Source organism: Xenopus laevis, chromosome 7S (assembly GCF_017654675.1).
Source record: "Xenopus laevis strain J_2021 chromosome 7S, Xenopus_laevis_v10.1, whole genome shotgun sequence".
NCBI classification, from domain to species: Eukaryota; Metazoa; Chordata; class Amphibia; order Anura; family Pipidae; genus Xenopus; species Xenopus laevis.
The window spans coordinates 22,063,646-22,135,734 of record NC_054384.1 but is presented as its reverse complement, the minus strand read 5'-3'; the positions used below and the strand labels follow the sequence as shown (position 1 = coordinate 22,135,734).

The following is a 72,089-nucleotide window of genomic DNA, read 5'->3' as shown; positions in this document are numbered from 1 at the left end:
ACTAGATGTATACATAGACAAAAAGAACTGGAAGTCATAGTAAGCATCAGAAGAAGTATGTGAAGAGTAAAGTGTAACTGTTCTTCATGGGCCATTGGTCTACCTAAAAGCAAACCACAACACCACAGCATACATTAATATTTCTTAACAATTCTTTGCTTCTTACTCCTACTGGAAACTGTTAGTGGAGACTCTTTACAGTTTTAGCAATATAATGCCCCATACACAAAGAGAGGTCCATATAGAATTAATTTCCTGAGATGGCAGTGGAAGAACCTGAATCCTGAACAGGTAAAAAACTGTGGGATGAATTAGAACACTGACTGTAAGCCTGATAACCAATCATCAGTGTCCAACCTCACTAATGCTACCAATTGTAAATGGAATCAAATTCCAGAACCAAAATCTAGAAACAACATCTAGTGGAAAGCTTTTCCAGAAAATTAGAGGCTGATGCAGCTGCACAAAGTGTACCATGTTCGTATAAATATTCTTGATTTTAGATTGAGATGATAGAGAGGAAGGTGTTCACAGTTTTGCAGCAGGATAGTGTAGCAGGTGCTCTGCCCACAATAATGCCTCACTCAACCCAGTTTTTAAGGTCAGCGCCACTAAGTAGTATTGGTCAAGAGTAATAAACAGACCAGTTGATGCTTGTCTTTATGTGTATTACTTAAACCAATAACAATGTATGGAAAAGACAAGGACAACAGGAAACATACGGCGATTAGTATGGTAAGTACAGCTAGCATGGCCATTTTCCTTATTAATAGAATATGAATGACAAGGCAGCTTTTACTTACAGTGATGCAGCTAATATATTTAAGGTCTTGATGTTTCCCTTTTTCCAAAGGTAATAAATAAGTCTGTAAGGAGTTACAAAATAAAAACAAACATATATAAATATAGATAGAGATAATGAAATATAGGTAGAGAAAATTAACAAATCTCAGTCCATTCATCCCTCTATCTGTCTGTTTGTCTGCTCAGAAATAATATGTAACCCCCCCACACACAAACTGTTTGCACAGCCGCTGGAAGACTTGCACTTAAAAACAGGTCAAACCTGATTAGGTTTAATTGGAAAACACATTGCCAGTCATTTGGCCTTACTCCCATCTCCTCAGGGCCAGATTTTAAAATAACACACCCTAGGCTGCTTGCACCCCCAATTGAACACTAACCCCCATCACCCTGGCAAAGCACACCCAACTCTACTGCAACCCCCCTCCTTGCACTTGCAACCCCCCTGTGTGGGCTTACACCGGGCCCGGACTGGCAATCTGTGGGTTCTGGCAAATGCCAGAGGGGCTGCTATAAGGTCCCATAAAAAGTCAGTATTTAGTGGGCTGGTGGGAGATGTTTGGGCCTCTATGTGGACTGATTGGGCCTCTCTGTACCTGAAATGCCAGGGCCTATTTTAATTCTCAGTCCAGACCTGGCTTACACCTCTTACTTTCTTCTGCTGCAGTTTGCACAATTGCTGAGGACTGGGCCTCAGTTCAGATGCGGCCAGCCCCTAGCAGTTTGCCACCCTAGGGTCCAGGCCTTTGTGGCCTGCCCACAAAAATCAGGGCCTGCATCTTCTTTCAAACCATCTTTCATTTTCATTATTCCTTATTTCATATGCATTCTCGCCTCTCCCCTTTCACCCCTCTCCCTTTTCACCCATCAGTAACTATTGGAAGGATAAATGATAGTAGATATTCATTTTGCTTGGGAAGAAGACTCACCTTCTGATATTTATCAGAATATCTGCAATACCCTAAGCACCACTATGCCCTTCCCTCTAAGCACGAAAACCTTGTAGATGCACACTGCATTTGTGCACTGCAACTCTACATTCCATCTGGCTGTGTCAAACAGAGCCTTATGAACTGTTGTAAACATGCAGGTTCTGCTCCTGATATTCTAAATAAAGCTGGCAATACACGGAGAGATACCTTGAGGTGGGCACTATCGGGCTGATCCGATCGTGGGCCCTAACGAATGGGAACGGGCGGATGGGACTAAAAATCCCGTCGGATCGAGGGACCGCATCAACAAACAGATGCGGCCGCAATCCGACAGGATTTTTAGTCCCATCTGATCGAAATCTCGATCGGGGAAGCCCCTCAGGGGGCCCGATACACGGGCCAATAAGCTGCGACTCGGTCTGTTGGCAGCTTTTATCGGCCCGTGTATGGCCAACTTAAGACAAGGCTGCTATTATAAGGTGAGTCTTGGCAACAGTCATGTTTCATTCTGAACCATTTGTTTCATTCATACTAAGCATGTACTCAACCTAATATTCTTGAATTGGTTAACGTACTTTAGAAAAGTCTCCAATAAGATGATCATCTTCAATTTCTGCAGTATGAAACTGAGGGCTAATGCCATTGACCTAAATTAAGCAGAATTAAACATCATGTCACATTATTCACATGTATGACAACAATAAAGAACAAGTTTTTTTTTGTCACTGTTGCAAGACAATGGCATCAATTTCACTTTCCTCCCAGTTGGTTTAAAAAGCAGAAATCTGACAGTTAAAGAGTTAACTCACAGGTGTTACTATATATTTATTTATAAATGCGATTATGAAAACAATGACACAATGAGATTATGAGAACACTCCAAAAAGAAATATGGAGCTTGCAATATCGCAAAAGAAAGGAGTTTGGCCCCATTTGTTGGTGATCTTTTTTTGAATTCATTATTTTAAAAAATGGGTTTAGTTGAAAGTTCGTTGTCACAACACCAGTGAGACACAAATTGACTGTGACATTAATTTGATACATTAATTTGATGGTGTATCATGACCCTGGAAAACCCAAGGACACAGTCACAATGGAGTGCATTCTTCCTTAAACTGTTTGCATGAATCCTTGTCACAAATACACTTGCTTAGACCTGTTGCCTCAGGAACATGCTGTACTATGATCAGCTTTAACTCTGGATCTCTTCCCCACTTAGTTGAACTGTAATGCATTAGGCAGGTAGATTACCTATTAAGTAGGTATGAACATACGTAAATGCTGAAATCCTTCTCTACTTACAAAAGGTCTCTTGTTTTCTGATCCTTTCTTCCCTTGTTTTTTGTCGTTAGCCTGCTTGGCTAATTGCTTCACTTTTGCTTTCTCAGACTGTTGCCTGGGTTGTTCATTAATGTGTTCCACGCTATCAAACAGGTCTGAGAGCTTCATCCGAGATTTCTGCTTGGGATTGAAAAAGAAATAAAAATGGTAGAATAACAATTCTTATGTAACTACTAAAGCATCATAGCCTATGAAATTAAATTGTTCAATTTAATATACTGTATCCTAGGTTAAAAACAATAACTATTGGTACAGGTATGCAACCTTTTATCCAGAATGCTCAGGACCTGGGGGTTTCCCAATAAGGGGTCTTTCTGTAATTTGGAGCTCTGATATTTAAAAAATAATTTAAACATTAATGGGGTTATTTATTAAGCTCTGAATTTTTCTAGTCGGACTTTAAGTGTTAGTTCACACAAGGAGATTCGGGGAGATTTTGTCGCCTGGCTAATCACCTCGTCTTCTGGGCGACAATCTCCCCGAACTGCCTCCTCGTGTCTTCCCATCTGCTGTAATGAAAAGTCGCCTGCGCTAAAGCACACGGGGCGCTGCGTTTTCAGAAGTCGCCTGAAGTTGCCACGCGAGGAAACTTTGGAAAACGCCGCACTGCGTGTGCTTTAGCGCAGGTGACTTTTCATTATAGCGGATGCAGGACCGCCATCAGAAATCACAGGGCCCCATACGCAAAAATTTCCTGGGCCCCCCTGGGCTGCGCCCACCGCAAGCCCCACCTACAGGTCCACCCTCCCCACCCCACAGGTCCGCCCCTTCCACACAGTAAAAAAACAAAAAAAATATTGGTGGCTAGGGTTCCCACATGTTGAAAATAAATAAAAAGATATTGGTGGTCAGGGCCCCCATAAAAAAAATTGTGGCCAGGGCCCCCCCATTAAAAAAGATTGGTGGCCAGGGCCCCCCAACCCACATTATAAGAAAATTGGGGCCAGGGCCCCTTAAACGTCCATGCCTTCCCAAAGTCAGCAGCTGGCTAATCAAGTAAGTTTGACGTGGCTGGGCCCCCCTTACCCTCGGGGCCCCTCTACAACTCTCCCCCCCTGATGGCTGCCCTGAGCGGATGGGAAGACATGAGGAGGCAGTTCGGGGGGAGATTGTCGCCCAAAAGTCGCCTCGTGTGAGCTAACCCTTAATGGGGAAAATACAATTTTTTTATGAGAAAAAAAAAACTTTATCTTTTTCGGGATTTAAAGGAAAACTATACTCCCAAAATGAATACTTAAGCAACAGATAGTTTACATCATATTAAGTGGCATATTAAAGAATCTTACCAAACTGGTATATATATTTAAGTAAATATTGCCCTTTTACATCTCTTGCCTTGAGCCACCATTTTGTGATGGTCTGTGTGCTGCCTCAGAGATCACCTGACCAGAAATACTACAACTCTAACTGTAACAGGAAGAAGTGTGGAAGCAAAAGACACAACTCTGTCTGTTAATTGTCTCATGTGACCTAACAAGTATGATTTGTTGGTATGTTTGTGTGCACAGTGAATTGTATGATCGTATGACAATTTTCTATTTACGATTACTCAATGGCACATACTGTACTATTAGAAAAGTATATTATTAAGAAAATGGTTTATTTACATGAAACAGGGTTTTTCATATGAGCTGTTTTATGCAATATCTTTTTATAGAGACCTACATTGTTTGGGGGGTATAGTTTTCCTTTAATAAAGTTTGATGCAACTCAGACCTGCCGAAAACATGTGAAAATGTCAATGGCAGATGTCCTGTTAACAATTGAAAGATTTTCTGAGTTGCACTGGGTTTCTGAAAAAAATCATAGCTTTTAGGTGATTTTATGAAAAAATTGTAGCTTTCGGGCGCAAAATCCAAAAAAATCATATCATTTGGATTTTGAACGATTTTATCTGGATTTTTTCCACACAAGAAAAATTTGTGAAATTGTATTGATAAATAGAGGGGAAAAGTCAGTGCGTATTTGGTCGGAGTAGTTTTCAGAAAACAATGAGAGCTTTTCGGATTTTGATAAATAACCCCCTAAATAAACCCAGTAGGATTGTTTTGTATACATTAGATGGGATCAAGTACAAGGCACCATTTTATTATTACAGAGGGAAATCATTTTTAAAAATTTTAATTATTTGATTAAAATTGAGTCTATGGGAAAAACCCTTCTGGATAATGGATCCCATAGCTGTATCTTAATACTAATACCCTAACTACTCCTTTGTTTCCTTCTCTGTATAAGTAAGGAGGAGGGTCAGGTGGTGAGTAGCATATGGCATTCCTTGGCATGTGTCAGGACTGCCAGAAGCACCCGACGGCGGTGCTCACCTTCCCGGCGGTAGCAATGAAAATCCAAGATGGCAGCGCCCATGTTGAACACATGGGTGCAGCGTCGCTGCATGATGATGACATCACTGGTGCAGGAATTTTGTCGTAAAAGGGCGCCCTGGACACTGAAACACTGCCCAATTATAGGTTTCTTGTGCTATAGAACCTGGGTGTGTTTTGCTATTGCTATCCTGATCCTGGTTCCTGCCTGAAACCTCTGACTTTGAACCTGATCTGCTTGCCTCCTGAAACTTTGCCTGGACTTTGACTATTCTCTTGTTTAACCCCTCGGATACCACGATCTTGGACTCTTGTTCCTGGCTTCCATCTTGGTCCGGACTACTCCCTTTGGGAGCCGCTAGGCCCCCTGACAGCATGCCCCTAGTATGTGTCACCAGAACATGTTAGTCAGGCAAGACAACAGGATGCCTTTTGCCCACCATCTGCCCTAAGTGCTTCTGTGCTTGCACCTTGTAAATTACCTCTTATATATCATTGGCATAAATTCAACAGCAGGAAGATTACCACACATCAGCTATTTCCATTATAAATACTTTACCTTTTGTATTCCAGGGTGTGAAGCATTTTCCTCGTGTTCTCTCATTTGTTCTCTTCTTGTCGATTGTTTCTTTAACCCAAAAAAATGCATTAGAATATACTTTTTTTTTATTTTGAAAAGCCCCCAAACAGGTATGAATTGCCTCCGTGCATTAACTGTCAGGCTCTGCTGGGATTCGAGCCAGGGACCTTTGGATTCTGGCTTAATGCCTTATCCATTGAGCCAGATGAGCAGCCTGTAGGGTTGCTCACACTATATGTTTCCTGGCCTCTGCCGCCCCAGCAGTAGCCTGATTAGTTGCAGTCAGCCAATCAGGGCTGACTCTGCCCTTCAAACACTCCTTGCCGGAGACACATACAGCTCCTGCCTCAAGGTCTCATCCTTCCCTCATGAGTTTCCACAGCACCCCTTACATATTTCCATAGTTTTTTCTGCAATTGCATAGTACAATTAGCATTGCAGTTGTTGGACACACATCCTATGACTGTTGCAGTTCAATAACAGCAAGGTATCCTTTATATTATCAATAAAATATAACAATTTAGGGGCACTCACCGGCCGGATCCTCACTCCATAGGATGAGTCACTGGAGAAATAAAGAGAATTATGCCATGGTAAAGACCTTTTTCTGTATTGATTTATTAGTGTTTATATATAAATAGCACTCATTATTGAAAAATTTTTGGGAATGATTCATGACTTTGACCCATAGGGGATCTTGAACTGAGACTAAACACCAGGACCTCTTTTAGGGGCAGGCAGCGCCAGGCCAACCCAGCCAGGCACCCTAGGCAACCTGGCCGGCCACGGTGCCGGCTGAGTGCTTGCTCTCTACATTCGCAGAAGCGCAATTATGGAAAAATATCCACGGCAGTCGGGGAGAGACAGGCCCGTACAATGGGGTAGGCAACAGAGCAGGTACGTGCCTGGCGCCCCCCAGCTTTGCGCCCTAGGCACGTGCCTACTCTGCCTACCCCTAGTTCTGGCCCTGGGGGTAGGAAAAAAGGCAATTTTATTGGAATTAAAGCTTTTGCTAAAAAATACCATTTTACAGGAGGTCTTCCGGAGAGCTTTTGCATTTCACACATCCATTATTACTAGTATTAAAGGAAAACTAAACCTTAAACTTGAATATGGCTAGAAATCCAATATTTTACATACTAAACTTATTGCCTTAGCCTCGAGTTGTACTTTGTCAGGTAAAACAAATCCCTGCTCTTTAAAACATAGAGTATGGCATGAAACAATTATCCTACCATGGGATAATTATATTTATTTGCAATATTAATGACAAAAGGACTGCTTTCACAAATCAATATATTACCTTGATTTAATGATGTTTTTATCTGGCCTTGGTGTGGATAAATTAAGAAGACCTTCAAATGTATAAAACAAACAATTTTTATAGATAATCATGCAGGAGGTGGTAGCGATACACATCATCAATGACTTGTTTTTGGAAATTGTTAGCATGGATGTATTCTACAAAAAGACATTCACAAGAACCATATAATTCACAATAACATATATGAATAACTAAATGATTCTCCAAATGGTTGTCTCTCAGTGATCATCAGCAAGTTAAAGGTTTTTTTCTAACAAACAGTTATCAGATATGTTTGGCATTTATTAAAGAGGAAGCAAAGGTGAATGTGCAACAGGCAAGAAAGCAGGAGAAGTTGGCAAACCCAGAAGATGGTGATGCAAAATGCAACAGAGACGAATCTTATCTCTAATAAAGAAATAGAAAATGAAAATTAGAAACATGGATGGGACTATAATAAACCTCCATTGTAGCAAAGTAGCACTAGGTTTCTATTTTTTTTTCTTTTCATAGGCAAATATGGTCTCAGTAAAAAGGGTGGTTTACCTTTAAGTAAACTTTTAGTATGTTATAGAATGGCCAACTCTAAGAAACTTTTGAATTGACGATAATTTTTTATTTTCTATAGTTTTTAAATTATTTGTATTTTGGACCAGAGCAACTAGATTACTGAAATTGCAACCTTGAGCTGCTGAATAAAAAACTTAATAAAAAAACACAAACAATAAGAAATGAAAACCAATTGCAAATTCTCTCAGAAATATCACTTTCTACATCATACTAAAATTCATTTAAATGTGAACAACCCCTTTAAACCTGATTTAGAATAAGGAGTGTTTGTTCTGACCTGTAAAACATTTTGTTTCCATGGAGGCTTGACTCTGGTTGGTTGGCTCGGTGGGGCTTGGACTCTCAGAATCAGGAGACAGCTTCAGCCTGCATCTTGGATTGATTCTGAAGAGCACATAATGAATCATTTATAAACATCTCTTGGCTGGGAGATACAAATGTGGTTGTCATGGTGGTTACTGACTTCTATTGTTAGGATAATCAATTCTTATTAAATTTATATCGCAAATCTGAGACTTTTTGTTATTATAATATTATTAAATAATATATGTTCTTATTTGTTTCTGACCAAATTTCCCAGCCCCCTTCCCAGCAGTGCTGATCCCCACGGAATTTCTGCTACTGGGGCCACATTACCAACATTGTGTTAGATTAATACCCTGGAATGATTGTATTGATTATTATTACATTAAGGGGGTTATTTATCAAAATCCAAATTTATCTCAATATTTTCTCCTACAAACTCCAATCAAATCTGCTTGGGTTTTTAACGCTTATTTATTATTACATTTTCGTGAAAATTTGCTCTGCAGGAAAAAAAAATCAGATTTTCATGATTTTCAAGTTTTTTTTCCGGAATTTTCACCCAAAAACTCAGAAAACGTCAGGGCATTGCACGAAACCCAGCGCACATCAAAAAATAATTGGGACTTCTCTCATTGACTTATATGCAACCTCGACAGGTCTGAGATGCCAAATTTTCCGATTCAGACTTTTAATAAATTCCGAAAAATTCATGATTTTTTTAAAAGTCTGATTTTATAAAAAAAAATCACACATTTTTTGTGATTTTTGCATTCAGAGTTTAGTAAATAACCCCCTTAGGGTTTGCTTCATATAAAACATTTAATTCACAATAGATCTCATTTAAAGGACCATTTAAAGGCAATTTGGCCGCATTTACACACTGGCGAATAGTCGAATTGGCGAATATTCGCCAGGCGAATAGGCGCACAATCGAATATTCGCTCAAAGGATTTTCATTCGATCGAATGCCTTTTTATTCGATCAAAAACAGGAAAACAAGCCTATGGGACTTTCCCATAGGCTTTTAAAGCAATTCGGTAGGTTTTAGGTGGCAAAGTATTTTTAAAAGAGACAGTACTTCGACTATCGAATGGGCGAATAGTCGCAGCGTTTTTGCGCTCAATCCAGTACTTCAACTATTGATTGGCGAATAGTCGCAGCATTTTTGCGCTCGATCTATTCGAATCATTCTACTCAGGCGAATTTACGCCAATTCGATAGTCGAGGAGCAGAAAAAACGACTCGAAATTCAAGCTTTTTTCCATCTATTCATTCACCCGAGCTTGGTGAATGGTCCCCTTAATTTTCATTCAGAACAGTAACTGATAATAATCAGGCTCAGCTTTTCCTTAAAAAGAAACAGTAGTCTCCAATCAAACAGATCTTTGTTACAAAAGAACAGGAATCATTTTCCATCTTCTCTATATATTACTGTATATAACAAAACAATGCATATATGGTAAATCAAAACTTTTCCAAATTACTATTAAGGGTCATTTACAACCCAGTGTGATGTACATGTGCAAATTAGAAAGCAAATTGCAATGTTTTTTTTACCATTGACGCATTAAAGATGGCAGTACCTCCAGGGTTTGCAATAGGTGCACCAGCACACTGGATGCACTGCCAACTATGGGGCAAATTTACTAAAGGGGGCAAAGTGAAAATTCGCCAGCGTGACGTCATTTCGGTACTTCGCCGATTTACTCGTGGTCGCTGGAATAACTTCGCTAGCGAAGGAGATAGACTCTAGCAGTATATCGCTCCCTAACGCCTGGCGAAGTTGCACTCTGGCGAATGGACGTAACTAAGCAAATTTACTAAGATGCAGATTTTACTGAACTTTACCTCTTGTGCCAGACTTGCCTTCGCCACCTCAGACCAGGCGAAGTGCAATAGAGTAGATAGGACTTTCTTAAAATTTAGTTGAAAAATTTTCTAAGTCCCAAAAAACGCTGGCGTCTTTTTCTTTTTTCAGGTTGACAGGCTGCAAAAGAGCGTAAACTGGCTTCCCCCCTACATTTCCTAACATATGGCACATAAACTATACACTGGGCACATGTGTAGGGCAATATAACAACTCTATTTTCTTTTATTAAGGTTCCCTGGACTTGTGTAATGTAATGTATTTGCTGCAACATATACGTCCATTCAACTTTAACTTCCCGCTGTATGAAAATTATGCTGGCGCAACTTCACTTTGCTTGGCGCAGTAACGCTAGCGCAACTTCGCCAGCGTTCGGCGCCCTGGACACAACTTCGGATTTTAGTGAATTAGCGTTATCCTTGCGAATCTACTCCTGGCGAAGTGTTGCGCTGTGAGCAAAGCCGTCGCTGGAGAATTTGCCCCTATATATGAAAGTGCAAGGCGCATATTTGTTTGGGAGTGCTTTTAATGAATAGCATCAGTACATTTTTAGCAGCACCGCTGTTGTGTGTATAAGTTCAATTTATTTAAAATTCTTTCTATAAATGCATGTTATTAATAATAATAATCTCAGTACAACAGTTAGATATTGGTAGGATACTGATATATGTCATGTCATGAAATAAAATATATATACACATTGGATTGAAAGTATTTAATTGAATTACTGGTTATCAAATTGTGTAGATTCTGCACTGGGGATTAAGTGGTGGGTGGTAAGTGTTTATTCACTCTGCACTTTTGTATGACTTTCTCCATAGCAATCTGGTTGCTGTGCGTGTTGTGGATAATGCTGCAGGCTTTCAGTTCCCTGTTGTGTATCATGGCCTCTATAGTAACAAGCTTTCTCTGGTGCTCATCACTGGTCCTCCGAAAAGACCCACTAGTACAACAACTATGGAATTCTATATTCTTTTATACATATATAATGCATTTGTAAATGAAAGTAAAGGTCTTGGACTGGGTCAGGAACTTGGGCTTTCCAGATAAGGGGACTTTCCGTAATTTGGATTTATTTATGTCTACTAAAAAAAAATAATTTAAACGTTTAACAAACCCAGTTGAGTTGTTGAAGGATTAATTTTATCTAAGTTGGGAACAATTAAAAGGTACTGTCTTCTTAATACAAGGGAAAAAAGGAATTCGTTTTTTAAAAATTTTAATTATTTGATTAAAATTGAGTTTATGGGAAATGGCCTTCCCATAATTTTGGAGATTTCTGGATAACAGATTCCATACCTGTATCCCTTTTGTTTATATTGCAGCCTTCTGACTTTAAAACCAGGCGTGCTAGGATGCTTATTTCCCTTAAAGGGATCCTGTCATGGGAAAAAAATTTTTTTTCAAAATGAATCAGTTAATAGTGCTGCTGCAGCAGAATTCTGCACTGAAATCCATTTCTCAAAAGAGCAAACAGATTTTTTTATATTCTATTTTGAAATCTGACATGGGGCTAGACATTTTGTCAATTTCCCAGCTGCCCCTGGTCATGTGACTTGTGCCTGCACTTTAGGAGAGAAATGCTTTCTGGCAGGCTGCTGTTTTTCCTTCTCAATGTAACTGAATGTGTCTCAGTGGGACCTGGGTTTTTACTATTGAGTGTTGTTCTTAGATCTACCAGGCAGCTGTTATCTTGTGTTAGGAGCTGTTATCTGGTTACCTTCCCATTGTTCTTTTGTTTGGCTGCTGGGTGAGAAAAGGGAGGGGGTGATATCACTCCAACTTGCAGTACAGCAGTAAAGAGTGATTGAAGTTTATCAGAGCATAAGTCACATGACTTGGGGCAGCTGGGAAATTGACAATATGTCTAGCCCCATGTCAGATTTCAAAATTGAACATAAAAAAATCTGTTTGCTCTTTTGAGAAATGGATTTCAGCACATAATTCTGCTGGAGCAGCACTATTAACTGATTCATTTTGAAAACATTTTTTTTCCCCATGACAGTATCCCTTTAAATTAAACAAACAAGCAAACAACAAGCAAACACGACAATTCCAATGAAATGATACTCCATAAGTTCGATGAAAATGCCCAAACTATTATTATTTCAGAATATTTAAAAGCTACAACCTTTCGTTTCTGACAGTAGCATCATCCATTACATTTATTTGGATGATCAGTACTGTGGATAATATCATATAATACACAAGAGCCATGAATATCTTGTAAATTATATCCTTATAAACGGTGAGTACTGATGTCATCAGTTATAAACTCTGAGTACTGATGTCACTTCTGTCGCATGACTCACTGAAACTTGTGTATTATAATAAATAAAGTACCCCTGTTGCAAAATATATATATATATATATATATATATATATATATATATATATATATATATATATATATATATATATATAAATCACATTATAATTCAAGTTTCTTATGGTTAAAAGAGGAGAATGGGTTACCTGTGCTCACAGTTCAGAAGTCCCATGCTACCAGACAAAGAGGTGACCGGTGACAGCCCAAGGTCTGGGGAAAATGTCAGCACTTCGTCCAGGCTGCTATCCAAGTTCTCATTTCTCCAGCTGATGTATTCGGGGTCACCCTCATTAGCTAAATCTGGGGCTCCCACAGAACACGACATGCTGCTGCCAGAGCTGCTTATTGTCAATGGCTAAATTGTATGCACCATTATAACTAGAGGTGCCTGTATTTAGAGCTGCACCTGTCTACAGGTTTTGATTTACTCCAATTTGAAAGTCCCTCTCTGACAGCTCCAAGTCCCTGCCCATGGTGACAGTAGCTACAACAAGCAGTGCAGGGAACAGCTGATTAGCAGCAAGGCTGGATACCAGGTCGCTTGCTGAAGCTCCCAGCCTTGCTGAGCCTGTTTGGGGGGAGGGGATTAAGGAGACTATAACGGTACTGTGGCATCATGGAATCAATAGCGTCCCTGTTCCTGCGAGGATGTTTTTAAACAAAAGGGAGCCCCGGGACAGTGTTACTATAGTAAATTACAGATTTTCTATATTGGGGACAACACACAAGCAGCCCTCCAGCTGTTATGAACTGCAACTCACGGCATCTCTTAACTGCCCACAACAACACAAATCAGAATACTCAGCAGGGCAGGTACCTAAAAGGAAACTATACTCTATACATAGCACACATTTATGTGCTATAAAGGGTTATTCAACTACAAATTAACTTTTAGTATTTAATTATCTTTATTTTTTCATTATTTGCGGTATTTGAATTTATTTAACTTTTTGCTCAGCAGCTCTCCGGTTTGGAATTTTGGCAGCTATCTGGTTGTTAGGGCCCCATTTAACCTGGCAACCAGGCAGTGTTTTGAAAGAGAGACAAACATTTGAATAGGAGGAGGGCCTAAATAGAAAGAGAAATAGTAAAATCAACAATAATAATAAAATAGCCTCACAGAACAATGGTTTTTGGCTGCTGGGGTCAGTGACCCCCATCTGAATGCTTAAAAAAAGTCAGAAGAAGAAGGCAAATAATTAAAAAAGACTATAAAAAAAAAGACCAATTGAAAAGTGGCTAACAATGGTCATTCTATAACATACTAAAAGTTATTTAAAAGAAATATAAGCATGTCTTATATGTATTTTGTTTTGATGCAAATATTTGTGATATATACATAATGTACCCCAGTGCAAATAAATCCATTTTACACATTTAAACAAGCATATGTATTTTTTTTCCCCTTAATTTGCTTTTTTGTCCCTTTCCGTGTTTGTAACACTTCACTAGGTTTGTGAGAGGGGTTTGATGTGACATGTTCTCCTTACTTATCTGTGGAACTTTAAATAGATAAATCGATAGACAGATATACAGACTAAAAAAATAAATAAATAGGTATAATAGATAGATGATAGACAGACTGACAGATGATAGATAGATAGGTAGATAGATAGATAGATAGATAGATAGATAGATAGATAGATAGATAGATAGATAGATAGATAGATAGATTATATGGATGATAGATGGATAGACAGACATGATATAGACAGACAGATGATAGTGATAGATAGATAGATAGATAGATAGATAGATAGATAGATAGATAGATAGATAGATAGATAGATAGATAGATAGATAGATAGATAGATAGATAATAGGTAGACAGACAGATAGATGATATGGATAATAGATGGATAGACAGACATGATATAGACAGACAGACAGATGATAGACATAGATAGATAGATAGATAGATAGATAGATAGATAGATAGATAGATAGATAGATAGATAGATAGATAGATAGATAGATGTCCCAAGCTTCTGGATGTTGATAAACTCCCATATATAAACTGAAACTGTGAAACATTGTGTTCCAATCACTGACATTAATAAGATGATTTTTAATTCTTATCATTAATGCTGGTAAGTTATAAGAACAAAGTTAATACATGTAAATGAAAACACAAAAAACAATAAAGTTGTTTGGATTTTTAAGACATCCCCGAGCCAACAGTCCCAGTGCCCCCCATCCTGCTTGTTTCATCCCTGATATTTGTATACAATGTCATTAGGCCCTTTGTACTTGTGTGGGACTGGGGTATCCAGGGCTACAACCCTCACTGTGACATCAAGCAGCGCTACCTCTGGGGACATCTGCCTCCTGTCTCTTAAAGGGGTGGTTCACTTTAAGTTAACTTTTAGTATGTTATAGAATGGCCAATGCAAAGCAGCATTTCAATTGCTTTTCATTATTTATGTTTTATATAGTTTTTTTTTTTAACTATTTTCCTTCGTCTTCTTACTCTGCTTTCAAATTGGGGTCACTAACTCCATTTTAAAAAACAAATGCTCTGTAAGGCTACAAATGTATTGTTTGTGCTACTTTTTATTACTCATCTGTCTGTTCAGGCCTCTGCTATTCATATAATGCATATAGTATTGCAGAATCTGCTCACATTTATGGGTGGTGCTCAATCTGGGAACCTTAATGCAATCCTTGGTATGAGTAATCCATATACTTATAGAAAATCAGATGGCACACACAGAAGCATTCGTGCTAAATGGTTGAAGTTTTATTGAGATCCCCACTCTCCTATTCATATTCCAGTCTCTTATTCTAATCAACAAATGGTTGCTAGGGTGATTTGTACCCTAGCAACCAGACTGTTCACATAGGGCTGCCACCTGTTCGGCTTTGACCCGAACAGTTCAGTTTTTCTAAGGCCTGTTCGGGTCTCAACTTTCTGTTTGGTTTTCAGTCTTATGAAACCCGAACAAAAATCTGTCAATATATGAATTAAATACCAAGATACTCACCTTAACATGGCTTAGTTATTATTAAGTGCAGTTAATTTATTATTATTACAGAAACAGAAATAAGCAAATCAATCAAAAATAAGAAAGTTTTTTCTAAATGAGCATTGCTGTATTTCAAAGCATTCTGGATAACTGATTTCTGTATAACAAATCCCATATCTGTAGTTAAAGGATTGGTCTTACTCATGGGGCAGAATAGATAGAGGTAGGATTTCACAGCCGTGTGGGTTTCCACTGAACATCTCAGTTTGTCAAAGGGCTGTCAAAACGGTCCCATTTAAAACAATGTGAAAAACTGGACAGAAATGCAGCCAGTTGCATATAAGTGATGCAATCACCCTGACCCAGCATCATAACTCCACGACATAATCTCTGATGTCATCATGCCCACCCAAACATCACTGCCCTGCCCCCTTTGTTCGGGTTTAGCCACTGGCAAAGGTGGCAACCCTATGCTGACAATACAAACTGGAGAGCTGCTGAATAAAAATTGAAATAACACAAAAAGCACAAATAATAAAAAAATAAAAACCAATTGCAAATTGTCTCTGAGGGGCAGATTTACTAAGGGTCGAATATCGAGGGTTAATTAACCCTCGATATTCGACTAGGAACTAAAATCGTTCGACTTCGAATATCGAAGACGAACGATTTAGCGCAAATCCTGCGATCGAACGATCGAAGGATTATTCGTTCGATCAAAAAATCACAGGCAAGCCTATGGGGACCTTCCCCATAGGCTAACATTGACTTCGGTAGCTTTTAGCTGCCGAAATAGGGGGTCGAAGTTTTTCTTAAAGAGACATTACTTCGATTATCGAATAGTCGAACGATTTTTAGTTCGAATCGTTCGATTCGTAGTCGAAGTCGAAGGTCGAACTAGCCCATTCGATGGTTGAAGTAGCCCAAAAAACACTTCGAAATTTGAAGTTTTTTTAATTCGAATCCTTCACTCGAGCTTTGTAAATGTGCCCCTGAATGTCACGCTCTACAATATACTAAAACAACCCATTGCACATATGCAACTAAATCTTTTCCTATAGAGCGCCCGTGTGTTGGGAAAGTAAAGACATATACGGTTTCTACGTACGAGAAACCCATACCTCCCAACTGTCCTGTTTTGAGCGGGACAGTCCCGCTTTTGATAGATCAACCCGCTGTCACAGATTTGTACTGATAAGGGTAGGACTACATGGACGTTTTCAGTGCGATCCGACACGCTGCGACAAAAAGCCATTTTGAAGCTGGTGTTTTGATCGCGCCTTAAACGTCCATATAGTCCTACCCTAAATCCCGAAGTTTCTCTTTGATCTGCTGCACTGAACAGCCAGAAGAATAAAAGCACACGCATCCGAAATCCAACGAGAAGGACACAGTGAGATTGATCCAGCAAACAAATTCCACTCACGTGGTCACGTGGACTACAAAGCATCTGAAATAGGGAAGGCGCATTCAACGCATAGCTAGATCATAAATGCAGGGTAATCTCACACACAGCATGCCAGTTAAAAGTCTATATTTATTGAATATTCTTTAAAACATCAAGTATTGCAAAAAGTGGATGAGCTGGGCAAGGGAGTGCATGGCTCTATGCGTTTCTTGACTACATGGGTCACTTCAACAGCCAGAAACAGATACAAAGTTTCTAACTTAATTGGGTCATGGCAGACAGCCCAGAGTAGATACTTAACATACTTTTGTAACAGTTTGATAAGATAAGAATGAAGACTAGCAGCTAAAGGGTAGGACTACATGGACGTTTTCGGTGCGATCCGACACGCTGCGACAAATCCCTTACCTTACCCTTATCAGAAATCCGTTACAGCGTGTTGACCTGTCAAAAGCGGGACTGTCCCGCTCAAAACGGGACAGATGGGAGGTATGCGTTACGCGTGCACAGAAACCGAATGCGACAGAAATAAGGTAAGAGATAGAAATGTCGGATGAATTCGCAGCGCTGATCCGAGGTGACACGACTGTCGGATGCAGACGCTGCGAATTTCTATATCTTACCTTATTTCTGTCACATACGACTTGTCGCAGGCGTTTTGTCGCAGCGTGTCGGATCTCACCGAAAACGTCCATGTAGTCCTACCCTAAAGGGCAATTCACTTTACTAGCAAAACTGTAATAACATGTAAAAACCACAGAAATGTGTTCAAACTTTCATAACCTGCCAAATTGTGTAAAATGAACATGGTAATTAGGGGTGACCGTGTGGCCACAAAAAGGGGCGTGGTCAAAAATATTTTTGTCCCTCTTTCTGTTTCCTAAATGTTGGAAACGTGTCCGCAGCAGACAGTGGAAACCTGTTCTGCACGAACATAAATGTAAGTACTTGTTTGGACATGTTACACCGCTTTCCCTTTGGAGCCACAAGATGACAGTGACGACAAAAGTGAACTTCCGACTCCATACGGCCTGCAAACCATAGAGTCTGAGCTTTGGGCGGAAGTGAGGTCACTGTTTGAGGCCGCACGTGGGTGCAAGCGTGGCTGTACTGCACCAGGAGACATGGGGAAGGCAGGGAAATTGCGCTCCGGTATTGCCGGGAAAGCCAAGCGCTGGAAGAAAGGGCACAGCAGCGAGTCTAACCCTGAGTTGCGGCGGCACCGAGAAGCCGCTAGGAGCCGATTCTTCAGCCGGCCTTCAGGTCAGTACAGGATCTTTCCTACATGGTGTATTCTCGCTCATAGCAACAAATGTCTTCAATTCGGACCCTTTGCTTTAGTCGCGGTGTTAACAATAGTCACGCGCTTGCCTCTCCCTGTGTTGCGCTCTAGGAAAGTATAGTGCCCCCGCTGAGCATGCTGGGAGTTGTAGTTCACGGCGAACTGCTGCTGATTACACATTTAACAGGCAGTGAAACTTCTTCAACATGTCGGCTATCTGAGCTTTAGACAAGATGTATCCGTGAGCCTTCACCCTAGAAACCAAGGGAATCCACAGATGTGATAAACATGGCAGTCTTTTTACCCAGAATTGGGAAACTTCTCATGATGAACGGAGCATTTTTCTGGTATTTAATGTCTCTGTTGAGAAGCTAAATCCATACAAATCTGAAATCGAATTCCCCCATTGAACAATCATTTGAATCAAACATTTGTTTGCTATTCCCTTTGTCCGACTGCCAGTGTTGCTATGGCCACACATAAAATTGATGATGAGTGTGAATGTAAAGGATCAACGTAAGTCTAGTATAAAGGCGTCTAGTATAAAGGCTGCCAGCTAACACTTTGTCAAGAGAACTTTAAAAGAGGCTGGCACATGCCTGGACCCATGAAGTAGTAGAGCCTGACGCTTTTCGTGTCTACCAAGGACACTTAATCATACGACTAAGTGTCCCTGGTAGACCTGAAACGCGTCAGGCCTTAATTCTGGAAAATAAAATGTAAGCCTTTTTACAATCTGACTCCGGCTCTACTACTTCGTGGGTCCAGGCTTGTGCCAGCCCCTTTTAAAGTTCTCTGGTGTTTACTTCTCTTGCTGATGGTCTGGGGCATGTGCACCGTATACAGCGGTAAACTCAAATAAACGCATCTAAACTTAGTATATACTGGTTACACATTTGTATAGTTTAACACATTGTCAAGCCAGTGTTTATAGGATGCTGCTTTTTATTCTATTACCGAATACATTAGGGATGCACCGAATCCACTGCTGAAAAAGGCCGAATCCTGGATTCGTTGCATCCCTAGAATGCATAAAAAATTTTTGCTGTTTTAGGGATGCAAGTGCTGGACAGTAATTGTGGAAAAGGCAGGACATATAAAGGACACACGTTCATATTCGGGGAGATAAGTCGTCCAGCTACAAATCCTCTTCTTCGGGAAACTAATCTCCCCGAACTGCCGGCAGGATGACACTCGGAGTGCTTCGTTTTTCAAAGTCGCCCGAAGTTGCCTCATGAGAAAACTTGGGAAAATTCGGGGAGATTAGTCACCCGAAGAAGAAATGATTAATCGCCTTAGTCCCACTCTTTTTCCCATTTGTATCTGTGTAATAATACAATAGTAATTTTTCTGACAACAGTGAGTAGCCTTAAGGTGGCCATACATGGATAGATCCGCTCATTTGGCGATGTCGCCAAACGTGTGGATCTCCCTCCGATATGCCCACCTTGAGGTGGGCAATATCGGGCTGATCCGATCGTGGGCCCTAGGGCGGTCGGATCGCGGGACCGCATCAACAAACAGATGCGGCCGCGATCCGACGGGATTTTTAATCCCATCCGATCGAGATCGAGATTTCGGCCAGATCTCGATCGGGGAAGCCCGTCGGGGGGGGCCCCCCATACACGGGCCAATAAACCGCCGACTCGGTCTGTCGGCAGCTTATATCGGCCCGTGTATGGCCACCTTTACTCTTCTTGCACTGTGGCTTTATTATCTTTTATTTTTATAGCATCAGCCTATTGTACAGTGAATACATAATTCACATCAGTCCCTGCCCTCGGGTCCCTATCACCTTCACACACTTTTTAGTTTGTGTCGGTTGACCTGCCTGTGTTTTTTTTTTTTTTTTTGTAATGTTCAGGAAACACAGGGAAGCATGAGGAGAACATACAAATTCCTTGCAAATAGTGTCTTGGATGGAAACAAACCTGGGATTGTTTGTTTCCAGCCAAGACACTTTTTTTTTTAAGAAATTTGTATGTTCTCCTCATGCTTCAATGGGTACAAAATGTACTTCTTACTACATCAACAATAGTGTTTAGCCGCACACCACTTACTTGCTTGCTGGGTGCATCCGTATCCCTGGCAGCCTCCAAGCCAAATATTGCACAGATATATGAAGTGGGAAGGAGCACACCAAAATGTCCAGGCAATGCCTTAATTCATATGCAGATTTATTGAGTGCACAAGCTTTCGGGGTCAAAACCCCTTGCACCTGAGGAAGGGGTTTTGACCCCGAAAGCTTGTGCACTCAATAAATCTGCATATGAATTAAGGCATTGCCTGGACATTTTGGTGTGCTCCTTCCCACTTAATATATCTGTACTTCTTACTACATCACCATGATTTGAAGACCGCACAGGCATTCGTACTGTTTGGTAATTTAAGATAGCAGTTTCACTACTTTTATATATCTGATCTGAGGGTCAGTTTGGACAAATGATCTTTCTGTTGATCTGTCTAAACTAAACATGCATGTTGCTTCATCAATGCGCAGCTCCTCTTCACCCACTGCAGATCAGTTTTCAGACTGTCTGAACAATTAGACCAAGAACATATATGTCTGTCATTGTGTGGAACACAGGTAGGGGATCCAAAGCTCCAAATTACAGAAGGGCCGTCTCCAATAGACTCCATTTTATCCAAATAATACGGATTTAAAAAAATGATTACCTTTTTCTCTGTAATAATAAAAGTTTCTTGTACTTGATCCAAACTAAGATATAATTAATCCTTATTGGAAGCAAAACCAGCCTATTGGGTTTATTTAATGTTTACATGGTTTTGTAGTAGACTATGAATATCCAAATCACGGAAAGATCCCCAGGTCCCGCACATTCTGGATAACAGGTCCCATACTTGTATTCCCATTGGGCTACGGTCCGTTATTGTTACATTGCATACTACATTTTCAGTCTTCAACTATATCAAATATTTAAGCAATTGTAATGTTGATATTGTGGCCTTAATGGAAACCGCTAATGAGCTCATTTATTCCATTCTTGTTCTAGGCAAAAGTGACCTCACGGTAGATGCTCTTAAGCTCCACAATGACCTCCAGTCAGACTCCCTGTCTGTGCAAAAGAAATCGGAGAAATCCGAAGCGCTTATGGAAGATGAGGATGAAATGGCAATAACTTTGAAATCTGGAGTTTCTTTTCTGAGCGGCCTGTCTGACTGCACTAATCTTACATTTGGAAAAGTGCAGAGGTACTGGGAGTCAAACTCGGCTGCACATAAGGAGGTGTGTTACCCGTCATGGCTAGCTACAATGTTTAAGATGTTTATCAATGGGTGTACAATCTAGGGTTGGCATGGATTTTAGTGATGATGTATAAAAGTAGCATTATATATTTTTACCAGTTTTTATTTCCTCATTCCTACGGACATTGACATTTTACACAAAACTGTAAGCTGTAACCTTTCTGCCCTCTTTATTTTATGTGCTTTTGATTATAATTTGTTTATGTGGCTAGGCAGCCTATGAGTAAATGCACTGTGGAGCACGCGTAAGGCTTTTGTTAATTGTATGTGGACAAAATACATGAAGAATGCTTTTATTATTAGTGAAGCTGCTTTTGACGTACATTTTTGGTATTCGGATTTGTGCCAGCCTGTATCCTGTGTATTTGTTCTGGTTTTGCTCCCCAAGATGAAGGTCTGGGGCTTGAGCACACTACATAACTGGGTTTTCTTAAAAGGGTTGTTCACCTTTAAATTATCTTTTCGTATGGTGCAAAGAGTGACTGGTTCTGATAAGATTTTGACTGACCCTCTCACTCTACATTTATTCCACTCGGCTAGGGCACTGATTCCTCAAATCGAGTGATATTCTGACACAATCTGCAATTCATTTTCATCTTTTTTATTATTTGGGGTTTTTGAGTTATTTAGCAGCTCTCCAGATTGCACTTTTAGTAGTCTGGTTGCTAGGGCCCAAATTACCATAGCCACCTTTCATTAATTTGAATAAGAGACTAGAATTTGAATAAGAGAATTGAAAGATGAGCAGTAAAAAGTAGCAATAACAATAAATGTGTAGCCTTACAGTACATCTGTTTTTAGAAGGAGTCAGTGACCCCCAATTTGAAAGCTGGAAAGAGTCAAAAGACAAAGGCAAATAATTCAAACACAACATAAAATAAATAATGAAGACCAATTAAAAAGTTGCTTAGAGCTGGCCTTTCTATTACATATTAAAGGTTAACTTAAAGGTGAACCACTCCTTTAAATGGGTGGTTCACCTTTATATCAACATTGGTATGATGTAAGTCATTTTTTATTATTTGTAGTTTTTGAGTTATAGTTTTTTATTCAGTAATTTGAAATAACTAAAATAAGCTATAAAAAAACAAACAATGAAGACCAATTGAAAAGTTGCTTACAATTAGCCAATCTATAAGTTAACTTAAAGGTGAAATAAAATTTAAAATTCAGATGTGCTGCGCTATATGTTGGCGCTCTTAAAATATATATTAATAATAAAATAATAAAAGATGTGTGCAGCATAGCTGGTTTGAAACTATTTTAGTCCACAGCATACTTTGTGACCAAATATTCTTTTTAAATGAATTAAGCTTAGTGGCTTAGGGACAGCACATAAATGTACAGAATAAGTAAGAGAAGTGCAAATTAGTCTGTAGCTTATGCAACCCTCTGCACATATAGATTACGTTTCTTAAAATGATTTTACTCAAGGTGCATAGCACAACATGTTTCGGACCTCTTGGGTCCTTCTTCTGATGCAGTTACATCTAAATAAGTGAACTTTTAAAGGAACAGTAACACCATAAAATGAAAGTGTTTTAAAGTAATGAAAATATCATGTTATGTTGTGCTGCACTGGTAAAACTGATCTGATTGCTTCAGAAACTCTACTATATTTCATATAAACAAGCTGCTGCAATGGCCGAAATTGAAAAAAGGCTATATGGCGCATGGTACATAATGGATAACAGATAACACCATTATGTTCTACAGAGATTATCTGTTATCTGCCGTGTAACTTGAGCCTTTTCTCCTTTGAATGGCTGCCCCCATTGCTACACAGCAGCTTATTGATATAAACAATAGTAGTGTTTCTGAAGCAAACACAGTAGTTTTACCAGTGCAGGGCAACACTGCATTATATTTGTATTACTTTAAAACAATTTCATTTTTTGATGTTACTAGTCCTTTAAGGCCAACTTTCCCACCCCACACCAATCATGTGATCCAAAAAATTCTGTACCAACTCCATCTTCTGGTCAGGTATATGTATTACAATACAAAGTACATTTTGGAAATTACAATGAAGTCTATCCAACAACTCACCATCAGCACACGTTTATATTTGCTAGTTTGCATCAAAATTGTATCAGTGTTAAGTAAATGTATCCTAGCATCTGGTTGTTGGCAGTCCAAAAGTAATGGTCCATACATTGTATCATGGTAACTAGATGATGGTATCGGTCTGAAAGAATATATTACAATTAGTATACATTTGTATCAAAGTTATAGGACATTATAGCTGTAAAAAGCATTTTAAACTCCATGCTTCGTTCATTCCTTTTGGTTCAGTAATTCTATCCATTAAGCTTCTTGCTGTAATAGCAATACTTTTCTGTTACCCCCTCTATTAAGCATGATCACCTTCTGTAAGACCATCCATTTTAGACTCACTATGCTATGTCTTTCATTAAAGAAGTGCCTACCAACCGGCGTGTGTCTTCTTCTTATTATTCGGGTGAAAGCATGTGGTAGACCTCTTGTGTTCTATCCTAACCTTAACTGAACTTAACTTAGCAGAACTGAATAGATCCAAAACTAACCACAATACAAGTTTCCTAGCTAAACCAAAAACTGGCACTTTTCCATGCCTTAACTGCAGCAAATGTAATTCAATAATAAAGGGGGATTATATTACACATACACATCAAGGACACAAGATTCCTATTACACAATACAAAACTTGTAACTCTGATGAAGTTATCTATGCCCTGAAATGCCCATGTGGCAAACTGTACATTGGACAAACGACACGTGCAGTTAAGGTTAGGAGAACAAGAGGTCTATCACATCCTTTGATCCGAATAATAAGAATACTCGCACACTGGTTGGTGGGCAATTCTTTAATGAAAGACATGGCATAGTCAGTGATCCCCAACCAGTAGCTTGTGTGCAACATGTTGCTCTCCAACCCCTTGTATTTTGCTCCCAGTGGCCCCAAAACAGGTGCTTATTTTTGAATTCCTGGCTTGGAGGCAAGTGGTTGTATAAAAACAGGTGCACTGCCAAACAGAGCTTCAATGTAAGTTGACAGACTACATAGGGGCTACCAAATAGCCAGTCACAGCACTTATTTGTTACCCCAACAACATTTTTCATGCTTGTGTTGCTCCCCAACTCCTTTTACTTCTGGATATGCTCACTGGTTCAAAAGGTTGGGGATCCTTGGCATAGTGAGTCTAAAATGGATGGTCTTACAGAAGGTGAACATGCCTACCAGAGGGGGTAACAGAAAAGAATTGCTATTACAGCAAGAAGCTTAATGGATAGAATAACTGAATACAATAGAACCAAAAGAAATGAACGAAGCATGGAGTTTAAAATACTTTTTACAGCAATAATGTCCTATAACTTTGATACACATTGTTACATCTTTGATACACATTGTTACATCTTTGATACACGTTGTTACATATTTTTTCAGACTGATATTACCATCTGGTTACCACAATACAATGTATGGAGCTGGTATAGAATTTTTTTGATCGCATGATTGGTGTGGGCTGGGGAAGTTGGCCTTAAAAGCCCAGTTCACATTTGAACTTATGCTTATTTGTTATGAAAATCCAAGCAACGCTGTGTTGAACTTTTCTTTGGAAAACCAATAAAACATTTCAGCCAAGTTCACTTATCTGGTTGTAACTGCACCAGAAGAAGGACCAGAGAGGTCCGAAACCTGTGCTATGAACCTTGAATAAAATTACTAGGCACTAGGATTTTATTCTGTCAATTAAACTATGTTTCAATTTCTGTTCTTTGAAAGAAAAATAGAATAATTTCAATTTAAGATTTGTTATTCCGTTAAATAATAGAATTGGTCAAGAAAGTGAAAATGTTTAAAAGACCTGATTGGTATATTGTTATGCTTCTCATGCTGGTAAGTCGGAGATAAAAACTCCCTGTGAGTTAAGAGACCAACTCTACCGTTAGTTTTTAAACTATTGTGAATGTATTTCAGATCTGTGCTGTGCTGGCTGCTGTTACTGAAGTTATTCGCTCTCAAGGAGGAACCGAGTCAGAGACTGAGTACTTTGCTGCTTTGGTGAGATTTTCTGCATTTTTTTTAAAGGAGAAACAAACCCCTTATTAAAAAAACCCTACCCCCTCCAGCCTAGCTGCTACCTTGGGCATATGCCCCAAACTTTTTACTTACCCCTCAGTGCAGATTCAGGGATTGGAGTTTACAGCAACCATCTTCCGGGTCTTCAGTAATCTGACAACGAGACTGGAGTTTCTTTTCTGGAAAAAAATACCGGCCTTCCTGTATATTTATCTTTTTTCCCTATTAATAACATTGGGATCAACCATCATTTTTACTGGCCAAGCTGGTAAAATACCGGCCAGGTGGCAACCCTACGTGGCAGGTGAATGCGCAGTTGGAGCAATTTCCCGGTTCGCGACAACTGTGCATGTGCCGCAATTGATGGAAATTACCAAAGTGCCGGAAGATGGCTGTTGTGAACTCTGATCCCTGAATCTGCACTGAGGAATAAGTAAAAAGTTAGGGGCATTTGCCTGGGGTAGCACTAGGCTGGGGGGAGGAGGTAGTAGGTCTATTTGGGGTGTCGGTACGATTTATTTTAATAAGGGGTTTGTTTATCCTTAAGAATGTATAGTTAAAATACTTACTGCTTACCTGTGATCTGCTAAGTACAGGTATGGGATCTGTTATCCAGAATGCTCGGGACCAGGTACTTTCCGGAAAATGGATCTTTCTGTAATTTGGCTCTTCATACCTTAACCCTACTAGAAAATCATTTAAACCCTAAATAAATCAAATATGCTGGTTTTGCCTGAAATAAGCATTAATTATATCTTAGTTTGGATCAAGTACAATGTAGTGCTTTATTATTATAGAGAAAAAAATTGGATTACGGTATTTAGTTAAAATGGAGTCTATGGCAGAGGACCTTTCCTTAATTCAGAGCTTTACGGATAACGGGTCCCATACCTGTACTACAAGTTTCACATTTTGCAATGTTTAATAGTATAATCTGTATCTACATGCTTTCCTCCCCTACCCACCAAAAATATATTTGGATGTATAAATCGGTTATTGGCACCCCCATGCTAGCTAATATATTTGGGGAGCACATTTATTATATTATTAATGTGTAGGGTTAATGGCTACATTTGTTTAGCATTTTATTTAATCTTTTACTGACCACCTGCTTATAATATATATATATATATATATATATATATATATATATATATATATATATATATATATATATATATATATATATATATATATATATATATATATATATATATATATATATATATATATATATATATATATAGTTAGTAGTTTTTCTGTTTGGTTATATGCATTTATGATTTGGTTTTTACAATGTTTGCCTTTCAATTCAGATGACTACTCTAGAAGCTGTGGAGTCCCCTGAGTCATTGGCTGCAGTTACATATCTGCTTAACCTGGTTCTCAAGAGGTTTGTGAGTTTTTTTTTCCCTATGTATAATGCAATGTCTTGCATTTTTCATACTTTTTTTAATTTATAGATCATCCCACTAGAATCCCTACAAATAAGCTTGTTTGTGTTTTTTTATTTTAATTATGGCTGTAAACCCATAGGCAACCTTTTGTATGATGCTGAATAAATCTTATGTGCAGCTGGCCACTGTCTCCTCAGCAAAGCCATCTACATGGTGCCTAATAGATATGTCATGTTTAGCTACCAAGGCAGGGCTGTCTGCGGCAGCAGAGTGAACTGAAGCCTATGTAAGTTTGCCTGAGTTCAGATTGATGTCTACTAGTGATGTGCAAGGCACTTGAAATCTCTGTGCCTTTGGCCTAAGTTACATTCTATTTCTGAATTCATTCTGTACAACAACAATGCATAAAGGGGCTGTTTGTGAAAATTATAAACCTAAAATAATCATCTATGCCTTTTATGTTCTCTAGAGTCCCCCTTATCAGCCTAATATGTTAGAAATCTTTAAAGGATAAGTAAACCTTTAAAATAAGTGAATGTAGAGTGCTTTTCTAAGATATTTTGTAATTTACATTCATTATTTATATTCTTTATTCCAAGACATTATGGGATACATGTGCTGTTAATAGGAATTAATTTTGTTACAACAGGGCTACCTGCTGGTCAGTTTTTGACCAGTCTGACAGCCAAGTAGTCAAGGAAGTCAGGAGAAAGAAAGCGACTGCTCTGATATTCTTCTGCTTTGGAACAAAAATAGAAATCACTCTCAAATCTTTCCTATGCAGAAGAGCATCATCAGCCTATTTCTTTCTCCTGAGAACTTCCTTGACTACTTGGTGGCCAGACTGTTCAGAAACTGACCAGCAGGTGGCACTGTTGTAACAAAATTAATTCATATTAACAGCACATGTATCCCATATTATCTTTGAATAAAAAGAATATAAATAATGCATGTAAATTACAAAAGGTCTTAGAATAGCACCCTCATTAATTTTACATTTTCACTCATTTTAAATGTTTACTTACCAATTTCTGGTTCTTTTTCTCTGATATTTAGGGTTCCTGGACCTGTTCTTATCAAGAAGTTTTCTGACACATCCAAGGCCCTTATGGATATCATGGCTTCTCAAGCAAGCAGCGGCAGCACCTCAGCCATGAGATGGGTATGTAGTAATACTGATGGTAGCAGGCTGCTAAATTACTTTGTCAAATGCCATTATTCACCACCTTCTAATTAATATTGTGGCTGAGCTGCCACTTTACAAAAAGCCTTTTACTATGTATTCTATTAAGGCATGGAAGAAAATGCCATGTTTAAACACTTATTCACTTTAAAATCCATTTGCTGTTATAATCCTTTGAATAAACTGTATCTGCAACTTTTAAATACGCTTAGTTTAAGGACCTATAACACTGAAGTGAAATCTTTTCTCAAATGCTTCTTTTATGCAGTAGTGTGTCCACATTAATAATTTACTAAACCCTCTGCTTTCATTGCATCACAGATTGTCTCTTGTCTGGCCATTCTGCTTCGCAAGCAGGATCTTCTCACATGGAGCTACCCCTCAACCCTCCAAGTCTACCATGGAATGCTCAGCTTCACTGTCCATACAAAACCTAAAGTGAGTGAGACACAGCTGCTATACACACCATTTCCTTAACATCTACTATCTGTGTGTAGTGCATTTTTTTTTTATTTTTTTTTTTAACATGTGCTTCTGTTAAACTGCTTTATAAACAATTCTACTTTCAGATCCGCAAGGCGGCCCAGCTAGGAGTGTGTTCCATCCTTAAGGGCAGTGAGTTCATGTTCAGTGAATCAGCACCTAAACACCACCCGGCTGTACACACCACAGCTAAATTCTGTATCCAGGAAATAGAGAAGTCTGGAGGTATGGAAACTAGCGGGAAGTAGGTTTAAGGTGCTGGGTTTAATGTATTCTACAATAGGATCACGTATTCCCTGTAAGATATATATTGGTATATGTACCTAATCTTGATTGCTTGTCACATGACTAGCTGAAAATTGTGTTTTGTGTATTATGTATATTTTTGCCTGCGTAAGCAAAGAGGCTAATATCAAGTTTTGGTGTAGTGCCATAAAAATAAATGCCAGTTTTGTGTTGCCCTATTCTACACTTGCCATACACTTCCACCTGCACATGAATATTCACATACAAAATGACATATTTTGCATAGACTTTTCTACATTTCTGCCTACATCCTTCTCCATTCTCTTTGCCCTGGAAATCTAAATATGTACTACAGGTATAGGATCAGTTATCTGAAAACCTGTTCTGCAGACAACTCCAAATTACTGAAAGGCCTTCTCCCATTGACTCCATTTTATCTAAATAATCCAAATTTTTTTTAAAAATGTCCTTTTTGTTTCTAATAATACATCACCTTGTACAAAACCAGCCTATTGGTTTTATTTAATCTTTACATTATTTTCTAGTAGACTTAAGGTATGAAGATCCAAATTATGGAAAGATCTGTTATCCGGAAAACCCTCTGTCATGAGAATTCTGCATAACCAGTCCCATACCTGTATTAAAAAAAATAATCTCCTTAAAGGAGAAGGAAAGCTACGGAGGCATTTTATTGCCAATGGATTAGCTGCAACCGTGCAAGCTAGAATGTTTTACCATACCTGAGTAAAAACCTCTAGAAGCTCTCTGTTTGTTTAGGATAGCAGCTGCAGTATTAGCTTGGAGTGACATTACTTCCTGCCTGAGCCTCTCCCTGCTCACTTATAGCTCTGGGCTCAGATTACAGCAGAGAAATGGGGAAAGAGGAGCAAACTATACTGGTATATTTAGGTGGACCGTTCTGATAATGCTTACTTAGTTTTAACCTTTCCTTCTCCTTTAATGTCAATTTGTCACAGTAGGTCTTCATCAATATGTGTTGATGTAGGTTTATAAATTCTCCTAATGTAACTAGGGGTTTCAATTATCCTCTCCTGCATGATTAGACAAAATTGCTGGAATAACACTAAGCACGTCAGTACACCTTTGTTTTGTTTCAGGTAGTAAAGAAGCCACTACAACCTTGCATATGCTGACTTTACTAAAGGAACTCCTGCCCTGTTTCCCTGTCAGTATGGTGAAATCTTGCTGTGAGACCCTGCTTAAGGTCATGACGCTAAGCAATGTGGTAAGTAATGACTTTGGATTGGAGCAAACACTTTCCTATGGGGAAATACACACCCACTTATCTTAAATATATCTTACTTTATCTTACTCACATAATTAAGTCTGTATCCAAAGATTTCACTGGAGGAGTTTGTCTCAGAATATAGGCAGTTTTCTTTATAAACTTAAGTAAATAAACTTTTATTCTGTGTCTCAAATTTACTTTCTCCACCTTTCTCTTTAAGCTGATCACTGCCTGTGCAATGCAGGCCTTCCATGGTCTCTTCCATGCATGTCCCGGCATCTCAGCATTGACTGCAGAACTCAATGCCCAAATCATTACAGTGAGTGATGTTATGTTTTGTTTTGTTTTTTACCTTGAGCTTTGCCCTTTTTATCAATATTTTACACTCTAAACAATACTCCAAATAGCTACTGTTATATTGAATTGGCACCTATAGAATGGTTTTGGTTGGTTAGCATAATGTGTCTACTATATGCTGTTCTTAATTTCATTTGCCTATTGTTTCCAATATTTGTAGGCCCTATATGACTACTTGCCCAGTGAGAATGATCTACAGCCTGTTTTGGCATGGTTAGCTGTCATGGAGAAGGCCCACATCAATTTGGCCAGGTAACAGGCAACCATTTTGCTCACACTTTACTTGCATAATTTTTTTATGTTGCCTGGGTATTGCTGTAAAAGTTGATAGGAAAGTTCGGTATCCCTGCTTGCTGTGCTTCCTAGTTACCTCCGCAAAAAAACGCTAACATTAGTGGCAAGGTGACCCTTACCTGGAGTGGCAAGTTGTCATCAATAAACCTTGTTGCAGACTTATTAGTTTTCTTTATATCCCTTTCATACTCTTCTTATTCTTACTAATCATAGTATTAATATTGTTATTGCTCTTATTTATGTGGATGTTCGGAGTACCGTTTCGTTTTTGTCAGTGGAGAATACTGCTGGTGCTCTGGCGATCCCAAATTATGTTTTGGTATAACCCATATAATTTTCAAAGATGGCTTCCTAAAGGTTAATTTGAGAAAAGAATTCCAACAGAGTTCCTATTATGCACAGTAACCCCGGCCTAGAATAAACTTAGAAATGGTAAATATTTGGGATAGCCTGAGATATAGTTTGTAATATCCAGTGCTCAAGTTCTTAATGTGAACCCCTATTGGGTATACTCTGAGAGTTCCTTTTCACACTGAACAAAGAATCAAAGGTTATAAAAACAGACAAGCCTAAATCCCGGTACTGTAAAAATATTTAGTCTTTAAAAATAAAATTTAGGGGATATTCTCCTTTCAAGAATCAAGCCTGGTAGAGCCCTTTTATTTTTCAGTGTCTGTGGTATATATCTTTATATGTGTGTAAGCGTTCTGACAGAGTTCTTTGTCAATTTAGGTTGCAGAGTGAACTGTGCCTGGGCCATCTCTCTCGTCTCTTCTTAACAGCCATGAACTGCTTATTATCTCCTCACTTGCAGGTTGTTAGTGCAGCTGCCCGGACCTTGAAGGTATGTATTAACACCTACAAAAATGTTCTATAGGGATTCGATGCGTGAGGCTGTAAAAAGAAGTATGCAGGACTAGGCCCGAAATTGTGTCAAGGCTCAGGCCTAGGGCGGCACAAATAGAAGGGCGGCATTCGAGGTGGGGGGGGGGACTCTGTGGTCCAGGCATGCAGATCTGTCCCCCTTTTGTCTGCAATCTGGAGGGGGGACACAGACACAGTTGGGGGATGGTGGATAATGTTTGCCTCAGGGGTACAGAAATAAACTGGGGAAAGGCATATATTGATAGGACCACAAAAAGTATAAAATGCGGGAAAACTTAAAACCAGGGTATGTAAAATTGAGGTTTCACAGTAATTTTGCTTTTCCTGAAAATTTCTGAAGCGCAATGCATTACAGCATTAGTCTTCCTATGATGCACATATGTATTCAATATTTGTACAATTATGTATCCAAATGACATGACTAGTTAGTGCAATGATATGTTCCATTATTCCCCTATTGGCTGTTTGTAAGCCCATGCTTAGTTTTTGTTCAGCAGCAAATAACAAGACAAATGTAGTGTATCTGTGGTTTTTTAGAGTTGCAAGAACGAGGCAGATTTGTTGGTTGTTTGTGGTTTATACCAAATTTACCAGTGAGTGCTTTTTAGCTGTTGCAGTGGCAGATGAGCAGTCCATTTCTTTGTGCTCTTGCTTCATTTCCAATGGAGCACTTTTAAAACCTCTTAACCAATTGTAGCCTTTGCAGCATTGTATGATGATCTAACTAAAACCAAAAAGCGGCGTCATAGACCAGGCACAGTCCTATGGTTAATAAAATGACCACCATTTATCACTGACTTTTTTTATACCCTCAGACTCTACTTACTGAGTGCATTGCTCCAAATATTGCTGACATCGGCACTGTGCCTTCAGCTCCAACTTCTGGGCCAGCAGGGCACATCTGTAAAATGTTCAGGTGAGTGTCTCTGTGGAGTGTTATGTCTGTGGAGGGACTCATGGTTATTAAAAGGCAAATACAAACCAGTGTTCTTTAAGGGAAGGGTTTGGTCCAGCCAAGTAATCTTGGGTAGTAATAACTTTGTTAAAAATATAAACAATAATATAGGCAGAATGCATGTGGGATCTGTACCTGGTAAAGTGAATTGATTATATATGTATAATTACCATTTAATTCACTTTGCCTGATACAGATCTATACCTTGCCCCCTTGCATAAAAAGTTGTGATGGGTATGTGCTATTTTTTTTTTTTTTTTTTTTTAGAACAAAGAGTTTATGGTTGTGTTCATATTTACAATAGGTGCGTGGAGGAGGGATTATCATATAAATTTCACTCATCTTGGTCCTATGTCCTTCAAGTCTTGCAAACCTTTTTTGAAGCCGCTGGGAAGAATTGCCATCCATTCATGAAGAAGGTAACGCATCAGCAGAGAGAAACCTACATGTAAAAGAGCAATTTAATTAGGAAGTATCTCCTGTTAACTGATTGTGCAGCTGTTTCAGCACAGTCTGGCATTCCTTAGGTTATTGGCTACCCAGAAGGATGAATGGGAAATGGAGAATTATCGGAGAACTACAGAAATCTATAAGTTATGACATGGGGCTGCCATGCTTGCAATGAAACTGGCAAATATTTAATTGGCATTTACCTGTAAGCACAGGACTTGGCACAGAGAAGCAGTGTATTGTTTCTGTAAAGTACTGTTTTCTTTATGCCCCCTTCTCTATGTCTTCATGTTATGTCCCCTCATTGCAGCCATCCTCTGCGTCCAGTACTTTCTTCCCTGTGCTAATTGCCTTGATGTAGTTGAATATATGCTCTATAGTTTAAAGGGCACCAATCATGACCAAAATCATTTACTAAGTAAATACACTATGTGAAAGTTCAAGAAATCCGATTTTTAAAACAGTTAGAATTGTTTGTATAATGTAAATCATCAGCTCACTATTCCTTCTGCAAGATCTCCCCTATCTCCACTGCAGTTCTAGCTGAGGCAGACATCTTGGATTTCACTGGCTCCGCCTACCTATATCTTCCCAGCCAACTGCAGCTCTGAAATCTCGCACATGCTCAGTTGAAATTCCTTGCTTGCTTATCAACCCTTCTAAGCTATTTTCAAATCAGCCAAACCTGTGTGTTAGCTGCTGTACAGTAGTGCTGCCACCTGCTGGAAGTTAGCAGGTGGCAGCACTTCTAGTGGATACTTCTAGTGGAGGAGTTTACTAAAACAAGGCATTCTGGGTAGAATACTCAAAGCAGTGTTGCAATCTGAGCATGCTCCTGAAATTTGCACATTAGAGTCTCTGTTAGAGTCTCAATATGGCCTCCCTCAGTGAAAGAACCCATTTGACAAAGTAAGGGATTTTTTTAAAACCTGCAGTTTTTTCAAAAATCTATATATGTAGTTTGATTAAACGTGTTTAGCTTGTACTAGTCAGATTGTTAATATGTGTTTGATTTTGGCTGTGATAGGTGCCCTTTAAGGTATTATATACTTTTCTGGGGTATCTTTAATTGCCCCACTAAGCAGTTTGTTTTTAGATTGTATTTATTTTTTTTGTATTATCTATTTTTTCCCAGTGTTTGCAGACTCTTGCCGACCTGAGATCCTCTGCACATTTTTCCTGCACTGGAGAGCTGGATCGCGCTGTGGGTGCTGCTGTGGAAAGTATGGGTCCTGAGGTTGTCCTGAAAGCTGTTCCTCTGCAGATTAATGGCACAGAGTAAGGAATATCCCATGTTTCCTTTGCCCTTTGTTGAGGGCACATGCCCCATTGGTTAAGGATTGTTTGGTTTTGAGGCTCCCACTAACTTAAGTGATTAAAAACATGTGGTCATACAGTTTGCCTTTGATCATTTCCCCTTTCTTAATGCAAACCTTAAACCGATTAAACTTAGTGGCAATGCAGAATATTTAACACATCATTCATGACTTCTTTATATAAATGCAAATTTTCAAAGGGGAATGTTGGAGCATGTTTATTTACGCAAATAAGTTGTTGCTCACAAATGCGGAGGAGCATAAAGCCCCAAACCTGGAGTGGCTGTGCATCCAAATGAGATGAGTGCAGAACACCAGAGGCAAGTTCCTAAAACAGGTGTCATGTTTGCTCCACTGTAGTTATCCAAAGTCACCAATACAATTTTGCTATAATTATATTACATTTGATTAAAACGTTTTTTGCACCCCCAAACCACCCATGTCTTGAGTTGAAAAATACATTGTTCTTTTTTAGGGACTCCTGTGACTTCCCTCGAAGTTGGTTAGTCCCTGTGATACGAGACTATGTGAAGAACACAGAGCTTGGTTTCTTTATCAAGTACTTCCTGCCTCTTGCTGCCAAATTAAAGACTCGGGGTAATTTGTTGACTTTTTATTTGATTAAAAGTTTGTGCATCTAATGCCTGTTTCATGTCATAACACAAGAATGCTCTAGAGGATGCCTTTCACATTTAAGAATTATTAGATCTTTTTAACCCCAAAGGAAAGACCTTTATCTGCTGTTCAGTTTACTTCTTCTTTAAAACAAGGAAACCAGTCTTAAACCAGTCTTAAACCAGAAACTTAAGTCCTGTATTTCTCCCAAAGGAAACAAGTGTTACAATACAACGAAATTGATATTTGTGTATTTCGTGATGATTGTCAGGAATAGGGATGCTTTGCTCAGGCCTGTTTCGTTTTATTCTGTTGCTTATTCCGCTGTTGAATTGAATCAGTCTGTTTATTGTATTGAAGAATATCTAGTAAAAATTCCAGCCTTCCATATTAATATAAAAGATACCTAAGCCTTCACCATTTTAAACAAAACAACGTATGTAATATATTATACAGTAAGTAAAGGTTTTGACTGTGGTGTTAGTACAACTGTCTGTCTTAATTTCCAGCTTCTGAATTATCTCAAGAAGGGCGAAATCTTGAATCAAAAATCTATGACACCCTTCAGTGGCAAGTAAGTAGAGTACCGCCTAATCCGTTAAACGGGACGTTCACCTTTATATTAACTTTTACAAAGAAACTTTTTAACTGGTCTTTTTTTTATTTTGTATGTTTTTTTTAATTGTTAGTCCTAAACTGTGAATTACATTTGTTTTTCTTTTATCTTTAACCCTTTGAGTTGCAGAATAAAAATGTATATATTAGAAATCACAAAAATTTTTAAATGAAGTCATGTTAAATCTGAATACTGAAGTTAACATCGTAGAAAGTTACATTTTAAGTTGAACTATCCATTTAATCTTATTTGTATTTTACACTTTAAACTTTTTGTTTGACAAAATACATAGGTGTCAAATATTTAATTTATTATACTTTGTCTGTTACCCTTTTCAAAATAGTTTTTATCTGCATTTTTATATTGAAAGGCATACAAACATTGTCTTTGTTTCTACTTGTCAGTAAGTGGTTAAACGCACACATTGCAAAAGAAGATTTAAAGGGATACTGTCATGGGAAAAAAAACATTTTCAAAATGAATCAGTTAATAGTGCTGCTCCAGCAGAATTCTGCACTGAAATCCATTTCTCAAAAGAGCAATATTTTTTAATATTCAATTTTGAAATCTGACATGGGACTAGACATATTGTCAATTTCCCAGCTGCCCCAAGTCATGTGACTTGTTCTCTGATAAACTTCAATCACTCTTTACTGCTGTACTGCAAGTTGGAGTGATATCACCCCCTCCCTTTTTCCCCTCAGCAGCCAAACAAAAGAACAATGGGAAGGTAACCACAGATATCGGCTCCCTAACACAAGATAACAGCTGCCTGGTAGATCTAAGAACAGCACTCAATAGTAAAACCCATGTCCCACTGTGACACATTCAGTTACATTGAGAAGGAAAAACAGCAGCCTGCCAGAAAGCATTTCTTTCCTAAAGTGCAGGCACAAGTCACATGACTGGGGCAGCTGGGAAATTGACAAAATGTCTAGCCCCATGTCAGATTTCAAAATTGAATATAAAAAAACCTGTTTGTTCTTTTGAGAAATGGATTTCAGTGCAGAATTCTGCTGGAGTAGCACTATTAACTGATGTGTTTTGAAAAAAAAAACATGTTTTCCGATGACAGGATCCCTTTAACATAATATATATATATATACAGCTGTATAACATTTGACAACCTCACTGGAGATGCAAAAGCAACAAAACATTTGTGCAGTGACTGCTGGCGTGCTGTCTACCTGTTGGTGGATCAATTCCTTGATTTGCATTTTGCATAATAGTGTTTCCAAAAGACTTGGTTATCATACTGTCTTTCAGATTTTATTAATGTCTATACGGAGCAGTGTCACAAAATAGTGTCAAGTTAGTCTTGCTTGAATAGATTTTCCAGTAATCTCTGTCCAGCTTCTGTCTGAAATCTGCTTGGCCATTTTGGCCCAAATATTAATACAACATTTAGGACCCCCTTATGATTGATATACAGTCATATTTCTTAATTCTTTGGTGTTTTGTTTATCATTGGCTGAGCTTTCAAAGTAGCAACTTCCTTTTAATATATAACATGCTTTATGGAAACAATAGTATTTCCTAAGAGAAAATATGCAATATGCATAATAATAAAATTAGACAGGTGCATAAATTTGGGCATCCCAACAGAGATATTACATGAATACATAGTTGAGCCTCCTTTTGCAAATGTAACAGCCTCTAGACGCCTCCTTTACCCTTTGATGAGTGTCTGGATGGCGGTATTTTTGACCATTCATCAATACAAAATCTCTCCAGTTCAGTTAAATTTGATGGCTGCCGAGCATGGACAGCTTGCTTCAAATCATCCCATAAATTTTCGATGATATTCAAGTCGGGGGGACTGTTGACGGCCATTCCAGAATATTGTACTTCTCCCTCTGCATAAATGCCTTTTGTAGATTTCCAAGTGTGTTTAGGGTCATTGTCTTGTTGGAATATCCAACCCCTGCGTAACTTCAACTTTGTGTCATGACCCTCAACTTTAAAAAGGGCCCCAGTCCCTGATCTAGAAACACAGCCCCATACCATAACGGAACCTCCACCAAATGTGACAGTAGGTAGCAGGTGTTTTTCTTGGAATGCGGTGTTCTTCTTCCACCATGCAAAACGCTTTTTGTTATGACCAAATAACTCAATTTTTGTCTCATCAGTCCAAAGCACTTTGTTCCAAAAGTACTGTGGCTTGTCTGAGTGAGTTTTCCATACATCAATCGACTGTTTGTGGGGTGTGTGTTTCATCACCCTGCCATACAGATGTTCTTTGTGCAAATTGCACCGAACTGTAGAGCAATGTGCACATACACCATCTGCAGCAAGGTCTTTGGAGGTGATCTTTGGGTTGTCTGTAACCATTCTCACAATCCTCCACATATGCCGCTCCTGTATTTTTCTTGGCCTGCCAGACCTGGGTTTTACAGCAACTGTGCCTGTAGCCTTCCATTTCCTGATTACATTCCTTACAGTTGAAACTGACAGTTTAAACCTCAACACAACTTGCAATTGGCCACTTTAAATACCTTTTCTCATGAGGACACACCTGCCTATGAAGTTCAAGGCTTAACTAGCTAATCCAACCAATTTGGTGTTGCCAGTAATCCGTATTAAGCAGTAAAATGCATTCAAATAAGCAAAATTACAAGGGTACCCACATTTTTGCACAGCCAGTTTTTCACATTTAATTTAATTTCATACAACTGAATACTTCTTCACTAAAAGTCTTTGTTCAGAAAACACCCCAGTACTCATATGTTTCTGGGAAATGAAAGACATATAGTACCACTGTTCTCTTTTTTTGTTGAAAGTGGAGTAAATTATTATGCAGGTTGAGGGGTTCCCAAACTTTTTCATATGACTGTAACTAATTACCTTTTACAGCCCATTGTGGTTGTTGCTCCCTCCCCTGTCCTTTATCAGAGACTTTTGAGTTAATTTTAGAGGAATTTGGAAGCTGGTGGCAGTTGCGAGTGTTCAAGGAGCTAATGTTTGCTAAACTGCTACAAATATGGAACAGTGCTATAAAAATGTTCTCTGACCATTGATCTGAGTTAAATATTTCCATAGGCACCAAGAAAGGGTTACATCTGCTGCTCTTCACTGTGGCAAGGTTAAATGCTTATTCATGACTTATCTGAAAGCTTTGAATTTTTGACAAGCGAATTGATTTTTGCACGTAATTCTTTACGGGCATTTTATGGTGTTACTGGTCCCTAAATGTCTGTTGAAGTGGATGGTGCCAAAACCCACATATTAGTATTGTCTTTGTTTTAGGTGTATGTTTTCATTTAAAACATTCCCTCTGGTTTCAGATCTGGACAATGTTACCTGGATTTTGCACCAAACCCACAGATGTTGTAGATTCCTTCAAAGGAATTGCACGCAGCCTGGGAATGGCAATCGGCGATCGTCCAGACCTCAGACTTACGGTCTGCCAAGCACTGCGGACACTTATCAACAAGGGTTGCGAAGCAGGTAAACCAATCTGAAGTGATGTTAATTTGAGTCTGTGGCACATATGCATTAAAGGGTGATTAAAGGTTTCCATGTAGAAACTGTAGTGCTCTGCCTCTGCTATTATCATTTTGTTGCTGACATCAATAGGCAGCAAACTTTTTTATGTGCTATAATTTTTTCTCGCTCCGTATTAAAAGTCTGTTGAAGTTGGTTGTTTTTTGTCCAAATGCAATAGTTGCAAGTCGTTGGGTGTTTTTTCTTATGACGACCTTTGTTTTGGTGAAATTTTTATATTATATTATTCGCAGATGGCGAAGTACGGAATTTGGCCATGAATTTATGCCTGCCGAAAAAAATTTTGCTCATCGCTAGTGGGAACCTTACCATTAATATACACCGGGGAAATGTATTTGTTTTTCTCCGTAAATATATTTATAATTGGGCTATTAACATAAAAATTTATAGCATATGTCTGTAACAACCCAAGTAATCCACACATACAAAGAACTCAAAACAAATAAGTCAATACATTTTGTTTTTATTTATTTAAGTTATTTGTAGTAAAGTGGAATGACACAGGGAACAAGTATTGGAAGAAAAGGAGGTGGAAAAAGGCATGGAAAGCCAAGACACCTGCTGGAAACTCAGTGTTTAGAAAGCAATCCTGCCCCCTATCAGTGCAAATTAATATCAGCTGGTTTAGTCCTAATTGATGGCCTATAAAAACGTTTCTCATTACCAAGGTATCACACAAGAGGCATCTCATGATGAGTAAAAGCAAAGAGCTCTCTCAAGACCTTTGCAACCTTATTGTTGCAGAAATATTTACTGGGAAAACAGTTGACATGTTCAATACAGGTATGGGATCTGTTATCCGGAAACCCTTTATCCAAAAAGCTGAGAATTACGGAAAGGTTGTCTCCCATAGATTCCATTTTATTCAAAAAATCCACAAGTTTTAAAATGATTTCCTTTTTCTCTGTAATAACAAAACAGTACCTTGTACTATAATTAATCCTTATTTAAGCAAAACCAGCCTATTGGGTTTATTTAATGTTTACATGATTTTCTAGTAGATTTAAAGGATTTAGATCCAGATTACAGAAAGATCCTGTTGCCAGAAAACCCCAGGTCCTGCGCATTCTGCATAACAGGTCCCATACCTGTACTTATTTCCCACACTGTATAGTCCTGGTAATTATTGTGTTTTGGGTTTTAGGACTTTATTATAGTAAGATAAATGGCATTCTTTGAAATATATGGTATCATATTCAGGCCCAGATTTGTGGAGAGGCCACCAAGGCCTGGTCCTAGGGTGGCAGGAATTTAGGGGGCGGCATGCTGCCCAATCATACCCACATTGGTTCAGAAACACTGGGGATGCGCAGGAGATACAATAGTTCTTTACATTTTCTGTGCACCAATCCCCATTGTTCCCAATGATGAAAATTTGAGTGAATAAAACGGAGTGGATGGGGACGATGAACAGCGGGCCTAGGGGCGCGTGCTATGTAAATCTGGCCCTAATCATATTTTTGAATAAAGAGATACTACCTGTTATTTTTTTGCTTTGTGGGATGTGAATTGGCACAAAAGGTTCACCAGTTACATTTTTAATATTTGCAGATTCTGACAAGGCTGAAGTTAGCCGCTTTGCCAAGAACTTCCTCCCAATTCTGTTTAATGTGTACAGTCAGCCGCTAGCTCCAGGAGAGGGGCCCTCTCAGAAACTGCCAGTGTTGGACACAGTCAAAGCATATCTCACTATCACAGACCAGCAGGTATTCACTTCTAGCCATTCTTTTCTTTAACTCTGCCTCTTGTGTAAGTTATTTTTTTTTTTTTCTATTGTTGGCTTGGGGGACACAGGAGACAGTGGGGTAAAACTGGTATCACTAGGAGGCAGGACACAACAAATAAGAACTAGCTCCTCCTCCACTGGCTATACCCCTCCAGTGGGCGGATCCCTATTCAGTTTTAGTTGTGTCCTCAGGAGCTGAGGATGTCTTCTCTTTTTCTGCATATTTTTAAGAGCTTTTTTTTCTGACTACAAGGAGATTGGCAATACTTCTACACCACGTAGGTGGTTATTCTGCCATCTCCCAACGCGGGAGCTGTCTCTGGGGTCACTGGGTGCCTGTAGCACAGGCCAACCAGCCACTCACTCTCTCCTTCTCTTCACACAGAAGGAGAGCGGCTGGCCAGCAGACTGAGAGGGAACAGCGAGAGCTGCTTCCCCTAGGTGGGTAAGTACCTTATCCGGGGCCCCTACTGCCAAGGACTCCCCTCTCACAACGGATCCACAGTGGCAGCTAGATTCCTCCGGTTTTCCAAGAAGGAACCACAAGGTACAGAAGAACTTCATTCTCTATCTGTCCCCGGCTGAGCTGCATTAGAGGTAGAAGCGCTGCCCCATACAGGAGCATTATATGATCCGTCCGTTGCCCGCGGGTCTTTCGCGCCATTTTGGATCGCATAACGCTCGAACCTGGACGAGCGCCTTTTGAAACTTCGTGGTACATTTTCACTGAGGCAACAGTCTCGCACTCTGTTCCCTTTGCCTCCAAGGCACTGGGACAACGTAGCAGCTGCAGGACATTGCAATAACAGCTCTACACCATCTCTGATGAATCAGGTGGAAGCTTCTAGGGGGGTTACTTCCATAAAATTCCTGCCCTGTGCCAAGCTGGAAAAGGCTACCAGCAGGCCATAAGGAGCCAGTTTGCTCCAAATGTAAGCCCACTAAGCAATTACCTGACCCACCATGATCTGCTACTTCTCCTTTGGACCATGCACCTCAGGAGGAGACAGCTGGGACCAGTAGTGACCCACCCACTGTGGGGCCACAAGGCATACCAGTCTGGGCGGACCAGTTAGCCACTGGGATCCCAAAGTTGGCCTTATCGATGGCTAAGTCCCTTTTCTTGGCTACATAACCCAAGGGTTAAATCCTCCAAATACAGGGCACTTTTCCTTCAGAGGATAATAGTGACTGGCCCCACAAATCTCCTCTGCCATCTAGATGGGAGAATGAGGATTGCCTGTTAGAAGGTGAACTCTCCTATAGTTCCGATTGCCAGTAAGAGGAAACTCCTAACTCTTTTCCGAGGACGTAGACACTCTGGTTCTGTCATACAGGAGCCTGGGGACAGTTTTGATTCCACCAAAGTTCCTTTTATGCTCAACAGCAGATCTTAACTGATGTTTCCGGCGCATGCTCAACTTGATCAGATAATTCGACATGAGTGGGACACGCCTGAGAGACATTTTTCAAGCAAACCGCAGGTTCCTTAAGCTATATACATTCCAGACAGACAGTGTTGAAAAATGGGCTTCCCGACCATCAGTGGATGCTCCAGTTTCGAGGTTTCCAAGGACATGGCCCTTCCAGTTCCTGATACCTCCTTGTTTAAGGACCACATGGTCAAGAAAATTGAGGGTATCCTTCGTTCCCTCTTTACTGCTTCTGGGACGTCCCTACATCCTGTCTTAGCCACACCCTGGGTAAGCAGGGCTATCCAGTCATGGTCAGACTCCCTCCTCCAAGCAATTACTTCCGGAGCTCTACCTCATGAACTTCCCAATGGTCATCCCAAATGAAAGAGTGATTACATTTACATTTGTGATGCTTCTCTAGATGCGGTCCAAGTGTTCAGAAGAACATCAGCACTGTCAGTGGCGGCCGTAGGGTATTATGGATGAAGTTGTGGTCAGCAGACTCTTCTTCAAAGAAATTCTTAACTTTTCTCCCCTTCAAGGGTAAACTACTTTTTTGTCCCGACCTGGACAAAATTATTAGCCAAGTAACAGAGGACAAAAGTACTTTGCTGCCAAAGGGACGCACTTCATTTCGCAGAGGAAATTTTTTTCGTCCCTCCCAGAGCAAAAGGGATAGACTTTCGCCACCTCGACAAACATCTGCAGGCAGAGGCAGTTTTGGAGACAGACCCAGATCTACCTGGCAGAACCGAAAGCCATCCTCCAGATCGGTGGACAAGTCCACCTTGGCATGACAGGATCCCCCCCTCGTCGGGCCAGTTATCCTTGGAAAGAAAGTTTGTCCACTTCATGGACGCTTGGTTTTCTCTGTCACAGGACTCTTTGGTCCACGAGGTGGTAAATCAGAGATACCACATAGAATCTTCCTCCCTTTCTTTTCGAAGATTTTTATGTAATGGCTTCCGCAGGGGACAGCAAAGCGCAAGGCCTTCCAGGTGGTGATCTCCTCCCTCGTCCAAGCTGAATTAACCGTCCTCGTCCTTCCCGGAGAACAGTTCAAGGGTTATTATCCAAACTTTTTTGTGTTTCCCAAAAAGGATGGTTCTGTTCTCCCAGTACTGTACTTGAAGGGACTTCATCTTCATCCACCCAAGAAGATGGAATCCCTGAGATCCATCATAGCGGCAATGAGTCCGGGCCAATTTTTGTTTCTCTCGATAGCAAGGATGCTTACCTACACATGCCAATTTTCCCTCCGCATCATAGATTCTATACTTTACCTTTAAAGACCATCATTTCAATTCACAACCCTCCCCTTAGGCCTTATGTCAGTCCCAAGGATCTTCATCAAGATCATGCCAACAGTCAAACCGCCAGGGCGGTGCAAGAAGCAGAGCAGCATTAACCAAAGTAAAGTTCATACTTCAATGGGCGGAATCCCATTTTGCTCATCTGTCTGCCATCTACATTCCCAGCCTCAAAATTGGGAGGCAGATTTTCTTACTTAACTCTTAAACTGGCATAAATTTCAGGAACATTCTAGAAGTTACAGAGGGAACAAACCACTCTCTTTCTGATAGCTCCAGGATGTTCCAGACGAACATGATTCTCAGTTTTTCTCAACTTATCAATGGCAGAACAATGGACCCTGCCTCATCGGCCAGATCTTTGGCACCAGGGGCAAATTCAACATCCCAAACATCACAAACCAGCCAGCCTCAGTTTTGACGACTCTTGAGACCAGAATACTGAAGAAAAAAAAAAGTTTTTTTGAGGCAGTGGCGCACACCATGCGGACAGCACGAAAGCCAATGTCTGCCAAGACTTACCACGGAGTGTGGGCCACATACTATCAATGGTGCATTCGACACAAGGTGAGCTTTGAGGTGTTCTCATAACCCAACCTACTAGAATTCCTCCAGGAAGGTGTGTCCATGGGTTTTTTTTCCCACGTTCAATTAAGTCTCAGGTGTTGACCTTTTCTGTACTTTTCCAGAAAAGACTGGCCTTGTTATCCGATGTCAAGACTTCATACAGGGGGTTACACCCTTGACACCCCCAGTTCGACCTCCCAATGCCTACATGGGATCTTATTTTGGTATTTGGTACAAACTGACTAGGGCTCCGCAGGGGTATAGCCAGTGGAGGAGGAGCTAGTTCTTATTTTGTTGTGTCCTGCCTCCTAGTGATACCAGCTATACCCCACTGTCTCCTGTGTCCCCCCCCAAAAAAAAAAGTATTCTCAAATTTAGCTTTGGTAGTTATACTACATTTAAAGGAGATAACTAGTAAGCTTTATCAGAATCAGAAATAAACACACCAGTGAATCCTCAAAGCAATGCTGCTCTAATTCCTATGTCAATGGAATCACTGCATTCTATTGTGTACACATGGGCTTCTCTATCAGACTTCCTGTTTTCAGCATAAACCTCCAGGGCTCGGGCTTGGGCATGCTCAGTTTGCTCCTCTCTCCCCCTTGCTTTTCTCTCCTCCCTCCCCTGCAATCTGAGCCCGGAGCTATAAGTAATCAGGGAGAGACTCAGGCAGGAAGTGGGCCCGAAACATGGATGCGTGGAACTCTGCTGGCAGAATCTGCGCCCAGGGCTAAGTATAAAGTATTGGGCATTTCCCTGGGGGGGGGCAGTTAGCCTGGGGGGGGGCAGGGAGGGAGCTCTACCTGGGGTGGGGGTACTCTGTTTTTTACAAATGGGTTGAATTCTCCTTTAAAGGGGTGGTTCACCTTCAACAACTAGTTGTTTTCAGATAGATCACCAGAAATAACAACTTTTTCTAATGACTTCGTATTTTCTATGTGTCACCGTTATTCTAATATTGAAGTGTAAAGTGTAATTTTTCACCTTCTGAAGCAGCCCTGGGAGGGGGGTCGCAGACCCTGCTAACTGATAAATTTAATTGATACATTTCTTATCTTTGTCCTTGCTGAGCAGAATCTCTGGGTTTCATTACAGGCAGCTGTTAGAATTGATACAATAGTTGCTAATACTCCAGAGATGCTGCTGAGAAATGTATCAACTAATTGTTGCAAAATTGTAACACTTTAGAGTCTGAACCTGAATTACTGAGCTGCCAGACTCAAGATTTAACTTTAAACTTAGATTCTGGAAAAACAGTAAAAAATAAATAATGGAAAGTAATTGGGGAAAAAAGTCTTTATTTCTGGGAAACAATCAAGTGAATTGAAAAGTGTTTGGAAGGTGAACCACCCCTTTAAGGAAAATACCTCTCTTGTGCCTGATCCTAAGAGTAGACTGTTTTAACAAACGTTCTAAAATGCAAAGAAAGCAATGTAATGGTTCGGTTTTGTCATCTAAATCATTTGTAGATGGTTAGCGGGTTTTTGGATAAAGCAAGTGTCAAACTTACAGAAGCTGAGACTTCAGAGCCCACAAGGTAAGACTTAATTTTGCCGTTTCTGGTGATTGTGTTTTAAAAGGAACTTTCAAATTGCTTCTGGTTAAGTAAAAGCTTGAAATACGCCTACGATTTTCTTTATAACATTAAACCCATTTAATGATCCATTTTTCCTCTTAGTTATAAAACGGCTTTTCTTACTGTCCATTCTTTGTTGTACATTAAGCCTAAAATACACATTACAGTTTTGTAAAACCGCTGATGATGGCATTCACATATGTAATCATTTCATACTGTGTTGGAACTTCCAGGAGAAATGTTACAGCTGTACTTTAATTACATAGAGTGAAATTCACAGTAGGAAATAGAACATGCATGGAAAACAGTTTGTGTACCTTGCCTCCTATTAAAAATCTTTTTGCAACTGGATAGTTTAAAACTCCGCATCCTCAGCCAGTTTTTCTGTAGGCATTGCAAAAATATTAATGCAGATATCTGGACATTAAAGGGATACTGTCATGGTAAATAAAAATTTTTCAAAATGAATCAGTTAATAGTGCTGCTCCAGCAGAATTCTGCACTGAAATCCATTGCTCAAAAGAGCAAACAGATTTTTTTTTATATTCAATTTTGAAATCTGACATGGGGCTAGACACATTGTCAATTTCCCAGCTGCCCCAAGTCATGTGACGTGCTCTGATAAACGTCAATCACTCTTTACTGCTGTACTGCAAGTTAGAGTGATATCACCCCCTCCCTTTTCCCCCCCAGCAGCCAAACAAAAGAACAATGGGAAGGTAACCAGATAACAGCTCCCTAACACAAGATAACAGCTGCCTGGTAGATCAGCACTCAATAGTAAAAACCCATGTCCCACTGAGACGCATTCAGTTACATTGAGAAGGAAAAACAGCAGCCTGCCAGAAAGTGCAGTCACAAGACAGCTGGGAAATTGACAAAATGTCTAGCCCCATGTCAGATTTCAAAATTGAATATAAAAAAATCTGTTTACTCTTTTGAGAAATGGAATCCAGTGCAGAATTCTGCTGGAGTAGCACTATTAACTGATGCGTTTGGAAAAAAACATGTTTTCCGATGACAGGATCCCTTTAAAGGACCAGTAACAGCAAAAATTTTCTAAAGAAAAATAAGTTGTGATCCTACAAAAAAAAAGACGCCAACACCAAGGATGGCCGAATTTGAATCGTTTAGTTTTGCCAAAAATTTGCCGCCGGCAAAATGTGGCAGACGCCCAGTCTATGCGCATCAAAAAATCTTTTGAAGCACGCCGCCATACAAGTCTATGGGCGCCATTTCCACGGCGAAACACATATTAAACTTTAAAATTGGTAAGTTTTTCTTACGAAATAACTTATCGAAACTCTGCTTACACTCTTCTTCAGAAACGGCGACAGGGCAACGATCCAATGTGCGGCGCTCAATTTCTTCTCCTTGGCTGTCTCCTATAAGGAAGGCAGGGAGGAGAAATGGAGCGCCCCACGATGGATTGCCTTTTCTGAAGAAGAGCGCAAGCAGAGTTTCAGTAAGTTATTTATTAATAAAAACGTAGCGACTTTAAAGTTTAATATGTGTTGGTGTATTGTTTTTTTTGCTGTTACCGTATATACTCGTGTATAAGCCGACCCGTGTATAAGCCGAGGTACCTAATTTACCTAAGAAAACTGGAAAAATTTATTGACTCGTGTATAAGCCTAGGGGCTGATTGAAAATCAATCTGTACTTTGTACAGGAACGCTCCTCTAGTCATATAGACAGCCCTGCTGAGAATAAGGATTGCACTTCCCCAAGCAAACCAAAGGCGTCCATTGTATATGCTCTGAAAAGTGTAAGGCTAGATTATTACACCTTTAAAATAAATGAGAATGCCAGTCTGAAGCAATTTAATAAAGAAACAGATAATAAAAGATACTGCCCAGTATGAACTTCAAATATGATGCAGATCCATTTCTGATGAGACCCATAAAATATTAATGCAGGATTCTCCAGTACACCCAAGAAGCACACTGTGAGTTTGACAGTGATTAAATGTACTACATATATATTGAGAGTTTGAAATGCTTTGAGATTAATAACATGGTGAATCCAAACAGTTTGTCTCCTATGTGGAAGCAGCAGCTCACATCAATCGCGTAATATCGGATCCCTCACCTCCCTCTCCCATACTCGACCTCGGCTTATACGCGGGTCATACGCCAATCCCTCACCGGATCCCTCACCTCCCTCTCCCATAGCGCATCAGGACTCTGTGACTGACGATCGCCGCCCGGAGCAGGTCCAGGAGCTCCGGGCGGCGCGTCCTTCCCTGCCGGCGTCCTTCCAAAATGGCGGCGCCCATGGCCGCCACGTGGGTAGAGGCGCCGGCGGCCGCTACCCACGTGGCGGCCATGGGCGCCGCCATTTTGGGAGCGACGCCGGCAGGGAAGGACGCGCCGCCCGGAGCTCCTGGACCTGCTCCGGGCGGCGATCGTCAGTCACAGAGTCCTGATGCGCTATGGGAGAGGGAGGTGAGGGATCCGGTGAGGGATTGGCGTATGACCCGCGTATAAGCCGAGGTCGAGTTTTTCAGCACATTTTGGGTGCTGAAAAACTCGGCTTATACGCGAGTATATACGGTACTGGTCCTTCAAAAACTGCATACAACTAGTAGTAGGACAGAATTGAGCAGCGGCCCCCAACCTGTTTTGACCCGGGGACTGGAGCCAATTTTTTTTGCAAGGACTGGGGAGGGGGTCGCCTTCCAATTCAGGGGTTACCAATGTACAATTCGGCACACCGCATTTATTGTCCCAATTTAAGACTGTCCAAGGCCTGGCGGTTGGGGACCCCTGGTATAAAGCCATCAGTCCATCATGCTTGGATATAATTCCTGGTTGCTGATCCTTTACGAAGGTGCTCAGTTTGGAATTCGTAAAAATACATTTTTGTTATTTCCTGTCCTCAGCATTTGTAATTAATTTCTTTCTTTGCATGACTGTACACCAGTAAAGTCAGGGACACTACATGTGTAAGAGCAAGGGATTTCTTAACCATTTTCTAGTACTTCAATCTGAAAATGCCTACAGTGAAATTGCGTTTTCCATAGACAACTCAAGGTAGATGAAGAGGTGGAAACAGGAGCGATTGTGTGCTTGGGGGAATAGTTCTAGGGACTGATGAAGAAATTATATGGAGTACTGGGGTGAACAATGTATTAATAGGTGGGAGTAACACTGGGGAGAAAGATAGAAGCTGGAGGGGGCAGTATTTGGGATACATTAACTAGAAGTAGTAGTGCAGGGGAAGGGATATTTAAAGAGAATAGCAGTGGTGAGAGTTTTCCCACAATATAGTAGTGGAGAATCCAAGGAACCAATTTGTGGCAGACGCAGTGCTAAACAGCATGAAACTGGCGGGTCAGTATTGGGGATAGATTAGTGAACTAGCAACAGCAGGATAGGAGACTCAGAATTTATGACTGCATTGTAGAGGTACCTTTGTTTTGGCACATGAGGTTCAATGTTTCAGGGTTGACTTTCTATCTGTGCTGCTGGTTAACTGGCCTAGTAAAATCAAAGACTTTAATTACAGAAAGGGTTGTGCAAGCTGATGATTTTACCATATGTTTGTTGTGCAGATTATATATGCTGGACCTGATCATTGCCATGGCACCGTATGCAGATGAACCTTCCATGACTAAGATCTACAACACTATATTGCCATACCTGGAGGTAGGCTCTAAAAACAGACAGTGAACCTGAACGAGCAGTATTTATATTTGGTCCATTGTAATAAATGCTGTATTGCTTTGATTTGACAGGATAAAAATCACAGTTTACAGAAGAAAGCCTATAGGGTTTTGGAAGAAATATGTGGAGGGGAACAGCCACCATGCAAAGAATTTGTAAATAACAATCTTGAAAACCTAAAGAATACACTCTTGACCTCCCTAAAAAGTGTTTCATCCCCAGCTAAAAGGGTAAGTAATGAAGGTGAATATATATGTGTGTGTAGATAGATAGTCAACTACAAGAGTCCTCTGCACTCAACCCATTATCAATATATTTAAGACAGCTACATTTTGTGCATACTGCTACTAAAAAATGCCTTACCCTTTAAACAGATTATATATATGTAATCTAATAGAAAAGGACAGTATGATGCAGAATTTAACCCCACTGAACTGTCTGCTTTTCTTGTCTTCCCTTCGTAGCCTCGACTGAAATGTCTGATCCATATTGTGAAACAACTGGCTGCGGATCATGAAGAATTTATTATATCCCTTATTCCTGAGGTGAGAGCTCACATCACTTTGATTTGCCTAAATCTCCCTCAAATAAGCTCTGACGTTTTGGCTAAACCCAGAGGTCCTACTGAGCTTTTCAAAGACCCTCTCTGTTCATGAAATTACTATTTTTGAGAATCGAATTCCATTACAATGACACAGGCTCAAATGAACTTATGTTATTTGGATTGAAAAGGTTGCCTCTTAGACTTGCAGTGGTTGGCTGTTATGCAGTTTGGACTGTGCCAGTGAAATGGTTCATTTTGGTTGTGATATGCAATATATATAATATATATATTAATATATATAGATATATATATATATAGATATATATAGATATAGTTATAAATACTGATCTTTATGTGCAACAGTTGGTTATTTCTAGAAGACGAGAGATGCCTGCTGTCTTGAAAATGTATTTCATTTTTTTTTTTTTTTCACACGCTGCAGCTTGGTTTATTTTCTGTGACTTAATTATGCCTCCTGGTTAAGCTGTCGATTCTCATTTCCCACTTTGCTCTGATATACAGTACAACATGCTTAATATACAGCTGACTTATTAGTAGCTGACAGTAGTATGTCATGCACTCTATTTAATTCCCATACATGTACAGAACACTTATCTTCCACTTAGAAAACCTGTACCCATCGCACAGGCCTGGATTGGAATTCAAAATAGGCCCTAGCATTTCAGGAACACATATTCCCAAACATCCTAATAAATAGTGACTGTCTATGGCATCTCACAGCAGCCTCTCTGGCATTTGCCAGAACCAAGCCTGCCATAACACCGCTAATTAAATATCCATGCAATACAAAGTCCCAGTATTCCTGCAAAAAAAAAAAAAAAAAAAAGTGCTTTTGGTTTTGAAGTGTATATAAACTGACTGGTTGTTTTATTTTCATCCGAAAGCATTTAGCTGTTGCTTTGGTAATATGCAGATATTTAGCCATGTATAGCAGCATTCTCAGCCAGAGTTAATTGTCTTCACCAATTACATAGGTGGAGCCAGCTAAAGACTGTGGACCATTGATAAGTTGGATGATGTTAATACACACGTAGGCTCCAAATAATAAGGCCCTTGTGCATCTGTTTTATCTGATCGCTAATGTTTTATTAATTCTGGCTTTAGGGATGTGGTCATTTAGTTAAATAGATGATGCCTTTACAGTAAATTAAGGTCTTCTGTAGGGATGCACCGAATCCACTATTTTGGATTCGGCCGAACCCCCGAATCCTTTGCGTAATATTTGGCTGAATACCGAACCAAATCCGAATTTGCATATGCAAATTAGGGGTGGGAAAGGAAAACATTTTTTACTTCCTTGTTTTGTGACAAAGTCACGAGATTTCCCTCCCCGTCCCTAATTTGCAAATGCAAATTCGGTTCAGCTGGGCAGAAGGATTTGGCCGACTCCGAATCCTGTTGAATAAGGCCGAATCCTGGCCGAATGCCGAACCAAATCCTGGATTCGGTGCATCCCTAGTCTCCTGTATATTGGAAGGAAAATAAGAAGAGCTCCCTATAATTAAAATCACATGTTCCGTGAGAAGTGAGGTTATTTTCTCCAGATTAAAGCCTGCCATAGACGAGCAGATCTTGCCCTATATGCACAACTTGAGATAGGCAATGTAATTGGATGTAACCTTTCGGCTAGTGTGTGGCTAACCTAAAGATATATCCTATACCGTATATTGATGGCTATGCAAGTACAATACAAAATGGTTGCTTTTGTATTCTTATCTGACAGGTGATGATTTGTACCAGAGAAGTGTCCGTAGGAGCACGCAACAATGCATACACATTACTGGCAGAGATAGGATATGCCTTCCTGCGCTTCAACCATGATCAGAAAGGTGACCCAGATATTTATTTCCTCGTCGCCACATATTATGATTAAATGTCCAGCTTTTCAGCAATAGAACCTGACTCCAGTATTATCTGAGACCTTGAATATTTACATACAGTACACAAATATTGCTTGATGCCATTAAAATATTAACAAGAAACACCATCAAAAAAGCTGACTGTTGGGTCACAGCTGATTTTTTTTGGCATATGATACAAATTATTTCCACAGGGTTTGTTGCCTACCCTTTAAGAGCATATTGGATGTAAAAATGTAAGGCACATACGAAATATTGTCTGTAAACGCTGTTGTATTGCACTTTCAGAGGCTATGGAGCAGTACCTTGCTGTTGTCTATGCAGGACTGGCTGGTTCCGTCACCATGATCAGCTGCTCCGTGCTGACGCTCACAAGGCTCTTGTTTGAATTTAAAGGTAGGTTAGACGAAAAGCTTAGTATAATCTCATATAAACTGCAAAAAATTGCTCAGATATAGTGATCATTAATACGTTAATATTGACCATGGCAATTGGTTTTTATGTACAAGTATAGGATGTGTGATACAGAATACTTGGGACCTGGGCTATTCTGGATAACGAGTCTTTCCATAATTTGGATCACCATACCTTAAAATATAATTTAAAAATTACATAAACCCACTAGGATTGTTTTGCTACCATTATGGATTCATGCAGCAAGCTACAAGCTACTGTTTTATTATTACAGAGAAAAAGGAAATTGTTCTTAAAAAATTAGGATTATTGCCTTAAAATGGAGTCTCTTTGAGATGGCCTTCCCATAATTTGGTGCTTTCTGGATAATAGGTTTCCGGATAAGGTACCCCATACCTTACTAGACCTGTACAAACTGTGTTCGTTTAAAGGACCAGTAATGTCAAAGTGTAAAAAAATATGTTTTACATTTATGGATATCTGTATATCTGTATCTGTTTATCTAGCATATTCAATTAAACTCTCAGCAGGGTGTTGCAGTGTGTTGCAAGAGCTTTGCATGGCTTTAACGCTTGGGTAAAAACTAGGGGAATGCTAATTGGGAAAGAACTCTTTACTGATTAGGAAACTATTTCTCACAGATCAGATGGGCGTGGAGGTGATTGAACAGTTGCTGAAGAACGTCTGCCTCCTCTTAGGATCTAGAACACGGGAAGTTGTTAAAGCTGCATTGGGTTTCATCAAAGTCATAATCTTCATTATGGACATAAAAGTTCTGACCAAGCAGCTGCAAATGATGGTGAGTGAAGCAAGTTCCCTGAAGTCCATTTTAGTTTTCCTTTTCTCTAAATGCATAAAAAGAACTACAGTCATGTGCTGTCTCTTTTCCCCCTACTGGAAACGGTACACTACAGGTCTGTATCCTGCCAGTAAACTAAAGGACAATATTTTGCTGTGCCCCCATTGACTTTATGTAGTGCACAATCAATATCACCGTTCTTTTAAAATCCACAGCACATCAACCATTTAATAGACCCTCATGCTCCTATTAGCCGATGAGTCATTAATTGAGAATACTCTCCTGCTAATAGTGTTCCCCCATCCTAGTCTATGCTCGCTAAGTTCTGTGCATTATCTTTGACCTGATTCTGAATAAGGTAATGCTGTTAAAAGCTTTTCTTTGCTGAGTTGATTGCTGAAGTAAAGCATGGGTGGTGGCCATGTATGTTGTGTAATAGAAGACACGGTCATAGAAATAGCAAATTACTTTTAAGTGCAGGTTTGAAAAAGCTTATAAGGCACATTGGTTTCCATTCACTGAGAGATACAGGCATCTTTCTGCCTGTTGAAATTCACTGGTGCAGAGATGTTCTATGTACCATAGGCCCTAGTGTGCAACTGTTGTCTGTAGATCTGCCTTTCAGCATGGCAGCAGGAGTAGTGCTAGGGGTTTATTTTTAATTTGGAAGATACTCCGTCCAACAGTCTAAAAGCATTTATATCTGAACAGACCATTGCTTCCCTCCAATCAGAGCTGTCAGCATTGTGCTACAAACCAAACAGAAAACCTCTTCACCCTATGCTCCTTAACCCATTGGAGAAAGCAGACAATATTTAAAGTGGACCTGTCACCCAGACATAAAAAGCTGTATAATAAAAGTCCTTTTCTCTAGGTCTGCTTGGGGGACACAGGGACAGTGGGTATAGCTGGAACCACTAGGAGGCAGGACACAATAAAAAAAATAGAAACTTGACCCCTCCTCCTCCTGCTATACCCCTCCTCTGTAGGCAGAGACACTCAGTTTCGTTGTGTCCTCAGGAGGTTAGGACCGTCTCCTGCATTCAGGAGTATTTTACTATTTATTTTGCTCTTTTATTTTTATTTCATTACAATTCCTTCACATTATATGGAGCTGGACAGCTACACTGAGTAGTCTGATCCATTACTTGAGGATGTCACCGGGGTCTCTTGTGCTGTGCACTGACCATCCAGCATTGATTCCCTCCCTCTGACATACAGAGAGAGGATGCGCTGGCCGGGACACAGGGCTGAGGTATAGCCAGGTTCATCCTGTTGCTCAATCCTCCTTATATGCCCCAAGGATCCCTACACTACAGTCTGGGAACTCCTGCCGTGGCTCATTTAAGGTAAGCATATATCCTTAATAGCAGCCTATTCACTCTCTGAGCCCCCCTCCCCCTCTGCACAATCCATCTGCCTTGCACAGCAGTATAGGAGACTTTGTTGCAACCTGCAGGTCACTAGTTCAGACCCAGGCAGTATGTTAATCAGCCTCCACCAAACACACAGGCACTTGATAAAGGGCTTCTGGCCTGAAACATGTTGTGTGCAATAAAGAGCACCTAGCAGCAAGGTCTGCCTTTTCACTTGCTTTCTCTCAGTACTCAGTAATTGGTTAATTTCCTACACCTGTAGCGGGTGTGGCTTACTGAGATTGAGAGCACAGCTGCCAAATCATCTCTACAAATTGTCCAGAATGGGAATGGCACTTATGTTTCCTACTGTCCTCACTGTCAGCAGCACAAGAGAGTTATTGTGGGCTTAGCACCAGTTGTGCACCACTATTTTACAAGAGACTTCACCAAGGCTGTCTTTCACTCTACCTGGGGAGGCAACGGCTGGGGCAGATTTTTCACTTACTGTACGGGCACCCTGTGTGCAACCCAAAAATTGCGCGCCTTATGCACCATTTTTCTAAGGTGTACGTCTGCACCATATGTCACCGCTAGGGGAGGGGCCATTCTTCGCACTCTCCATTGTGCGCCCAGGCAGCTACTTCCCATTGATTCTGGAGGAGGTTCCATTACTAGCAGACTCGCCACACTGGGCAGAACTCTTTCCCAGCTTCTCTGCAGCGCAGCCCCCCCCCCCTGTTTATACTAAGAACACAACAGGGCAGTACTGCTGACACAGTGGGGTTTTTAGCTAATGCCACAGGGCAGCAGGCTTTGTAATTACTGCCTTATCAGCCTTTACTCCCTTCCAAGGCTTTACTCCCAGCAGTACCCTGGGGAGGCATTTTCAGTTATATATATATCCTACATTATATATATTGTTAACTTAATTCCTCTCTTACAGGAACAGCTTGTGTACACCATGTCTGAAGGTACAGGTGATAACCTTTTTTCCAGGCCAGCAACTACTTCATCGGTTAAGTATTTAGCTTGTGCCAAATGCCGCATCTGGTCACAAGGACCCTCTGTGTTCCACGTGCAAGCCACCTGATGCAGTTTCGGAAACGTCAGAACTCCGTCCTCAGGTAAGCCAAGCCTCCCATGGGAACCCATCAGGCCACCCACCTGGACCCCCAGCCTCCCCCAGAATGGGCATCTAAGCTTGCCGCCGGCATTCCTAAATTGGTGGAGTCCTGTGGCTAGATAAGCCTCGGCCTAAGCCTCCAAAATGTAGAGCCCCCTCTCCTTCCGAGGATGAGTGTGAGGCGGAGTCCATCACTACTTCATCCCTGCCGCCTGACTCCGAGGAGGATCCGGCTCTGTCTGATGGTGAACTATCTCACAGTTCCGACCCAGAGTAAGGGGAATCCCCCCAAACTCTCCTCCGAGGCCATTGATTCCCTCATTTCAGTATTAAGACCCTTCACTTAAAGGAGCCTGAACCTAGTTGCAGTACCTCCTTGTTTAAGCGCCGCAGCAGGTCAGCAGGTCCTCACCTTCCTTTCCTCTCTCATGCTCAACTTGGGGGACATCGAGCAAATTATACAACAGGAATGGTTCAAGCCAGAGGGATGTTTCCAGGCTAACCACAGTTTTTCTCAAACTATATCCTTTTCCACAGGAACTAACGGAAAAGTGGACCTCCCCACCTTCAGTGGACGCGCCTGTCTCTCGACTATCTAAGGGCACTGCTTTACCAGTTCCTGATGCAGCCTCCTTCAAGGACTCCATGGACAAGAAGCTTGAGGGCATTCTAAGTTCCCTCTTCTCTGCTTCAGGTACCTCCCTTCGGCCTGTTCTAGACTCGGCTTGGGTAAGTAGAGCCGTCCAAACTTGGTCGGACGCCTTATGCCGAGCGATTGCCACAAGGGTCCCCCGTGAAGAACTCGCTCATTTGGCCTCGCAAATCAAGGAGGCTGACTACCTATGTGAAGCCTCCCTCGATGCGCTACAGGTGATTAGCAGAAATTCAGCCGACTTGACTTGTCGGTATCGGTTCGCAGATTTCTCTGGATGAAACTGCGGACTTGTCTTCAAAAAAGTCTCTCACGACACTCCACCACCTGCAGAGGACGCTTCAGTGGAAGGTCCAGGCTATCCTGGCAGTCCCGCAAGTCCACGTCTGCATTACTCACCCCTTCTTCCCTTCAGCGACTCAGCCGTAGGGGGGGGGAGACTTTGCAGGTTTGCCGACTCCTGGAAGAATCTGACTCAAGACGCGTGGGTACACAAGGTCGTGAGTCAGGGCTACCACCTAGAATTCGCTTCTCTCCCACCCCGCCGGTTCTTCATGTCCAGATATCCTCTGGGGCATCAAAAGGCTCAGGCGCTGCACGACGCGATCGGCAAGCTTATCCGTTCAGAGGTCATCATCCCTTTTCCAACTGAGGAGAGATTCCGAGGCTATTACTCAAACTTGTTTGTAGTCCCCAAGAAGGATGGATCTGTTCGGCCAATCCTGGACCTCAAGGAACTCCATACTTTCATTCGACCGCGAAGGTTCAGGTTGGAATCCCTCAGGTCTGTCATCGCGGCCCCAATTTTCTGTCCCCATCAGAGATTCTTGCGATTTGCCTTCCAAAATCGCCACTTCCCACTCACAGACCTTCCCCTTGGCCTGAACTCGGCCCCTCGTGTCTTTACCAAGATCATGTCGGTGGCCACTGCTCTAATCCGCACCAGGGGGATATCCATAACTCCTTATCTGGACGATCTCCTGATCAAGGCACCTTAATTTGCAGTGGCCCAGCAGGCGTTGCACTTCACCATGGTTCGATTACAGGAGTTTGGTTGGTTCATCAACCTGGACAAGTCCTCGTTAACCCCAAGCAAATCCATGGTCTTCCTCTGGATGCAGTTCAACACCCAGACACAAACTCTCCCAGTGACAAGGTCCAGCATTTGCGGACCCTCGTGCGGTCTCTCCTCTCGAAGTCCCACACCGCGAGATTCTACATGAAGGTGTTGGGAGTCATGGTTTCGATGATAGAATCAGTTCCCTTCACCCAACGTCACCTCAGGGAGCTTCAGTGGAATATTCTTGCGACCTGGAGGCACAAATCCCTTCTCCTGGAATTTCGTATATCCCGCAGGACTCAAGTCTCTCTTCTCTGGTTGATGCAAACCAGTCACCTGACCAGGGGCAGACCCCTAGGGGATCCACAATGGTGACTGCTCACCACAGATGCAAGCCTCTCCGGTTGGGGAGCAGTGCAGAGGGTCGGTCAGCGCAGGGTCGCTGGTCTCTATCGGAACAATGTCTTCACATCAACCTTCTTGAGATACAGACAATCCTACTCGCCTGTCAGCCATCTTCATTCCAGGTCTCTTAAACTGGGAAGCAGATTATCTCAGCAGACATCCCTAGATTCCTGCGAGTGGCCTGTAAAGGACAACATATTCCACAAGATCACTCAAAGATGGGGGACGCCAGAGGTCGATCACAATCTTAAAGTTGCTCTCTTCTTTGCAAGGTCCAGGGACCCTCTGGCGGCAGACGCCCTCACCTCTCCCTGGGACTTCCATCTTGCGTTCATTCCAAGAAAGATCAAGAAACTTCAGAGAGAACTCATACTCTCATCCTCATAGCTCCAACATGGCCCCGTAGATCCTGGGTCTAGGATCTAGTACATCTCTCAGTAGAGGAACCTTGGCCTCTCATCCTGGACCTTCTCTCTCAGGGTCCAATCCTTCACCACTGTCCTGCCACCCTCAATTTGATGGCGTGGCTACTGAAACTGCGATCCTAAGACGGAAGGGGTTCTCTCACACTGTCAAGCAAACCGGTCTCCGCCAAGACATACCATTGGGTCTGGTTTACTTTCCATTGGTGGTGCCAATGTAATGGTTTCAATTCACTGAAGTTTTCCACTCCACTCCTTCTGGCCTTATACAGGAGGGACTGTCCCTGCACATGTCCCTCGGATCACTGAAATCTCAGTTTTCGGCACTTCCATCCTGTTCCAAAGACCTCTCGCCTTGTTCCCAGATGTTAGGATTTTTCTTCAGGGAATGGCCCAAATAAAGCGCCCGGTACTTTCACCGGTGCCAAATTGGGACTTAACCCTAGTCCTACGTGCCCTGCAACACGCTCCCTTTAAACCCATGGATTCTATTCCACTTCAGTGGCTCACATGGAAAACAGTTTTTTCTGCTGGCTATTGCCTCAGCACGGAGAGTATCTGAGATCTCTGCCCAATCCTGTAGGTCTCCTCTGTTGACCTTCCACAACGACGGGGCAGTACTTCATACTTCTCCCTCTTTTCTTCCCAAGGTGGTTTCCACTTTCCACCTCAACCAGGAAATTACGATTCCTACCTTCTGTCCATCCCTTTCCAATGCGAAGGAAGCAGCACTGCACACCCTCGACCCCATTAGGGCCCTCAAATTTTACCTGCACCGGGTCGAGGACATCAGTCTATCGGACTCCTTGTCCTTAGACCACCATATCCTGATGGATAAAGCAGGCCATCCAGAGATCCTATTCATCACAGGGTCAGGTTCCCCCAGATCAATCAGGGCACATTCCGCCAGAGGGCTTTTCGAAAATAAGCCTCAGCGGAACAAGGCTGCAACGTGGACTTCAATCCATACTTTTGCCAAATTTTACCAGTTTGGCACCTTGTGGCATCTGACACCCACTATGGCAGGAAGGTACTTCAGGCTGCAGTGGCTGGTTCCACGTAGGCCTCTACTTCCCGCCCTAGATTCAGGGGACAGCTTTGGTACGTCCCCACTGTCCCTTTGTCCCCCAAGCAGACCTAGAGAAAAGGAGATTTTGTGTACTCACCGTTAAATCTCTTTCTCTTCAGTCGCTTGGGGGACACAGGGCTTCCCTCCCTGAATAGAGGCCTTCTCTTGGTTTCAGACTGTTCTTCTTGTAATTAGTTATCAGATTTTCTGTTGATTATTGATAACCTCCTGTTTCTCCTTTGGTACGAACTGAGTGTCTCTGCCTACAGAGGAGGGGTATAGCAGGAGGAGGAGGGGTCAAGTTTCTATTTTTTTATTGTGTCCTGCCTCCTAGTGGTTCCAGCTATACCCACTGTCCCTGTGTCCCCAAGCGACTGAAAAGAGAGAGATTTAACGGTGAGTACACAAAATCTCCTTTTCAATTTAAACATGAAATCCAAATTCTTTTTTTTTATTAAAGTGGTCATAGCTGTTATAAATCTTGGCTGTCAATCAAATATTGCCTGCCCCATCTCTATGCCTTAGGAGGCGGGACAAGCAATTACTTTCACTTTCCATTCAGCACTTCCTAGATTTCACTGCTCTCCCCACATTCCCCCAGTTCTCTTCACCATTTAATTGTGTAGCCAGTGCATGGGGATGGGCATCAGGTCCCCCATTCTGGTGCACAAACAAGATTCTGAGATGATGCAAGGCTTGTCTTAATAACAGTGTCCACAAAATGGCTTCTGCCTGCTTGATATAATTATGAATTCCCAGATTGATGGAAACGAGATTCAAATAATTTATACAGTGTAAGTAAAGTTAATTTTGCTTGACTAACATGATAAAATAGGATTTGGAATAACTTTTTTGGGTGACGGGTCCCATTTAACTCCAGATGTTTTATAAAATGAAGCTGTCCGGATTACTTAAAGCCAGTGCAAAGTACTAAATATATTGATAACTATTTCATTTGCTATTTAGATGGAAGCTATAGGAAACATCAACAGTGACATGAGGCGCTTCTTCCGAGTGAAGCTGAAAAACATCTTCACCAAGTTTATTCGAAAGTTCGGGTAAGATAGCCAACCGCCTACTTCTACAATACAAATGCGCAAAAATTATTCTAGTCTAGCTCCAACACTGGATATAATCAAGAACAAAGAAGAAATGGTATAGGTTTGAATTCCAAGGTGAAATTGAAATGAGTTTTTTAAAAATATCATTGTGTTGGTTGTATAAATATAATTTGAAAAAGGAGCTGTTTATTACCTATTGGTGGGTGGCACAGAAAGTACTTCAACTGTTATATCCATCCACTGTCTATTAGTATGCAGTCAGGGCCTAGCTGCTTCTTTGTTTTATCAGTCTCTGTTAAGGTGGCCGTGCATGGGCTGATAGATACTGCTGACTCTGTTCTGTCAGACCAAATTAGCAGGTTATTGATGTGTGTATGGGGCCCTTGGTAGGGCCTTGCCAACTGATTGAGAACTAAAAATCACCCAATGTCTATGGGGCTCTGTTGAAAATCTTATTTGGCCCAGTACATGGGTGGTTCAGTTAGGCAGTCATCTGCCAGTTTGGTGACCAAATGAGAGGATGTTTGGCCAGCTTTATACTGGAAAAGTTGCGTATTGATGTTACTGTGATGTCCTGTATGTGATTTGGTTATTCTAACCCACCATTTATCTGTCTATAATTTCAGGTTTGAGCTTGTGAAGTCTATGCTGCCTGAGGATTACCATAAAGTCCTAGTAAACATCCGTAAGGCTGAAGCAAAAAACAAGAAGCAGAAAGCATTAAAAGAAGCTGCAGCAGAGGGAGAGGAGGATGATCAAGACACCAAAAAGTTGAAGGGAGATAGGTAAGAGGGACAGCTAAAAACCCCTTCATTCATAAGTATAGCAGGTCTCTGACCTACAGTATATTGCCTACTTACAGTAGTTGTCTGTGCACTGAATGGCCCTTTGTAGACTGGTTAAATTTTGTCTTTTAGTATAGAAGATATTTTGGCTGATTCTGATGAAGAAGTAGAGGAAGAGAAACCAAGCAAACAACAGAAGAAACAAGCCCGGCAAAAGAGCCAGGCTTGGCTAAAAGAAGGGGAGGATGATGAACCTCTAAATTTCCTTGATCCCAAAGCTGCACAGCGTGTACTGGGTAAGGAATACATTTGATTTCTAGAAAGCAGAGGTCCTGGGACCATTTGAATTTATCTTTCACCTCTCTTCAGTGTTAGCTAGCACATATTCACAATATTGTTGTAAATGTCCTATTCTAACTAAAGGAACATCCAAGAGATTAAAAGAGAAGTAAAGCGTAAGTAAGCTAGAAATGTTGTACATTATGTTTTGGGCTTTTGTACCATATTTAAATATTATACAGTTCTGATATAAGCTGTTTCTTTAATGATTCTTATCTGATTTGAGTCACAACTAACTCTAAGTATATCCAAAAAGGGTTAAGAGTCATGGCTGTACCCTGTATTGGATTTATACGTATGTTTTTTTTGAAGATGTGTGATCTGCTTGTATCATAGCTACAAGGCCAGATGCAAAGAACACCAAACAAAAGCACGACTTTAAGACCTCGTCGGATGGGCGTCTCATAATTCAAGATGATGAAGCAGAAAAAGATAAGACTAAAGGTACAGAAGTGATTGAGCTACTTGGAGACCTTGAGAATGGATTTGTAAATGAGATTGGGTGGGGATTATTGCTACATTACTTATTATGATCTGCAGCATTCCTGTAACCCGCACCATTCAGCCACATTAGCTCTGATCCAATCTGGCAGGGGTCAGGGCAAATATGTCTCATGTTACTACATAAGCCTGAATGTGTAAAATGCTTTCACAGTTTAAATAGGAATGTAATCCACTGTTGCTTATAGGAGAAGTAAAGGCATTTTCTACTTAGGTGTGCCACACCTCCGCATCTTTAGCATTTGGTTTCAAACTGTACAGTATTAGTATTGTGCAAATACAGTATTCCACAGTTCAATAACCCATAGCAACAAAGCAGTCTTAGTTCTTAACTGATTAGTGGAATTGCTGATTGCTGGGAGTTACTGAACAAGGACAAATATGCTATTCTATAAACCAGAAAATCCATTATTGCCCATTATTTTTTTTTCTTTCATATTCTTGAGATATATTAGAAATCACTTAAAGGGAATGTCAACCCAAAAAAAAAAATTATTTTGCCTACAAAAAGAGAACATAATTCTAGGCAACTTTGCGATATATATTCATTATAAATGTTCTTTCGGTTTTTGAGTTATTTATGCATGTATTGCTATTGAAAGCCAGTTTGTCCCTTTTTAATCTCTACCCTGATGACTTTTGATACAATGTAAGACAATGTCTTTGCTGAGGAACTAAGACTTTTGCAACGTTGTTTAAAAAGTAACAACCAGGAGTTAAGCAAATGCTGCTTTCAAAGAAATTGTTTATTAAACAACTTAAAAAGCACTGACCATTTTTAATAAATGTATGTTGGAAAGTTGGTTAGAATAAGATTTTTTTATTGGGCAAAATTAATTTGGGGTTGACTTACCCTTTCAATTGGCATATAGATTATGCATAGACCTTTGGGATCCAACTGGTAGGTTATGGTGATCTTGGCTACTAATTTATCTAACCTATTTGAAGTTTTGCTTGTCTGTTATTTGAACTTTATAACAATCTATATATTTGCCAAAAAAGCACAGCTCCCGAGTTTCTTCTTTTAGAGCATTTAGATAATATTGTTGATAGAAGTATAGAACTGGTGATGCATTATAAGCTATGGTTATGTATTCTCCCCAAGAAAAGATGGAGCAGACGTCTGGCCATTAATAAAGAATGCACCCTGTATTATTTCATGTATTTTCTCCATTTTCTTATCTGTCACAATCTGGCTGCCAGTGTGTTCACTTTATAAATATTCACTTTATAAATATTCTTTAATCCTTTAACAGCTGTTGATGAAGAAATGGCAGATCTCATGCAGGATGTGGGAATTCGAAGTGTAAGTTTCCATATTTGGATAGTTGTTTTTATTTCAAACCTTTTAGTCTACAACTTGAAGTTCTACTCCGCATCATATCATATACAGGTATGGGACCTGTTATCCAGAATGCTCGGGACCTGGGGTTTTCTGGATAAAGGGTCTTTTCATAATTTGGATATTCATACTTTATGTCCTCTAGAAAATCATGTAAACATTAAATAAACCCAATAGGCTGGTTTTGCTTCAAATAAGGATTAATTATATCTTAGTTGGGATCAAGTACAAGCTACTGTTTTATTACAGAGAGAAAGGAAATTATTTTTAAAGATTTGGGTTATTTGATTATAATGGAGTCTATGGGGGACGGCCTTTCTGTAATTCGGATCTTTCTGGATAATGGATTTCCGGATAACTGATCCCATACCTGAATCATGTATTACCCCAGCCTCTTCTCTGTTTAAAGCTAAAGCCTCATCCCTTAATATAAATGACACACGTGTCTAACTACTTATAAATAATGATATAGGTAGTGTATTTCACTTCTATATGCCCCAAAGAGTGATAGTTGCATATATGCTTGGGCACAAAGATTATTGTGCCGTAATGGACTACCCCTTAAACATAATTTTAGGGTTTGTAGGATCTAGCCAATCAGAGAAGCAAAGAAAGCAATAGTATTCGTGACTTTTTTTCTCTTTTGGCTGCAATAAGAAGAAAGGCATTAGGGTTAAGTAAAAACCCTGTAGGTGTTTTAACGATATACCTTTATTTTTGCCTGTGGTATTTAATACAGGTAAAATTCCCTCTCATTTGCTCTTTTCTGTGCTCTTTGTATTATATAATAGCCAGTTACAAATGCATTTGATTTTGATAGTAATGTGTATTAGGGACTGACAACCAGTATGTGCACAGGTTTATTGAAACACATTCCATCCATTTTTGCTTTTTAACATTTAAATTGCTTCTTTAATTGATCCAAGAAATAACTATTATTCTGCTGGTAAAGCAGTGAATGGTCAGATGGGAATCATTGTTACATAAATTCTCACCCCAGTCACTCATTCAATCTCCATTTATATTCTTAAATGCCACATTTCAGGGATTTTCTTACTTGAGCTGAGATTATCTGCATTTCAGTGCAGTTGGGTGATGTTCAACCGTTATTTCCTGGCCTCTATGCTGTGTTCTAATTGGCTCTGATACATCTTTGGTTTTTAATATCAATTCAATAGTCCAACTTGTTACATGTTACAGCTATAAATTGTAATGCTGCTCTGCCTGGGGGACAGTTGTAGCTCTGGCCCCTTCTTTTTATTTTGGGGTACATAATAAAGGGTAAAAAGTGTCTGTTTGTTCCAGATGTTTTCTATTTGTTTAGACTGTCCAAGGGAAAGCAAATGCAGTTTCAGATTTCCGTTCAGAATTGCCAATTCCTAATTATAAGATCTTTGCTATTGACCACCTATAGCTGTGCCCCAAATTGTGTTATGCCAGACTGTTCAGCTACTGTGGGCTGATCAAACCGAAGGACAAACTTGCCCTGTCTATTCCAGATAGGATACATTAAATAATAATTTTCATCGTCTTCTTTTATTAGCATTTTTCTATAATGTAGGGTTAAAAACTCTATTTCTGGTTTATGCTGAATCTTTAAGAGATGCTTGGTTCAGAAAAAGTCACGCAAGCATTCTGCCATTTCTATAAATGTGGCCACTTTTTTAATACACGTAAATCCTCCTTTTATTATTACTAACATGTATTTATATTAGGGATGCACTGAATACACTTTTTTGGGTTCGGCCAAAACCCCCGAATACTTTGCGAAAGATTCAGCCGAATACCGAACCAAATCTGAATCCTAATTTGCATATGCAAATTAGGGGTGTAAAGGGGAAACATTTTTCACTTCCTTGTTTTGTGACAAAAAGTCACACAATTTCTTTTCCCGCCCCTAATTTTCATATGCAAGTTAAGATTCGGTTCGGCGATGCCTGAATCTGCACCATGGGGTAAGTAAAAAGTTAGGGGCATTTCCCCGGGGTAGCAGCTAGGCTGGGGGGTCTTTGTAGGGTAGGTTTTTTTTTTTAAATAAGGGGTTGAATTCTACTTTAAAGTTGCTGTTCTGTGATTCACAAACATGTCAAAATGTAGATGCAATAATAAAATTGCAGAGCCTTGGGCCTTTGGTGAATGAAATGCATTTTAGTCCATCAAATATATTATTTGTTGCTATAGCTTTTTTCCCTTTCCTTCACTACAGAAAAAAGCTCAGAAGAAGAGATTTCGAGAACATGACGACGACGACTATGATGACGCCGCAGACAAAAAACCACAGTATAAATGTACGCTAATTCTTGTGCTTGTGTTGGTACAGTTCTCCCTCTTGAGTTAATGTATATGTTATTTCATGTGTAGGTTTGAAATGGTTGCATAGAGAATGTCTCAAGCCACTCCATACTGCTCATTATATACTTCCTCTCTATTCATTTTATTGGAGATGCGTGCCTCTGGCACTTTTACCCTTCAACTGATTAAGTTGCTGCTTTTAAAGGGCAAACAGATTGGGGTTTGATTTTTTTTTTTTAATGACATCCGCTTGTTTATTTGTTGTGCACCCTGCTATTTTACATAGTCAATTGCAGACACTTTCTTTCATTAACAAGTCCATACAAGTGAAAAGCAGTTAATACCAATAAAATATATCCCACTCCTAATAGTGAATAGTTACAAATTGCAACGGCTGAAGAGTTTACCATTCCCAGTGAGCAGCAATCAGTTGCTTAGGAAACGGCACTGAGAGGGTCGGAGTTCTGGAACGGTTATTCCATGGGGTTGTTATTCCTGATTTCACTTGTTCAAAGCAGTGACTCAGAAAAAGACCAAACCTTAATTTATATGAACTGCAACATTCCTTTACATCACATCCCTGCAGTTTTGTACAAACGTTCTTGCTGTGTACACTGCATATTCTGGGAGTTAAAAGAACCGTAACAACAAAAAAAGAAAAACTTTTAAGTTATTAAATTATAATGTACTGTTTTTATGAATTGGTAAAAGTTATGTTTTGATTATGGAGCCAGATTTAAACAGATTAACTGGGATTCTATTTGGAGGATTATTTTGCTGCAGTCACTGGTTCTGCAGAGTTGGAGAAAGTTGTTATTAAACAATACAAAAACTATAAAATCCACATTAGATTACATGACAACAAAGGACCCAGTGCAGTCTGCATATTCCGATTAATCAGTCTTGCTGTATCGGCTTCTGGCAGCTGTTATTTGACTTGTGCTGTTTTGATAATTGATAACGATCCCTAAGCAGCCCAGACCACACTGAGCATGTGCACAGTCTTGGTCTTTCAAAGATGTTTAACAAAGTTACAAGATGGTGACCCCCTGTGGCCAACTTTGAAAGCATAAATTATTTGTTTGATTAGGCTTGTGGTGCAGTAAGTTCATGTTTATATTTAGTATACAAAATACAGCATTTCTAGCCTTATTCTATTTTAGACTTTACTTCCCATTTAAAACCAAGAAGCTATAGCACACAATTTCTCCAGGGCAGGGGCACTATAAGACTTTCATTTTTCTCACGTCTCAACAGACACAAGCATTTGTTGCTGTAATGTCATTTACTTCATTCTTCCTTCTGTTCAGATGAAAAGTTAATTTTTTTAATCAAAGCATCTTTGTTTTTAGGTATAATGATTTAGAGATTTAATTGTTGGCTTCCTGTTGCTACTCTCTCATGGTTTACATGCTTAGCTTAGCAGCAAAGGCAAGTAATTATGTGGCACTGCAGAGAGTAGGCATCTGGTTTGCATATTCACAAAACTGTTTTATTCTATCAAGTACTTTATAGGCATCATTGAATGTGTGATACTTTGTGCAAAAGGAGCATTAGTAACCCTGTGTAGAACCGAATGAGCTCATGGTGACAGGTGTCTGCTTCATTTTGCATCCTGAATTTCTCCTACACAACATGTTTTCCTCTTTGCTATTCAGAAAATAGATCACTTTGGGTAAAAATGTGCCTAATTTGCAGTGAGCAGAGCTACTGACTAGCATTGATCTTACCTTGATTTTTGTGTCTTTTTTTGACAGCTGGAGGCTCTGGAATACACAGACCAATCTCCAAAAAGACAGAAAGTGGAGCAAACTACAAAACTAAGGTATACGACAGACCATTGCATAAAATAAATACTAATGTTTTTGGCCTTGCCCTGACTTACCATAACCCCACCCAGCTCCATTCTAATCACTCCATGTTTTAATTGCATCCAGACCCATTTCAGATGTCAATTTGTGGCAGTAATGTTACAGTGGACAATAGTTTCTAGTACTGGAAATTTACTGTATTAAAAATTAAGCAAAGTTCAATTCTTTGCTTGAGAGATATCATTTGGGTCAGTGCCATGCAGGTCCGGACTGGCAAATGCCAGAAGGGCTGCTGTAAGGTCCCATAGACAGTCACTATCTAGTGGGCTGGTGGGAGGCTTTTGGGGCCTCTGTATACTTGGAATGCCAGGGCCTATTTTGACTCCCAGTCAAATGCAAAGCTGTCAGTTGCATCATTTAAATGAAAACTATAGTCCCAAAATGAATATTTATGCAACAGTTAATATCAAATTAAGTGGAATATTAAAGAATCTTACCAAACTGGTGTATATATATATTTTAATAAATATTGCCTTTTTACATCTCTTGCCGTTTTGTGATGGTCTGTGTGCTGCCTCAGAGATCACCTGACCAGAAATACTACGATTTTAACTGTAACAGGAAGAAGTGTGGAAGCAAAAGACACAACTCTGTCTGTTAATTGGCTCATGTGGCCTAACATATATGGTTTGTTTGTGTGCACAGTGAATCATACGATAACAGGGGGCGAATCTTATTTTTTAAAATGGCAATTTTCTATTTATGATTACCCAATGGTACATACTACTAGAAAAGTATATTATTATGAAAATGGTTTATTTACATGAAGCAGGGTTTTACATATGAGCTGTTTTATTCAATATCTTTTTATAGAGACCTACATTGATCGCGGGGTATAGTTTTCCTTTAAGTTAGGGGACAACAAGCAGCATGTTGCTTTTAAATTTCTGGTTAGGGGTTGGTGCTTTGGGTTAAGGTGGTCATACACGGGCAGATTAAAGCTGCCGATATTGGTCCTTAACACTGGTTCGGCAGCTTTTCTGACCATGTGTGGGGGCTTCCGATGAGTCTCCACGATCTATATCAAAAATCGTCCAGATCACGATCAGGGAGCTTTATTTTGCTGGCGTTCGAGAACCGCATTGGCTAGTTGATGTGGTCCTATCCTCTTCATTGTAATCTGATTGTTCGGCCCTAGGGCTGAATGTTGGTATTAACCCAGTATCGCCCTGCCGTGGGTGAAAGATCCATTGATTTGGCAAGGTAGCTAAATGAGCGGATCTTATCATGTATGGCCACCCTTACACATTATAGCATTGAGATATTTAATCAGCGCCCGTCTCCCTTACCTTAGGCTGGTATAGCTCTACCTCTCTTCATTCCTCTTCTACGTCTCAATGATTTACTAGCCACGTTCATACATGGACATTTAAGATGCCAATTCGGTTCCTTTAGACCAATTTGGCAGCTTATTTGCCAGTGTATGGGGACCTCCAATGGGCCTCCCCAACCGATATCTGGCCAAAAATCATCTAGTTGATGTGGCCCTCGTCCCATTGGTTGGTGGACCTTTGGTGGGCTTATCAGGGGGGAAAGAGTCTTATTTTGTTTGGCCACCTCACCACATGAGCAGATCTTTTAGTGTATTGCTTCCTTAATATTAAACTAAAGCAGAGGACTGCATTTTCGTGGAATGTTTTGTATGTTTGAGTACTGGAAGTCGTCATTCATGGATGTCTTTTGCATTTCTTCTTAACAGAAAGGAAAAGGTGATGTGAAACAACAAGGCAAGCACGATCCATATGCATACATCCCTCTAAACAAAGCCAACCTTAACCGGAGGTAATTCTACTGTCCCTTGCACTGGGGAAAGATACTTGCCTTTTTATTGTTAAAGGGTCACAGCTGTACATTTGTTTTCTATGCGGGAATTCGCTGCTGGACAGTATTTCTTGGAAAAAATCTGAGAAAAGGCTGTGACCTTTATTCTTTTTTTCCTTGTTTGTAATTTGGGATGCGCAGAATTCACTATTTTAGGATTTAGCCAAATCGCAAATTCTTCACAAAAGGAACTGAATCCGAATCCTAATGAGCATATGTAAATTAGGGAAACGAGGGGTAAAAGAGAACCACACGCGCAGAGAGCAGTTAAAAATGTTTTTCGGTTACCTTGTTGTGTGACGAAAAGTCGCATGATTTTTAGGGTTCGGTTAGGATGCAAACCAAATCCTGGATTCTGTGCATCCCTATTTGTAATCCATAGCACATTCTGGAACTTCAGGGGCAGAGTTCTCTTTTATTCCTTCCTTTATTCTCTTTTTTTACTGGCTATTTTTCTCTCAGCTTTATCTTTGTTCCTCATTTCCTGTGTCTCGTCTTTCTTAATAGGCTTTCTTTTGACTTCTTGTACAGTATTTACTCCAAACACTAGAAAAGCCTTTTTAAAAATAACAGATCAGACTGGAATGTGGTATGTTTTTTAAAGTATGTTTCTTGGATACACTCATGAATCCTCTGTTTCCGTTTGTAGGAAAAAAGCAAAGATGCAAGGCCAGTTTAAAGGCATGGTGAGAGCAGCACAAAGAGGAGCACAGAGTGGACTGAAAAAGAGAAAAGACAGAAAGCGTTAAGGTTTTATCTTCAAAGTGCAAGACTGTGTTTGAAGCAGTGTGCACAATGCAGAGCAACCGACCTCTCTTGAACCGCTCACCCGCTAGGAAGAAGTGTGTAGCTCTGCCATATTCATCTATCAGGGCAGAACTTCCTTCATTAGGATTCATCAGGAAAGCGAGGGAACAAGTCATTCATTTCCTATTTAAATTAACTACTGTGATTTATAAACTGCAGTGGAAGCTCTGTAAACTAAACCCCATTAAAATATATTATCTGTTTGTAATTTTTCCAGTGATGCAAGTGAACTTATTTTTCCCTGCCGCGGGCAATGGCATTTTTCCATTCAGCATTTGGATTCTTGATCCTGCGGCGAAATTTGCATGATCAGAAAAAACCTGCATTATTCAGAGAGCTAGTATTCCAGGCTTTTTCTGATGTGAGTCATGGATCCTGATTTAAATCCAAAATGAGTGGGATGTTTAATGCCGACTGCTTTTTGGGACAACTGTTCCTATTGCCTTGAGAAATCTGTTTTCAGTCTTATTTGATTTCTAATGGCACTGTGTTATGCAGGTCACGCATAGCTAGCAATGAGCAACACTTAATGGGTGCATTCACAACAGGTTTAACATTAAAAGCCGTATTTGGGTTCAACATTGACCAGCCTGAATGCCTTGCCGGCACTGAATGGTTAATCATCACTCTGAATGTGGTTGGAGTGACGCAGCCTCCTTATACCCACTCGGCTCTTCTGTAGTAAACAACTAAACATTTGTTATTGTAAGACATCTGAAAATCCTTAAGTGTGCTCCCTGAAGGGGATGCCCTGCATTCTGCTCTAATGTTTGACCACCAAGTATTATGTGATCACAAGATTTTGATCCTGCAAGAAAAAACGCTCACCGCAGAAAGTGGCTCCTTGTTTTTTTAATATGACAACCACAAACTTGTTTGTGACTGCTGCTGCTGCATTTGAAATCATTTTAAAATCCCAAAAATAACAGTTTCACTGACATTTTGCCCGGCTTTGATTTTTTGATTGCTCTGAACTGAGAGCACACTATGGCTTTCCGCTTAAAGGGTCAGTAAGAGTAAAGTAAAGTCATTAACTGACATCTAATTACATTTTTTTTTTTTAAAGTTTGTTTAAAGCCGTGGTTTGTGGTATTTAATTTGTTGACGAGACAAACTCCAACCTGAGTAGTTTGTGTTCAGTATTAAAGGAACGGTAAAGCCAAAAAAATTAAAGTATTTTTAAGTAATTAAAGTAGAATGTACTGTTCCCCTGCACAGGTGAAACTGACCAGAAACACATTGTTGATCTAAGCAAACTTTTGTGTAGCAATGGAGGCAGTTGAAATTGGGCTAAATTGCAGAGGGTAAATAGCTGATATCAGATAAGCTCTGTAGAATACCATTATATTGTACAGAGCTTATCTCCTATGTAACGTGAACCTTAATGACTGACCCCACAGCTACATAGCCATGTATTTATGACTATAGTAGTTCTTTAGGGTAACTAGTGCAGGGCAACAACAGTACTATTTATTTCTCTAGGTCTGCTTGGGGGACACAGGGACAGTGGGGTATAGCTGGAACCACTAGGAGGCAGGACACAATAAAAAAAATAGAAACGACCCCTCCTCCTCCTGCTATACCCCTCCTCTGTAGGCAGAGACACTTAGTTTCGTTGTGTCCTCAGGAGGTTAGGACCGTCTCCTGCATTCAGGAGTATTTTACTATTTATTTTGCTCTTTTATTTTTATTTCATTACAATTCCTTCACATTATATGAAGCTGGACAGCTACACTGAGTAGTCTGATCCATTACTTGAGGATGTCACCTTGTGCTGTGCACTGACCATCCAGCATTGATTCCCTCCCTCTGACATACAGAGAGAGGATGCGCTGGCCGGGACACAGGGCTGAGGTATAGCCAGGTTCATCCTGTTGCTCAATCCTCCTTATATGCCCCAAGGATCCCTACACTACAGTCTGGGAACTCCTGCCGTGGCTCATTTAAGGTTAGCATATATCCTTAATAGCAGCCTATTCACTCTCTGAGCCCACCTCCCCCTCTGCACAATCCATCTGCCTTGCACAGCAGTATAGGAGACTTTGTTGCAATCTGCAGGTCACTAGTTCAGACCCAGGCAGTATGTTAATCAGCCTCCAGCAAACACACAGGCACTTGATAAAGGGCTTCTGGCATGTTGTGTGCAATAAAGAGCACCTAGCAGCAAGTTCTACCTTTTCACTTGCTTTCTCTCAGTTCTCTAACTAATTGGTTAATTTCCTACACCTGGAGCGGGGGTGGCTTACTGAGATAATGAGCACAGCTGCCAAATCATCTCTACAAATTGTCCAGAATGGGAATGGCACTTATGTTTCCTACTGTCCTCACTGTCAGCAGCACAAGAGAGTTATTGTGGGCTTAGCACCTGTTGCGCACCACTATTTTACAAGAGA

At 40.4% G+C, this 72,089-nt stretch overlaps 2 protein-coding genes across 5 annotated transcripts in view; one reads left to right on the top strand and one right to left on the bottom strand.

The window, feature by feature from the left end:
- Window positions 1-13,506, bottom strand: part of XB5832479.S (provisional ortholog of cell division cycle 25C S homeolog) — a 20,711-nt gene extending 7,205 nt beyond the window's left edge. The window contains exons 1-8 of one of the 3 annotated variants that reach the window (XM_018226980.2): window positions 12,500-13,505; window positions 8,129-8,235; window positions 7,282-7,333; window positions 6,513-6,543; window positions 5,958-6,026; window positions 3,039-3,197; window positions 2,312-2,383; window positions 804-866 (exon numbers count right to left, since the gene is read on the bottom strand). In XM_018226980.2, the coding sequence (XP_018082469.1) occupies window positions 804-866; window positions 2,312-2,383; window positions 3,039-3,197; window positions 5,958-6,026; window positions 6,513-6,543; window positions 7,282-7,333; window positions 8,129-8,235; window positions 12,500-12,678 (732 nt within the window). In that variant the 5' untranslated portion in view covers window positions 12,679-13,505. 3 annotated transcript variants of the gene reach the window in all.
- A 4,166-nt stretch (window positions 13,507-17,672) lies between these two features.
- On the top strand, window positions 17,673-69,908 carry rrp12.S (ribosomal RNA processing 12 homolog S homeolog). Of its 2 annotated transcripts, none has more exons than XM_018227466.2 (34): window positions 17,673-17,990; window positions 21,024-21,256; window positions 25,238-25,321; window positions 26,656-26,732; window positions 27,793-27,898; window positions 28,241-28,357; window positions 28,489-28,627; window positions 29,767-29,894; window positions 30,118-30,216; window positions 30,415-30,506; window positions 31,281-31,392; window positions 32,249-32,349; window positions 32,693-32,807; window positions 33,974-34,116; window positions 34,630-34,751; window positions 35,279-35,343; window positions 38,670-38,832; window positions 40,441-40,595; window positions 45,377-45,444; window positions 49,040-49,133; window positions 49,223-49,381; window positions 49,616-49,696; window positions 51,440-51,545; window positions 51,864-51,971; window positions 52,631-52,788; window positions 59,844-59,935; window positions 60,565-60,723; window positions 60,856-61,019; window positions 61,399-61,506; window positions 62,820-62,869; window positions 65,112-65,193; window positions 66,955-67,022; window positions 68,768-68,850; window positions 69,539-69,908. In XM_018227466.2, the coding sequence occupies exons 1-34, from the start codon at window positions 17,852-17,854 to the stop codon at window positions 69,636-69,638; spliced, it is 3,870 nt and encodes a 1,289-aa protein (XP_018082955.1). In that variant the 5' UTR covers window positions 17,673-17,851; the 3' UTR covers window positions 69,639-69,908. The 2 variants fall into 2 exon arrangements, with proteins under 2 accessions (XP_018082955.1, XP_018082954.1); XM_018227465.1 differs by having other exon boundaries at window positions 62,817-62,869.
- Window positions 69,909-72,089: the final 2,181 nt, after the last annotated feature.

Excerpts from the sequence above, each read along its gene's own strand:
- rrp12.S (XM_018227465.1), top strand. The coding sequence starts at position 17,852 with ATGGGGAAGGCAGGGAAATTGCGCTCCGGTATTGCCGGGAAAGCCAAG. Across the intron at positions 40,596-45,376 it reads TCACTATCACAGACCAGCAG|ATGGTTAGCGGGTTTTTGGA; the intron begins GTATTCACTTCT and ends AATCATTTGTAG. Across the intron at positions 49,134-49,222 it reads CTATATTGCCATACCTGGAG|GATAAAAATCACAGTTTACA; the intron begins GTAGGCTCTAAA and ends TTGATTTGACAG.